This window comes from Arvicola amphibius, chromosome 9, assembly GCF_903992535.2.
Source record: "Arvicola amphibius chromosome 9, mArvAmp1.2, whole genome shotgun sequence".
NCBI lineage: Eukaryota > Metazoa > Chordata > Mammalia > Rodentia > Cricetidae > Arvicola > Arvicola amphibius.
Window position 1 is genome coordinate 55942676 of NC_052055.2, and position 62461 is coordinate 56005136.

Consider the following 62461-nt stretch of genomic DNA (forward strand, 5'->3'; position numbering starts at 1 on the left):
ATAATAATAATAATAATAATAATATAGTAAAAATAATACACTTTGAAACAGGCCAGGAAAGATGGTTCAGCAATTAATAGCCCTACTGCTCTGGCAGAGGCCCCAAATTCAGTTCCCAATCACCCACATTGAAGAGCTCACAACTGCCTGTAACTCCAGTTACAGGACCCTGACCCCTCTTCTGGGCTCCATGGGCACTGCACTTACCCAGACATGGACACACAGAAACATACACAATTATGAAAAATAAATATACCTTTTTAAAAATGTTGCCTTTTGACCACACTCGCACACGTGCACACACATACATCATGGGACATGTGCACCTACAGCTCAAACACACACACATTATACACACGTAATAATAATAATAAAATGTTTAAAAGAGGATTGACCATGATGTAATCCAAAAAAATCAGATCAATGACCACAAAACTATAACATCTTTTTGTTCTCTCCTAGCTGTTTGTCATGGCAAATGACTACTTGACCATAATTCACAGCCTGCCTACTTATAGCTTGGGTCTGGTGAAAAGCGTATTCAATCACTTCAGTGGGAATAATAAATATCAAACTTATATTTTATTATTTAAATGGGCCTCATAAAGTAAACATCATAGCAATTTGCTGCTGTTGGGAGTTGAAAGACAAGGGAAGCAAACTGGAAACAGGAGCTCCAAGGTGACCATAGTTAGGAGCCCTGAAGCCACAAAAGACATTGAGCCACTGTCCAACCCTGTAGTGAGGAGCAGCGGGCTGTGTTCCTGCCACCCAGCTCCCGGCCTCCTGGCTAGCTTGTGCCCCTAAAATAACAGCACACAAACTGTATTCATTTAAACACTGCCTGGCCCATTAATTTCAACCTCTTATTAGCTAATTCTCACATCTTGCTTTAACCCATATTTAGTAATGTGTGTAGCACCACAAGGTGGTGGCTCACCGGGAAAGATTCAGCATGTCTGACCTGTAGGCTGGCTCCGTGGCATCTGTCTCAGAGAGGAAAGGCATGGCATCTGTCTAACTTCCCTTCTTCCCAGCATTCTGTTCTGTCTACTCCACCTATCTAAATCCTGCCCTATCAAAAAGCCAAGGCAGTTTCTTTATTAACCAATGAGAGTCCTCCATCACAACCCCACCACCACCACCACCACCACCACCACCACCACCATGAGAAGAGCCTTTTCCACCTGCTACTTCCTGCCTTTTGTGATAGTTCTTTGCAAAGCCCACTCTGATTTATTTTAAATCGGGGGGGGGGGTAACACACCAACATACGGGGGGTACTTCCTCTAAACACTTTCCAAGTCCCTGGAAAGGTGCCAGTGACCCTTGGATCCCATGGTGGGTGGAGGACATCAGTGGGTAAGGGACAGATAGATATGCCATGCAGAGAAAGCTTGGGATGGAGAGTTTATTTAGTGAGTATTGGGAAGGTATAGCAGGAGGAAAGAGTATGGGGGAAGAGAGAGAAATAGAGAGGCAGAGAGGGGGGGTAAGAGAAGCAGAAGGAGGAAGGCAGAGAGCTGCCTCCTCAGAAGAAAGTGGGGAAGAGTGGGAGACTGGTTTGCCTCAGGGAGAAAAGGGAGATTGGGAGTGGGGGGGGGGGAACTCACCTCTTAAAGAGACAGGATACCCAGGTGACAGGGCAGGCCAGCAAAATCATAACAGAAAGACCTAATACACATCTACTAAAGAGGTTTCCTTTGGGGTGAGCAGCTGGCATGTCAACCTAGCCATGGCTGGACACCAGCTATAAGCTGTGGGCTGTGCGCCTGTCTGGATATGCCACCAAGAATCCAGCTTCTCTGTCTGACCTGCCTATAGTCCAAGGGCAGGGTGAATCCCACAGCCCTCCCTATGTGCTGGCACTCAGTCACACCACCACAGTGTCTGGCACAGAGGCGGCCTTCCTGAGATGCCTCGTGTGTGAATGAGTGAACAAGCCGTTTCAGCCATAATCCCCACAGTCCCTCACTCACCATGCCCTCTTTCCAGGTAACACATGGAAAAACTGTCTTAATTTTTGCTATATACATGCGATGATTTATCCTGTTTGTCAACACAACAGCACCTAGAATCAGCTAAACCCCAGGCTACTGAGTATGTGGGACCAGCCATGATAAGCTAAGTATGGACAGGTCACCCAAAGGAAGTACTTTACTTCCAACCACTATCACCTCCCAGAGTAGAACTTGGCCATCCATAAATTTAAATGGAGGCCAGAGTCTCAGTAGTTTACCCTGAGGCAATGCCTGGCTGCAGAAGGAACCACAGCTGAGATTACCAGACCCCCCCCCCCAAGAACAGACCATGCAAAGGAAATACCTAAAGTTCTAACCACTGTAGATAGGACACCACTGTAGATAGGAACACCTGCCAGCGCACATTCACCAGGACACCCTAGACAAATGTCAGCCAATCAGGGGTCTTAAACCTCAGAAATCCCTCACCCCCATCTTTACTACTATAAAACCCTATTCTAATTGAGCTCCGGGCTCTCCGGTTGTTCCAATACGTTGGACATGTGGAGAGACCGACTTTGCAAACTTGATTGAAATAAAGGCTCTTTGCTTTTACATACGGGACTCGGTCTCCTTGTTGGCTTTTGGGGGGACTTTGCAGATTTGGGCATAACATTTGGGGGCTTGTCTCAGATCCCCCAAGGCCCACTAGGACTACCATCCGTATAACGGATGAGTAAGCTTTCTGTGTTTTGTTTCATGTCTCATGTCTGTCTGTGAGTGGGCCCAGGAAACATAGTGCCTGAAGACTATCTGTGGATGCACAAAAAGATCACAGGCGGGGCACCCGGGAAAATGTTCTCAGGGCTCTTCTACAGAGGGTGGTTCCCTCTGGTGTGGTGACATGCGGGGAGTGTGGGAGACATGCGGGTCTCTCAGTTCTGTGGTGTGGCATGCGGGTAGCGTGGGGAGATACACGGGTAGCATTTCTCAGTTCTGTGGTAAGACACGCAGGTAGCATGGTCAGTTCTCTGGTGAGACACGCGGGTAGTGGGTCTCAAGTCTGTATAGAGACATGCAGATAGCGGGGTCTCCTTGCAATAGAGGGGCTGGTCACACCCGCAAAACAGCTTGAGCTGTGTCTTTGGTTTGGTTCGGTACCATTGTCCTGTTAGTTGTCCTGTATGTCTGTGTATTGTGTCTTGTGCTTTTGTCCTGACTTAAACTGACTCTGACAGACTCAAATCATGACTTCTTTGACTTTGATATTGTGGTCACTGACAGGACTTTAGAGACAGGGCCATAAGCATAGGGGTATATTTTCCTTGCCGCCTTAAACATTTCATGAAAAGGAGTCAGCCTTGGCCCCAAGCACGAGGCTGCCGGGCTTGTGTGGCTGGGTGGTTGGGCTATGCAGCCTTGCTGTTACAATGTAGCAAGGCTGCCAGGCACAGTTGTAGGGGGCGGATGTATCCCAATAGGATTTCAAACCCTGAACAGAGAATCTGGGGTTAATCGCTATGGCTTGAAGAGGTTAACAATATTTTCCCCTCCATGCTGCATACCATCCTGCCCTCTCTCGTGCTGGTGGATGAGTTCCCTCCACCAGCCCTGGGGGCTGCAAGCCGCAACTTCTGGTCAAACCTGACTTAGGTTTGTCTCTGCGGGTCAAGGACTCTTTCAGATCCAATGGGTTATAAAAATCTGTCATCATTTATAGGGGCTGGTTACAAGTTATTATTGGTTAATGTAAAAAAAAGAAAAAGAAACCTACTGATGGTCTCAAATGTTTCACACTGGTACAGGATTTTATGTGCTGTTCTTGTTTAAAATATTGTAGCCATACGTCATGCACCAGTCACTGAGGAAAACCTCAAAAAAGACCAGTAAGAGTTTTTATATTGTCTAAAAAAATAAGAAGACTGTAATATGTCGTCTGGAAAGGGAGAAAAAAGGGGATGTATACTATGTTTGCTGTGGTTTCTCATACATGCAAATACTAAATGTGCTTGTTTTGTTGTAAAGTTTGTCTATGTAAGTTTTTTGTTTGTTTTTGGTTTTTTTTTTTTTTTTGGAAGCATGGAGCTGAGACAGAAATGGTCTATTTGTGCTGTTACGGACCTGACTTCAGAAATTTATCACTGAGCTCTGATTACTAAATTTGGGTTAGCAAAAATTCAAATAAATTTTTGATATAGATAATATTAAAATTGTTATATGCTGTTGTTTTTTTAAGCTGGTTCTAAAATTAGATTATGGCTCTTCCTTTGCTAGACCCATGTTTTATTTACTTAAAATCTATACATGGATAATTTTTTTTTTTTTTTTGGTTTTTTGAGACAGGGTTTCCCTGTAGTTTCTAGAGCCTGTCCTGGATCTAGCTCTTGTAGACCAGGCTGGCCAGAGATCCGCCTGCCTCTGCCTCCCGAGTGCTGGGATTAAAGGCGTGCGCCACCACCGCCCGGTGATAATTTTTTTAAAAAATCATAAGGAGGCATAATTCCATTTTAAATTTCAGATTGCCATTTTACTAGAGTTTTAAAAAATGGATGCCACATGATTTCACCGCCATCTTAATTAAAGGTGACCATATGGAATAGGCCAAACAAATCTCCAAGAGAATTTGGATTAAAATAGATTAAAGCTACCTTGTTCTGCCAGCTAGACTTTGTTAATTTAAGAATCACCCAGGTAATAATGGTTAAAAAGACATTTAAGAGATTTTAAGTTTTTAAATACATTTATAAGGTTGTGAGACATCTGTGCTATAAAATATTTTATATTATGTTTTATATTGTTAGGGTTTGAGCTATTTGGATGAACTGAGTCATAATTTTTTTTGCATTAATACTAAGAGGTTTAGATCTCCTCTTCTGAAAAAAAAATGTTGTTTCTATGTCAATCACTCTGGGGTAATTAGAGATTCAACGGCTTTGCTAACAATAAAAAACAAAATGTTCACACTTAAGCTGGATGAAAACGTGTTTAAGTGGTCTCCTTGGTTAACAACCTTGCTTCCAGCTTTAACGATCTTGCTTCTTATCAACAGAATTGATGGCTTTTGTTCGAGAACGGGTCAATACTGCTCAACTGATGGTATTAAGGTTCCAGTATCACCTCCTTCAGTCCCTGGACAGACGGGACCCATGATTGAGTCCTGTCATCAGTACTTGTGAAGGGGGGAGGGGAATGTAAGGCCTAGGAGAGTTTTCCCAGGTCACCTTAGTACACACCTGCCAAGATGGGTTCTATAGATCAGCAGGAAGGAAGACCTGAGTCTCAGTTTGCCCTAAGACTCCCTCCTGTTCCCATTTCACCTTGGGACCTGTTCCCTGCCCTTGCAGGAGACAGCATTAACAGCTAGATACAAACTTGTTCTGTGTTTACCCTCGGAATGACTAATTCAGTTTCTTTATTAGCTTTAATTCAAAATCATTACAGAGTGTGGAGTTCTAGTCTTGTAAAAGCTGCTAACTTATTATAGACTGTTAAAAAAATACAAGTTAGTCAGTCATCTTTAAAGTGCTGATATAATTAATTACAGGAATAATAAGACTTATTTAGTTCCCTGTCTATGTTTTCAAAGTCAAACTTAAAGCAAGTAATAAAAAACAAAGTTTGTCTAATCAGACATACCTAGGCAGCCCTCATACTTCAGAGATCTGCAGAATATGGCATTTAAAATAATTTAAAAGCTTATTATATTAGACAGAGACTCTGAGATCCTGGCAGTAACCTAAGCTCTCCAGAGAAGATTATGGAACACCATGATGTCTCCACCTGGATTACGATGACGCTGACCACTGGGCGAGATGATCCCCAGTGCAACACCAGCTGCCAGGACCCGGTCCAGACCATGGACAAACAGCGGGAGCTTGGAGAATCGATTGCACCTTTTGCCTAGACAAAATAAGGCCAGTCTTTCCCATGTCCTGCTTTCACAGAAAAAGGAAAAAGCTCACCTTATGAGCATGGCTGAGGCAGTAAGACTGCTATTCTGGGTACTTCTGCCTCCAATGCTATGGAGACCTGGGTATGACTAACTGTATATGGACTCTGGTCCCTGTCATTTAAAAAAATATTTATTTATTTATTTATTTATTATGTATACAATATTCTGTCTCTGTGTATGGCTGCAGGCCAGAAGAGGGCACCAGACCCCATTACAGATGGTTGTGAGCCACCATGTGGTTGCTGGGAATTGAACTCAGGATCTTTGGAAGAGCAGGCAGTGCTCTTAACCTCTGAGCCATCTCTCCAGCCCATCCCTGTCATTTTTAATAGATTTAAAAACTATTTGGTCTGTACTCAGATATACTTTATTTCTCCTTCTGAGATCTCTGATAGTATTAACGGCTAGGGCAGTTATAATGTCAGTTCAGCAGCAAAAGGCATCCAGATCCTCCCACAGAGCTACAGCCAGCTTGTTAGCTCATTAAAAAATGTTTTACAGTCTGAGGATATAAAAGTTCATAAGCTTGAGAGTCTAAAAAATAACTTAAAATGTAAATAAATGTTTCTAATTTCTCCCCCACCCCATGGTAGTTCTAATAAGCTAATAGAGCAATGATTACTTACTGTGTGGGTCACAAGCCCAAGATTTTAAATCTATTCTGGTTGCCATTTAAATATGAACTTAAACGTGTTTCTCATTGGGCCAAAGACGTCTCTGTCCAAACCATACATGGTTCTCTGAACAGCAAAAAAAATATACATACGTCTAACAAATCTGTAGTTTTTGCTAGGACTCAAAAGTATGAGTCTATTCCTTCTGTTTACAGATACCTGTTATCTGCTCTTTTTCTACAATATGGGTTTTTCTTTAAGTAAATACATTTTAACTCTGTTCCTAGTTTAAACTTATCTCAATAGGCTTCCACTTGGCTGGCAGACGCATCTAAGCATCAGTTGCTGACTACAACCTGCTCTGAATTGTGGTGAGCCCTGGACTTCCTGAAAGCTGATGTGGACCAGTCCAGCTGCTATGAACATGAATTGTCCCTGTCCCTTCAACGGAGTCTGATGAATGCCCCATTGCCTAAATTTCTTCCCCCACCTTTGGCTAGTCTTTCAACCTGCTTGGGCCCTGGTAGCAATGCCCCAATGTCAGCTTGAAGTAGTTGCAGAAAGGAACACATCATCCCATGCTCCCTGCCCAGAATAGATTGAAAGGCCGAGACAAGGGGAACTCCCTGGCATGGGGGACAAGACAACTATCTATAGTGCCTGTTAATATACTAAGTCCAGAGTTGTCAATTAATAGATTTATTAATTTAAGTAGTTCCATGCCTCCTTAAAACCAGGGGCAAGCAGGATCCAAGATTGGGTCCTGTCATCGGTGCTTGTGAAGGGGGAAATGTGGGGACCAGCCATGATAAGCTAAATATGAACAGATCACCCAAAGGAAGCTCTTTACTTCCAACCGTTATCACCTGCCAGAGTAGAACTCAGCCATCAATAAATTTAAATGGAGGCCAGAGTCTCAGTAGTTTACCCTGAGGCAATGCCTGGCTGCAGGAGGAACCACAAGCTGATATTACCCGACCCCCACCCAAGAACAGACCATGCAAAGGAAATGCCTGGTATTCCAAGCGCTGTAGATAGAAACACCTGTAGATAGGAACACCTGCCAGCACACATTCACCAGGACACCCTAGACAAATGTCAGACAATCAGGGGTCTTAAAACCTCAGAAACCCCCTCACCCCCACCTTTATTACTATAAAGCCTTATTCTAATTGAGCTTGGGGCTCTCTGGTTATTCCAATATGTTGGACATGCGGAGAGACTGAGTTTGCAAACTTGATTAAAATAAAGGCTCTTTGCTTTTACATATGGGACTCCGTTTCCTTGTTGGCTTTTGTGGGGGACTTCGCAGATTTGGGCATAACATTAGTCCTCCTGTGAGGAAGTTTCTTCATTAGGTTATTTGAAGCAGGAAGGCCCACATTAACTCTGGGTCACATTTCTGGTGGAAGCCCGCATGAAGGACACAGGAGAAGGAAACTTTGCTGTATGCTTGCTTAGCCTCACTCTCCCTGACAAGCTCATCATATCCTGCTGATAGTAAATCCAGCTTCTTTAGGTTTTCAACACAGACTGAAGACCAGCAACTCTCTAGACCCTCCAGGGCTTCAGCACCAGATCGGAACTGCAGAGACATCCGGCCTCCTGGACTGAACGACTACTGGGTTATCAGTCTTTCCATCAAGAGAGCCAATCCTGGACTACTGGAACCACAGCCCATAAATCAGCTTAGTAAATCCCTTTTTTATATCCATACACATACACACACACACACACACACACACATTCATTTTATATGTTATCTTCCTTAAGAGAACCCAGACTAATGCAACACACTAAAATAAGACCTACAAATACAGCAGCCAGTATTTACTGAGAAATTTAAATTCTCTTTCATTGTCGCTATCAAATGTTGACATAATGTGCTATTTTCTGAAAGGCCAGCAGGCGGCAGGAACGTCAGCAGAATGCCAACTGCCAGCCCCAGGGCTCCAGCTGCTGCGTCTTTGCTTTCTCATGAAGGTCGTTTGTCACCCAGAGAAACAGAAGAAAGAACACAAATATCTAAACCCTAGTAGCCTCTGCTCAACACTCAGGACAACCAGCTCCTTGCACCCTTTTCTGAGATTATTACATGCAAAGTACAGTGTCTAACACACTACTTAGGGGCTGTATAATGGCACCACTAAGCCCATTTGAAGTGCTGTGACCCACAAAAGAGAGTTCCACTGAGAAGCAGAAATGTGAATCTGATTCCTTCTTACTCAGCGTTCAGAACACATTTGAGAGGAGCAGCTCTCTAAACACGGTCTTGTAAAAGAGAATTGAACTAATATCCATTAATGATGAGATAGGTCTTTTAATGTTCAGACAAGGGCTTTGAGTGAGTTCAAAGGCTCTCCATCTGGAGACCTCATTCTCATTCTGCAGCATTTGAATTCATTTGTTGTTTGCTTATTTTGCAAGTAGCTAACTTCAGATCACAGCTAAGCATTGCCCCATGGGAACCACGGTTTTATATGACTATAACCACACAGAGAGCAGACCCATCCTAGTTATCAGGATGCTGTGATCCCCCATGCCTGGGGAAGGTGCCCCTGGTTACAGATGCTGTGGATCCTGTGTCTGGGGAAGGTCCCCCTGGTTACAGATGCTGTGGACCCTGTACCTGGGGAAGGTCCCCCTGGTTACAAACAACCGTCTCACTGCATCCCCACAGTGTAGAGGAGAGAGTGAGCACAAGAATGAGAGGAGAGAAGAAGATGTCTCCTGCCCTCCCATAAGAACGCGAACGTCGCCCTTTCTCTGCGGAATCACCATGGCGGCTGGGACCCTGTACACATATCCTGAAAACTGGAGAGAATTCAAGGCCCTCATTGCTGCTCAGTACAGTGGGGCTCAGGTCCGCGTGCTCTCCGCACCCCCCCCCCCCACTTCCACTTTGGCCAAACCAACCGCACCCCTGAATTTCTCAGAAAATTTCCTGCTGGCAAGGTTCCAGCATTTGAGGGGGATGATGGATTCTGTGTGTTTGAGAGCAATGGCATCGCCTATTATGTAAGCAACGAGGACCTGCGGGGAAGTACTCCAGAGGCAGCAGCTCAGGTGGTGCAGTGGGTGAGCTTTGTTGACAGTGATAGCGTTCCTCCAGCCAGCACCTGGGTGTTCCCCACCTTGGGCATCATGCACCATAACAAACAGGCCACTGAAAATGCAAAAGAAGAGGTGAGGCGAATCCTAGGGCTGCTGGACACTCATTTGAAGACAAGGACTTTTTGGTGGGTGAGCGAGTGGGAGGGCAGGAGACATCTTCTTCTCTCCTCTCATTCTTATGCTCACTCTCTCCTCTACACTGTGGGGATGCAGTGAGACGGTTGTTTGTAACCAGGGGGACCTTCCCCAGGTACAGGGTCCACAGCGAGTGACTCTGGCTGATATCACAGTTGTCTGTACCCTTCTGTGGCTCTACAAGCAGGTCTTAGAGACTTCTTTTCGCCAGGCCTTCCCCAATACCAACCGATGGTTCCTCACCTGCATTAACCAGCCCCAGTTCAGGCAGTCTTGGGGGAGGTGAAGCTGTGTGAGAAGATGGCCCAGTTTGATGCCAAAAAGTTTGCAGAGAGCCAGCCTAAAAAAGATACTCCAAGGAAAAAGAAGGGTTCACGGGAAGAGAAACAGAAGCCCCAGGCTGAACGGAAAGAGGAGAAAAAGGCAGCTGCCCCAGCTCCTGAGGAGGAGATGGATGAGTGTGAGCAGGCACTGAACTACACTGGGAAGTTTGTCCCAGGGACTCAGGCCACAGTGGAAGAGTTTGGATTGCAGACACATGCTCTGTGCTGGAGAGTGAAACAGACGAACAATAGACAAATGAACAAATAAAACAAACTCAAGTTCTTGTTAACTGCTTGCTAGTGAGACACTTGCAACAGTTGTCATTTGCACAGGAAACAGATCTGGAAAGGATAAACTGTTGCTCCAAGTCGGGGAACTTTAGTTTCTGTTTCCATGCTTTGCAAACCTTCCAGGCGGCTCAAAGACTAAGTACATTGACTATTGTAATTGTGTTCTACATGATCAGAGTAGCAATGAAGACATCTACATCTGGCTACAATTCTGGTGACGATTGGGGTTGTTTTGTTTTGTTTTACAGTCTTTTAAGAGTCAATTAATTTAAAATTCAAAGCATGGAGGGCCGAGGTAAGCATTTCTTACTGGTCAGCAAGCATGGAGAGCCCCCTATGGCTCTGCCTGGACAGCTGGGTCTCCAGGCTGAGGCAGAGGCAAGGTTCCATACCAAAAGGCAGCCAGGCCAGGGCTTAGAGACACATTTAATATATTTCAGTAGCAGCTGAGAATTTTTATTATTGATGATATTTCTGCGTGTTCTTCCATAGCAAAGCTCAACCTCTATTAATCTCATTTTCCCTCTGATTTTATCTTCTTCTCCAACCCAAGGATTGGCACAAATTTCATGAAATAGCATTTTTCCCAGAGCGTCGGGGTGATCACTCATTAATACTAATGCATGCCTAGAGTGATTTAAAATGCCAATTAGCCGAGCATACCAGAAGCAGCAGATTAAAACAGGCCCAGAGTTTAGGCACACCTCCACCCCACTCCCAGAGAGACCATAAACCCAACAATGGACTCTCACAGGTCGAAATACCGACCTTTATCTGTCTTAACTGCACAAATGTCTTCCGCCTTCATCCCCACTCCAACCCCTCAATTTGCTATTCCTAAAACAGGAAACTAAAATGCTGAAGAACCCTCTTGTAAAATACAAGATCCTCCACAGGGCCTGGTGAGATGGCTCTGGTTAAAACACTGCCATGGTCACCTGAGGTCCACCCCTCGAATCCACATAAAGGTGGAAGGAGAGAGTAAAATCCATAAAGTTATCCTCTGACCTCCACACCCACACTGTGGCATGTTCACCAACCCCCTACACACACACACACACACACACACACACACACACACACACACACACACAAAGCAATAATAATTTTTGTTAATCTTCCAGGAGATAAACCAAATGACCAGTCTAGCACCGTTATCTCCTGAGTGAAGAGCCCAGAGCCCGGCATGTGCTGTTGGCAAACTGCTGCTAGGGCCATGTCCACCCCACCATTCTGCCACCCATGTGACCTCACCGCAGTTAGGACTGATCCCTTCCGCTGTCCACCCAGATCCTAGCTGTCCTTCCGGCTCACACCCGACCACCTCTTCTGTGTGTTCCCAGAAGCTGTCTCCACACCCGTTTGTCAACAGTCCTCTTCCGTGAGCCTCTGCCACACAGCCCAGCGTCTTTGCTGGGATCTACGAGAGTTAGTCACGGGGAAGCACAAGATTACTGACTCGGGCTTCCATGGGGAACCAACAGGCTCCTGCCAGCATTTATCTGACCAACCAAGACCAAAGAAGTCAAACTAGCAAGTGAGCATTTCTTCTTACATGCGTTCCTTAGACAAGTCCCAGGGTCCCCGGATGTGGACGCGCCCAACTGCTGATGGTAATCTCCTGCAAAGCTGCTTTCATTAGACAGGGGAGCCTCATACAAACCTTGGCTCCCTTGTTGTTCGCTGTGTTGGCTATTATACGATATAGGTTTTCTAGAATTATCTTTATCTGAGCAGGCTGCTCTTGTTGTGCCTGAGTCCTAGGACCCCAAAGAAAACCATCACCACGGAGCCACAGTTCCGAATGCAAAATCAAGGTTTTGTTTATTAAGTACGGGCTAGCACAAGTTCTCTGCTTTACAGTCTGACAGAGCAGATGGAGAAGGATTCTCTTACTATTGTAAGGGGTTTGTAAAGACAAAAACCACAAAACAGTCAAAAGGTTACAGTCTCAAAATACAAAATTACGTATCCTATATCATAACTGGCTAAAGATTAGGTAAAGCCCAGATGTCAGTTCCTAATAGGCTATTGTTATCTAAGGGGGATAGCAACAGCTCCCCTGGTTACGTCTTCCAGACATCTGCTGACCCTTTGCTGACCACAGGGGCTGTTTGAAATATTCCCCAGCTGACAGGGGAAGTTGGAGGGTGGTCAACATTCTCTGTATGACTACCGGTGGAGGAATGGGCTGCAGTCAGTGTAATATTCTGGCTCTTTAAGAGACAAGCCACGCCCACTCCCTTCCTGCCTGTTAGTTTAAATAGAGTTTTGATGTTAAAAATATAAACAAGGAAGTGTCACACAGCTAGAACTCATCCGTTTCTATTGAGGAGCTGTATAGACTGTGGCTTAGGTTAATGATTAAGAAAAACAATTGAGCCCCAGAAGCCAGGCTGGCCCTAATTCTCTTAATGCTGAAAGATGCAGTCACGGGGTTTCCATGTGCATCATTAGCCAAAACAAAGCTTTAAAGTGACTTCAGGCTGGATCAGATGTTTAATAATAACTTTGAGATGAAAAAACTCCAGAAAACAATCTAAAGTTCACAAGGACACATAACTGAGGTCAAAAACACTAAGCAACTCAACTGTTACTAGCTGATATACTTTCTTGCTAGGGTTGGTTGGTGATCAAAGGTCATGATTAGTTCCTTGAACCCATTCCTGCCCTCAATCTTCTGATTTAAGAAACTATTGTTGAGTGGGTATATACCCTAAAGATTTAAGTGCAGCTGACTGATGGGTCTTTTTGGTTTTGGTTTTGGTTGTTTGGTTGTTTGGTTGTTTGGTTGATTTTTCCAGACAGGGTTTCTCTGTGTAACTTTGATACCTGTCCTGGAACTTGCTCTGTAGACCAGGCTGGCCTCAAACTCACAGAGATCCGCCTGCCTCTGCCTCCGGAGTGCTGAGATTAAAGGCATGGGCCACCGCCACCTGGCAACTGATTGGTTTTTTTTTTTTGTATAAAAACTTAGGTTTGTGATTCCTTTAAGATTCCTTATAAGATTCTCTTTCAAGATAACAAAATGATTGATTCTTTTTTTTTGTAATGGCAAGATGCAGCCTGCCAACAAAAGAGCAGGCTGAGAAGAAATACTCTGTTTGCTCATGTTCTGTTAATCTGTAACAAGTTACTTAGATGCAAATGTATGTGGGTGATTGGGATGACTTTGTTTTTTTAATCATGTAAGGGAGATGAAAAACATGTTTTTGCCTGTACTCATTAAAAATCATTCACTTGAAAAACAGAATGTAACTACATTGTAATTTTTATATTGCCTGAAAAAATTTTGCTGGGGTATATACGCTGTAAGGGAAAGAATAAAGACAGAGCTAAAATGGGTTGGAAGGAAACCATCAAGAATGAGAGAGATAGGAGGCAAACATCAAGAATGAGAGAGATAGGTGGCGAACATCAAGAGAATTAGGAAGAGAAGGAAAGCATTAAGAGAGACAGGGACATTTCTGGATAGAGATAAGAAAAGAGAACACAGGACACAAAATGAAGGATTCAGAAGAATAAAGAAGGAAGGCATCAAGACAAAGTGTGGGTGTCTTTTCTCTTTACCCCTCAGACAAAAACGTCTTAGTCTGCAAGGACTCCGTGCCTTCCCTTTGAGCCCTGCCACTGCTGGGGGTTGGCATCCAGGCAGTAATGATTAGACAAAATAAGAACAGGATTTGGGGGGAGGCTCATTTTTTAACTATTCTCACTAAATTTTAAATTAATCTTTAGTTGGAATATACAGAAATGGGTTTTCACACAGAAATATCATTTATCATTACACTGTTCCCATCGGCCCCTACTGCCTGTCATCACGATCTCCCCTCCACTTTCTGCTGGTCCCTTTCTGCCCTCCTGATAGTTCTCCCTCTGCTTTCAGGACATAAATATCCCATCGCCCTTTCTTGTTCGCTCCTTCTCCCTCCCTTTCTGACTTCATGTGTGTGAATTTAAGTCTAGATTCAGTATACAGTATTTGTCTTTCTGAGTCTGGCTTATCTCATGCACAATAGTGGACTAACAGCCCTGTACAATCTCCATGCATTTCACAACTTCATCTTTACAGATGGATGAAATCCCCCATTGCGTGTGTGTACCGTATTTCCCGCATCTGTTCACCTACTGATGGACACCTAAGCTGGTTCCATGTCATGGCTCTGGTGAATAGAGCCACAATGGACGCGAAGCTCCCTCTCTGGGGTGAGAGAGTCCTTGAGTGATTCTGAGGAGAGAAATAGCTGAATCACAACTGCCAGCTTCTGGGGGAATCACCTTGCTGATCTCCATGGTAAATGTACCCGTTTACACACTTCCAGCAGTGAACAGGGGTGTCTTTCTCCACAGCCTTAGCTGTGTTTGCTGCCACATGTTCTCTGGATGCCAGACGTTTGGTTGGGGATGACGTGGAATCACAGAGTAGTTCGAATTTGAATTTCTATGAAGGCTAAGCATGTTGAATGCTTTTTCAAATAACAAGTGTGCGTGTTGTTTTGAGAAGTGTCTAGTTAATTTGTTAGCCTTTTATTCGCTGGATGAGTTTTTTGGTTGGGTTTTGGTTACAGATCTGACTATAGATTCTAGTATTGATCCCTTGTTGGAGGTACAGTTGGTAGAGATTCTCACATTCTGTAGGCTGTCCCTCAGAGATGGTTTCACGCAGTCCCTCCTCTCAGATGACTCTAACTTATGTCAAGCTGACATAAAGCTAGCCAGTATAACTGACCGCCGTCAGCTTGCTACACAAACGTCACTGTTGAGCCGCCTTTCCTTTATTAGTCATCCCCAAAATTATGGATTAACATCAACATCACAATATAAAACATTTTAAAATTTTACAAAGTCCCACAGTCTTTACAAATTTGAATGTGTAAAGACTTTAAAATTCAGTCTTTTTAAAATTCAAGGTCTCTTTTAAAACCTAAAATCTCTTAAAATTCAGTCTCTCAACTGTGGCTTCCTATAAAATCAAAAATAAAATTAAATGCATCCTTACTTGAAGAGGGAAGAACCAGGGCACAGTCACAATCTGAACAAAGCAAAACCAAATGCCAACTGTATAAATAATTCAACACCCAATATCTGAGATTCACTCACTATCACCTAGACTCCTCCAAAGGGCTTGGGTCACTTTTCTCAGTTGAGATTCCCTCCTCTCTGATGTCTCTAGTTTGTTTGTTTGTTTATTATGTATACAATATTCTGTCTGTGTGTATGCCTGCAGGCCAGAAGAGGGTACCAGACCTCATTACAGATGGTTGTGAGCCACCATGTGGTTGCTGGGAATTGAACTCAGAACCTTTGGAAGAGCAGGCAATGCTCTTAACCCCTGAGGCATCTCTCCAGCACAACTCTAGTTTGTGTCAAGTTGACATAAAACCGGCCAGTGTGCCCTACAACCTGAGGGTGAACTTAACACCAAAATGTATGAGGACTTCTCCATGTTCACTGACCTGGACCAGCCATGTTGGGTCCCCAGGGGGCAGGCAGGGATAAAAAGAGATCATAAAAGGTAAGAGTCAAAATCTGGGGCCAAGAGACTGAAGGACTGATGACCCAGGTCAGCGAGTTTGTTAACAATACAGTTCTTTCTATACTCCTCAAATGCGGAAGCAACATGCATGTCAGTAAAGAGTATCGGAGAGTAGAATTACAGGGAGCTTAGAATATTCCAAGGTCCCCCTTAGCAAGGTGCATTATGGGAAGGCAACCAAAGCATTTCACACTCAGTGTCTGGAATATTTAATCACATATATATGAGGAAAATGTCAAGTGCCATTTCCCAGACTGCTGTCCCACCCCCTAGCATTAGTCCCTAGCCATCCCTGCATGGCATGATTCCGGCAAGGCCAGGGGCAAGATGCCCACATTGCATCACCAGGGCTTCTGGACAGTCGCCAATCCAGTCTGGCCCCCAACAGTGTACCAGTCCTAATACTTCCCTAATAAAACACTCTAACAGAGGCAGCATAAAAAAGAAGGAAAACTCCTTTCAGGAGGAGCTTGAGATAGCTGGTCACATTACATCCAAAATCAAGAATCAGAAAGATAATGTTCCGTGAGTTCTCTTTCTCCATGTCCACAGTCCAGGAGCCCAGCCAGGTCATGGTACAACCAACAGTGGATGGAGCTTCCTGCCTCGAATAATAGAACTAAGATAATCCTCCTTGAGTGTGCTCAGAGACTGGCCCATCTCCCAGATAATGCTGAGTTTCAAGTTGAAAACTGAGAAAACTCATCGCAACCAGCCTCATGCAGCCTTCAAAGATGATGGGCAAGTACCAGGTGATTCACTATGAGGATCTGACCAGGAAGACCAAGAAGAGCTATGATTTCCTAGTTTTTAATTTTTTGTGTGTGTGTGTGTGTGTGTGTGTGTGTGTGTGTGTGTGTGTGGTGCACATGTAGAGGTCAAAGGTTGTCCCGTGAGAGACAGTTCTCTTCCTTCTACCATGTGGGTTCTTGATGTAGGTGTGTCTTCTATCTATCTGATGATTTCATTGGTTAATTAATAAAGAAACTGCTTGGCCTGATAGGTCAGAACATAGGTGGGTGGAGTAGACAGAACAGAATGCTGGGAAGAAGGGAAGTGAGTCAGATGCAATGAAGCTCTGACCCAAGATGGACGTAGGCTAGAATCTTCCCGGTAAGCCACCCTCGTGGTGCTACACACATTACTAAATATGGGTTAATCAAAATGTGAGTTAGCCAGTAAGAGGCTGAAGCTAATGGGCCAAGCAGTGTTTAAATGAATACTATTTGTGTTGTTATTTTGGGGCATAAGCTAGCCAGCCGTGTGGGATCCGGGCGGGATGTAAAGCAGGCCTGCTCGCCTCCACACTACAGGTTCTGGAGAACAAACTCAGGTCATCAGGCTTGGCAAGCACCTTTACCCACAGAGCCATCTCACCAGCCCTTGTATCCTAGGTATTGCTGGAACCATGTGACCCACTGGATCCAGAATGCCAAGTATGAGGTCTTCCCACCAACCAATAGTGGCTAGAAGCTCTTTTTGCTCTATCTGGAGAGACACTGTAGGTAGCTGAGAAATTCTTCAAATACTCGTTTCTAGCATTCATTGAGTCCATTGATGTTGACAGCAGTGAGGGACAGCAGTGGGCAAGCAGATATAGTAACAAGCAGTGCCCTCTAATTTAACAACCCTCATGAAAGCCTCCAGCATCAGGACCATTGGTACTACAAGTCCCTATGTAGGATTCAGGTGTTGGAACTCTTGAGTGCTGGTAACCAGTGAAAGAGCCCTCAGCCGTGAGTATTTGTGACTCTTTGGAATTCTTCTGGCAAGAAGGGCTGTAGACTCTCTTCTCTGGTTCTCACAGTCTACTCTCTCTTCTTATCTTCCATCTTCTGCTTGCTCTCTTCTCCCTCCTGCTGTGGGACAATGAACTTTTATCCTGTCACTTGTATTATTTTTAATAAAATGCTGATTGGCCAGTAGCCAGACAGGAAGTATAGGTGGGGTGACAAGGCAGGAAGTAGAGGTGGGGCAAGGAGAATTCTGGGAAGAGGATGCATTCTGCAGTCGTGACCCAGCCTTAGAGGAAGGGAGATGTGACTGCCTCGCCAAAAAAGGTACCAAGCCACATGGCTAACTCAGAGAAGAATTATGGGTTAATGGAAGATATAAGAATTAGTTAATAAGAAGCCTGAGCTAATGAGACAATCAGTTTATAACTAATGTATACCTCTGTGTGATTCTTTGTGAATTAATGGCTGCAGGACCAGACAGGACAGAAAACCTCCGTCAGCAAATGGTGCCCAACATGTGGACAACAACTGAGAAAGCCTGGGAAGTTATTCTAGATAGAAAAGAATACAGTTAAGCATGGCTTCTTGATAGCAGCACTTTCTCAGGTGGATTCTGCTTGCTAGAGGCAAGTGCTCTCATTTAAGAGAGGCTTTCTGACTCAGCTTTAGCTGCAAAATCTTGCAGTTCTTTTAAGAGGTCCTGCCACAAAACACTTAAATGGTGTTGATGAAAAGCTGACTGCATGCTTTTTGGTGGCGGCAGGGACCTTGAAACGTCATAGAGTTGTGGCAATAAATATGGCTCCAGCCAGTACTTCTGCCATGAGGCTAGCCTCTCAGAAAAAAAAGCTAAGGAATGGGTTGGATCCAGACGTCAAAGCCACGGCTTTCATCCTAACCATATCGTTTAGCAAATTAAAGACTTGTGTGGTCAGAAAAAGAGAGATATATAGTAAAGATAGATTCAAAGACAAAGAAAACCTCTAAATGGTTTATAATGTGTTTAAAAATATATGTAGGCTTGGGAGGAAAATAAAAAAGGATTAAAAAGTCCATAAAATAAAAAGAAAGGAAGAGAGTAATTGGGTGTGGTGGCACATACCTTTAATCCCAACACTTGGGAGGCAGGAGGCAGGCAGATAGATCTCTGTGAGTTCAAGGACAACCTGGTTTACAGAGTGAGTTACAGAAGCCAAAAATACACAGAGAAACCCTGTCTCAAAAAGTCAAAAATTAAAAATAAAATAACAGAAACGGAGTTTAAAATAAAAAAGCCATGTAAAGATGGAAAATACACAGAGAGTCTGGATACTGTATATTATTGTTTTGTCTTTGAATTGCATGACTGCTGAAGAAGGAGCAACAGCTGCTAAAAGACATTTGATTATAAATGCTGCTGGATTAATCAAAGATAGATATTTTGAAAATACCTTGATTTCAAAATTGAAGTCAAAAGGTATGTTACTTTGGAGAAGAGGATTTGCTTTTGTTTCCACAGGAAATGAGAGTCTGTAGATTCATTCTGAGTTAAGAAAAATCTGGTTTGATCAAGGAAGACCACCTGAGAATTCTCCGATAGGAGCAGATGGCCTAGATGTCTGAGTTCTACATCCAGAACAGCCTCAAGACTGCTGACTGAGATGAATCAGGCCTCACAGGATATTCTATTAATGACTTGATCATAAATCTAAATTTTCTTTAGGTCCCCATAAGATTATCTGTGCCCCCAACCAGCAGGAAGTAGCCTGAAAAACTATGCCCACATTCCCAAAAAAATGGACTCTGTGTATTATCCTTTGTTTAGAATGTTGGTTACAAGTTATTATGGATAATGGTCAGGAGAAAAGCTAAACAAAGAATATTAGATTCAGAGTTCTTGTTTTTAAAAAAAAGGGGGGGTTAAGGAGGGGAGTGTTGTGGGACAATGGTCTGTACCCTGTCACTTATATTTTAAATAAATGCTGATTGGCCAGTAGCCAGGCAGGAAGTAGAGGCAGGGCAACAAGAATTCTGAGAAGTGTATGATTTCTTTGGGACTTAACGACTGCAGGAACCGGGCTGGACAGAAACCTCAGCCAAAACCCCCCCCTAGCTTTTCTTAGTCTTCAAGTGCTATTCAGTTGTTGATGGCCACTGCCAAGATTTATGAGTACTTGCCTCTGTGGAGACATAAGAGAGGCAGGGTAGAGCTGGGGTTCCTGCCTCTGCTCAGGATCTGAGGCATCTAGAGGGCCAGTCACGAACTGGATACTGGGTGTGGCTAGAATCAGTCAGGCATCCTCTGCTGCAGTGAGCAGCACACCAGTGCACAGGTGGATTGACACCAGGGCTATTTCTAGTACTGAGGCTTCTTCTGCTGTCACACGGCACCTGGACACAGGTCTCCAAGGACTGTGTCCCCACCACATCTTCAGCAGTTAAACAATGGTTGTCAGTCCTTTGGCTAGAGAGACAGACCTGAGGCTCACAAGCTGGGCAGCACTGGTAGCTATGGGTGGCTCTGCACAATTTACAGCTGTCAGGCTGTGAGGCTATGCATGTGTGTGCTGAGATTCACAGTGGCACCTGCAGGACCCTCGGCTGTCCAGTCATGGCCCAGTGCAGAAGCTTGTCCAACCGGCAAGCTGCTACCTGAAACCAGGGCCAAGGCTGGTGCTCATCCTACTGTCAAGCGGTGCCTGCTGCCACCGTGTCCAGGGCAGCAATCCTCTGCTTCTATTTTGTTACCAGCTCAGCCTGAACACCAAAAGCAGGCAAAGAAAGGGCCACTGGAGAGGAGTCTTCACTAGATCTATGTTGCAACACCAAGGGAGATGGTGCAAGAGAGTCCCCAGACAATTCTGAGCGATCCTAAGCCACCTACTTACATAGGCTGAGAAGGGGTGCTTAGAATAGTCACAGCCTTGACACCTGTCGTAGTAGCCCCTCCCCCGGGGGGTGGGCCCCTCTCTTGGACTAGGTGAAAGTGGTTATCTAGGCCAGCGATTGCAGAAAGTCTGGAGCATGCTGTTTCTAACAGCCTTGGCAGAGGTTGTGCCTTCCGGAGCCAGGGTAATCAGCACACTGCAATCTTTTGTGTATTGTGTCAAGGGATCCAAAAAAAAAGGATCCAAAGGATTCCAGATGGCCAGTGCTGGCAAAAGGGGAGTCAGGTGACTTATAGTCCTTTTGTTCAAGGCAGTTCAGGCTGCCTAGGCATGCTAGAACTATTCATTAGGCAGTCAAATGGCCCCATTTTCAATGCTGGTGCTTGTTTACAGGAAAACAAACATAAACAGTATACAAACATAAATGAAAGAACTTAATATCAGTAGTGATTTTTTTTTAGATTTCAATAATTTTTTGTTGTTTGTTTTTTTGTTTTCAAGACAGAGTTTCTCTGTAGTTTTGGAGTCTGTCCTGAAACTCATTCTGTAGACCAGGCTGGCCTCGAACTCACAGATCCACCTGTCTCTGCCTCCTGATTAAAGGCGTGTGCCACTACTACTTAGCATTCAACGGTGATTTAACAGTGCTTTAGACCTACTGAGTGTCCAAGGACAGGTGGATCCCCGTCTCTCAGCCCAACGATGGACAAGCATGTAAGACACTCTGTGCATTTCAGCAACCACAGTTGACTGGGAGGTGGGGCTTCTGCATCTCATATGGCATACGACCTCAGTCCCAAAAGCCTGTCAGCAGGTACAGGCTCTGCTCAGTTACAGCATGGCTGCCTCTGGGACTTGAGTGAGACTGCTCCCCAGCAGGCTCTGATGGTTGAATACTTGGTCCCAGGTAGGTGGTACTGTTTGGGTAGGTCTAGGAGGTGTGGCATTACTGAAGGAGATGTGTCACTAGGGACAGGCTTTGGGATTCCAAAGACACACATCATTTGGCTTATTGTCTCTCCTTCCTGTTTGTGGAACGTGAGCTCTCAGCTTGTTGTTCTTACATTTCCCTGCTGTGGCACTTTAACCCTCTGGAATTGCACATCCAAATAAGCTCCTCCTTCTGTCAGTTGCCTTGGTCAGGTGTTTTATCATAGCCTCGGGGAACTGTCTCCCTGAGGAATTCTGTCACCAGCTTGTGGAGGAGTCCAGAGTGGTGGGAGTGATGGGCAGGTGAAATGTTTTGATAACATAAGCCATTTCTAACTTTGCTTTCCTCCCCCTCCCTCTCCAGAGCACTGTCTTCCCTGCTCCCTGGCCACCCCACTCCCTTCTGCCCATGTTTGTCTCTGAAATTTGCACTAATTTGTCTCAGTGGGGAATCACGGAGACAGAGGATCCATGAAGTGGCATATGGCTCCACCTCATTTAGAAACACGTGTTGAGCCTACATGGACAATGCTGCTTAGACACGCACTCACACATTCACACATGTGCTGTGCATGAGAAGGGGCAGTCCCCACATGCCTCTCCAGCTTTTTGAGGGTGAGTGGTCAGGGCATTGTAGTTTTGTATTGTCTTCCTTCCCCGTGGTGAGAGAATTAAAAACAAGGCTAGCTCTCTAGTTTAGGAAAGGGGTCTCTCCCATCCCTGCCTCTATCCCAGACCCCTACTCCTCCCTTGCAGCAGAGAGATTGCCTCTCTTCTCTAGCCTTCCTGCCAGTGAGCAGATTTTTGCTGAGGTGAATTCGGACCTTGTTTATTTTCCCATCTGTGATGCAGCTGCATATCCACTAAATCTCTCGCTGTGCCTAGTCCGCAATGTCTGATAAGTCCTGGGAGTCTGATTGATTTGGGATCCGCCTGTCAAATTTTTTGTTTTGTTTGGTGCCAAAAGAAAGGCTAAATGAACACTAAAATGTTTTGCTTTCTGTAAATAAAAATGTGTAATAAAAGGTCAGTTAAAACTACAGAAAATGGCAAAACCAATATGCAGTGAGCCCGAGTTAAAAGTCAGTGAGGGTAAGTGCAGACATTATAAACAAATGAGATAAAGGGACAGGGCAGGGAAAGGGGGAAAGAGGAGGATCAAAGCTAAAGAAACAAATCAGAGAAGCAGAATCTTATGAAAGAGAAGACACAAAGTCAAGGATTTAGGAAAACTTATATTAGAAAACAAAACCACAATGAGAAAGCCAGTAATCATAAATGAAGGGGAATAAAAAGTCAAAACATAAAGCCCTTTCAAAAACAACAAAAACCCAACAAGATAGTCAAACTAGTTCTAAAAGTGTACCAAAAATAAATAAATAAGTAGATAGATAGATAGATAGATAGATAGATAGATAGATAAAGGAGAAACAGAAGGAAGGGGTATGGGGGTGACAGACAATGGCTGCTCAATAATTTAAGTGTACATTGGTCAAATGCATGAAGGAGAGTGACAGATAAAAGTATTTTTAATTCAATAAGTAAAAGCACTACCAAAAATAGTTTTGCATGTTTTCAAGAAACTTAAATACTAGCTGAAGGAACTGGAGCCTGCTCTGTGCAGGGAGGATCAGCTGACCTGTCTTCCCCATGACTGCTGCCGGTGCTGAGTCTGGACTAGTGCCTCATGTCTACCCAGGCTGTCTTCACTTTGGGGGAGCCTCTTGTTGTGTATCAGGGGCCCCTATTGGCTACACTCAGCTCTGTGATGTGTAGGCTGAGCAGGCTCTCCTACCCTCCCTCAGGCTCACCAGTTCCTGTCACCTCCCAAGTGTTAGGAGTGTTGGAAGCAAGCACACACTAAGATCAGTCAACACTTGAACCCCAGAACCTTACACACAGGAAAGGTTTTGCAAACAGCCAAGGGTTACAGAATGTAAGGGCTTGCTCCAGGACTCACCACCAATACTCAACTATGTGCAACAGAATCGGATTCCACAGCAGCAGCTGGACTGTAACTGCCAAGTCTAGTAAGCTGTGGGCATCCCACACAGGACCCTCGAGAAGCCCAGGACTTGTGGTCACTCCGCTGTGGTGTAGAGGAAGGAGGGAGACCACGCTGGAGTCTCTCCAATACCCTCTCCAAAGAAATCACTTTATTCATGTGGTAATGAAGTAACTTTGTGTGTGGTTACAAAAATCTGTGAAACTATAAAAATGTTACAATTATGAGACACTGAAGAATGTAACTAAATATAACATTTAAAATTACTTATAAAATACTGACCCTTACAAGTATATCTCATTATTTACATTTTTTTATTTTCATAAAAACTTAAGTGTTTTTGAACCATTTCTCATTAGTACACTTTACATGAATTAATACCATCGAGATGAGAGTCCTCTCAGGTATGATTTCATTCATTTTTAAAAGTCAAACAAAACACTTGATTTCAGTGAGAAAAATAATGTATACGTAAAAGACGAAGACAACCTCAGCAGTCATGATCAGCCACCATATCTTTTCTTGAGTTCTTCAAGAGAATCCTTCAATTCTGATTTTTCTAAGTGATTGAATAATGCATCTGTGACTGAAAAAGAAAATAGATTGTATATTACTCTCGCTTTAAAAAACTATGCGAAACATAAATTCAAGAGATTATTTAACCTGTCAAATCAAGAGATTTTAACTTTAATCAAGAGATAAAAGCAATAACATTTTTCATAAATTCTAGTTTATAGATTTAAAAAGCTAATATGAAAAGAATACAGCAATCCAGTATTTCTTTCCAAAGTATTTTGCTACCAGTATAAATTTCCCTTACATCCTCGAAGACATCAGTCTAAGCAGTCCACACTCAACACTTGGCAAACAATGACAGTCCATGCTTCTCAACACTAAACTGGGACAAACTGTCACTTGACAGTGGTTAGAGCAGAGTGCTTCCACGTCTCACTCAGCACACAGCAGAGACCAACCAAGACCCTGCTGGTAGGGTGACCTGAAGAACCAGCTCACGCTCAGAGCACACCCTGAACTTAGGCTGCTGGAGGGAAAGACACTCATTTGCTATGTCCCAGCACTAAGGCCTAGGGAAGGAGGCACAATTTCTGTTCTCATGGAGCTTTCATTCTGCCTGAGAAAGGGAAATAAATGCACAAGCAGGGAAAGGAGACAGAGAAGGGGATGAGCAGTGGAAGGCGGGAAGTTATTCTGATCAGGGCTGATGGCAATAAAGTGACAACAGAATGAAGTGGTGAAGATATGGGAGTAGGAACTCAAGACTCAAGAAACACAGGCCTCCAGCGCAAAAGCTTGGCAAGATGGCTCAGCAGATGGAGTACTTGCCATGCAAGCCTGATAACCTGAGTTCGACCCCCAGGACCCACATCAAGATGGAAGGAAAGAACCTATTCCAAAAGCTGTCTTCTGAGCTATACAGGCACGCAGGCGTGTACACACACACTGGTAATAACAAAAGCTGTCTTCTGAGCTATACAGGCACGCAGGCGTGTACACACACACTGGTAATAACAAAAGCTGTCTTCTGAGCTATACAGGCACGCAGGCGTGTACACACACACTGGTAATAACAAAAGCTGTCTTCTGAGCTATACAGGCACGCAGGCATGTACACACACTGATGATAACATGATGATGGAGATAATTTTTAAAATGCAAAGCTCTGTTGTAATTTTTAAAAATGACAAAATAAAGTCTTCTAGAATAGTAATAATATCAATACTGACTAGGAATTTGAGAGGAATGTTTTTGATGAGCTAAAACAGAGGGCTGGGGATGTGTTTCAGCTGGCAGAGTGCCTCACAGTCATGTAGCCCTGGGTTCAACATGAGCCAATGGTTGTGGTGGCACAAACCTAAAATCCGAGATAGTGACAGGAGGTCACAAGTTCAAGGTTATCCATAGCTACAAGTGAATAAGGCTAACCTGAGATACGTGAAAACCTGTCTCAAAAACAAAGGAAAATAACAATCTTTGACTCCATTACTCATTCTCTTTAGTGAATTTACATCACTATTTACTAGGTTCCATGAAGCTGTAAGGCCAGTTTGGTTCTAACATACTTTCTCTTCACATAAACCCAGAATGACTGTTTATACTTAGTTGAGTTCTGAATATCCCAAAGGCTTTTCTGTTTCCTATCTAAATATTAGAAAGAAAGAAAGAAAGAAAGAAAGAAAGAAAGAAAGAAAGAAAGAAAGAAAGAAAGAAAGAAAGAAAGAAAGAAAAAGAAAGACAGGAAAGAAGGAAAAAAATAGTCTAAGGCTATGGCTCAATGGATAAAGCACTTGCCAGATAGCTCTAAGAATATCCCAGATCCCCAGTGCCCGCATGAAGCTGGACACTACGGTGAACAGGAGACAGCAGAGACAGGAGAATCCCGTCAGTCCGAGGGCTGGCTAGCCTAGTATATGCAGCAGCATACAAGGGACCCTGCCTCAAACAAGACAGAAGACAAGAACTGGTACCAAAGGCTGTCCTCAGACAACCCACATTCGTACATGTATCAACACACACACTAAGCACACTCTTACACTAACATAAAAATATTTTTAATTATTTAAAATTCTTTTTAAAAGATAAAACAGAAACTTTTAAGTTAAATTTCTTTTTTTTAAAAGATTCATTTTATGTGTGTGAGTGTTTTGCCTGTATACACATATGTGTGCCATGTATGTGCCCGGTACCCAGAGTCAGAAGAGGGCATCACAGCCTATTAACTGGGGTTACAGTTGTCAGCCACCATGTGGGTGCTGGGAACTGCTCAAGTCCTCAAGAGCAAGCAGTGCCCTTAACCACTGAACCATCTCTCCAGTCCTAACTACTTTTTACTTCCTGCTTGTTCACTTCCCAATGTAAGGGTGCCTTTCTCTCACAGCTGTTTGGTGTTTTGTTTTAATAAAACAAAACAAAACAAAAGATCTTTCCCTACTGTAGTCTAAGCTGGCCTCCAGAAGGCTGAGGTCACAGTACACGCAGCTGCACATTCAGCTGAGAATGTCAACACCAGAGTACAGACTGAGAACCCTGTGTGTCACAACTAGAAACAAGGACCTAAAAGGAGCTCACAGATGCTTAGTGCAGGGAGCACTGAAGATATTGCTGATTTTCTCAAAACAGGGTTTTTGTGTGTAGTCCTGCCTGTCCTGGAACTTGCTGTGTAGACCAGGTTTGTGTCTGACTGAGATCCACCTGCCACTGGCTCCCACATGCTGGGATTAAAGGCGTGCACCACCACTACTAGCTTCTGCACTCAGGAGGCAGAGGCAGGCGGATCTCTGGGTTCGAGGCCAGCCTGGTCTACAGAGCGAGTTCCAGGACAATCAGAGCTACAAAGAACACCTTGTCTTAAAAAACAAGCAAAAAGGGCATTCTTTTAATTGAGTGATTTATCTTTTGCCTAAAATCAGAAACAGACCCCCAAATGCTGAGAACTAAAGCTTTTATAGAGTTTAACTGTTATGCTACCCAGCAGTACAAATAAGGACTAGAATTCAGGGTCATCATGCCACTCTTGACCCCACCTAGAATCCAGCTGCACTGCATGCTCTGAATGCTACTGGTGTGACTGCCCAGGCCTCCAGCACATGCTGACCCCACACCTTTGGCTAACTAACTTCTGCACTTAGAATTCAGCTGAAATTAAATACTCAGGGAGGGAGCCCCCCAGAAGGGATAAGACACACGCTGTACCCAGTTCTGTGGCAGGAGCCACTGCATGCCCCACAATAGCAGAATTCAATCTCTATACAACTGGGTACAGCCTGGGCTCAAAGCTCCAGTATGGTTCCTTAACTCTGTAACCTTCATAACACCTTTAACCACCCCCCCAAGCCTTGGCTTCCTCCTGTTAGAGAATAATAATAGTATCTACATTTGAAAATACTGCCAAGAACTACAGTTTTAACTCTATGTAATCCAGCTGTATCAATTAACTTAATTACAAGCATTTCTAGCTGACTGCATGTATCCTGTACATGGTAAACGGCTAGCAGTAAAACAGCAGCAGAGGAGGGCGAGGAGCTGCGGGAAAGCCTGCTCTCTCAGAACTCACTCTTCCTCTCGGGTGCTGACATGAACATCACTGCCATGTCAAACCTCTTCAGCTGAGAAAGCCTCTGTAGGATTTCAAAGATGAGAGATGGCTTTTCCTTCCTGAAACAGTCCAAACATGAACACAAATCATTAGTTATAGGCAGTCATGTTTTCCTAGTAACAACATTCTTCACTTTCCCTTGAGGTTAAGTCAGTCTCTGTCTGTCTGTCTCTGTCTGTCTGTCTGTCTGTCTGTCTGTCTCTCTCTCTCTCTCTATATATATATATATATAGATAGATAGATAGATAGATAGATAGATAGATATAGATATAGATATATAGATATATAATTGTTTGTTTTTCAAGATGGGGTTTCTCTATGAAACAGTTCTAGCTGTACTAATAACTCTCTCTGTAGACCAGGCTAGCCTGGAACTCACAGAGATCCACCTGCCTCTGCCTCCTGAGTATTGGGATTAAAGGTGTGCATCACCACCGCCAGGCTGTACATCTGTATCTTAAAGGGAGCACAGCATGTGCAACTGCCGTCTCTCACACCGGGTACTTTGTATTCTACTTCTCTCTGTCCCCATAGACTTTCCCTTCTTCCTGGTTTGTTCTTGTCATCTCTTCATTTCTGTAAGAATAAATCTTACTAGGAACCGAATATTGTTATGGACAAGATATTAGGATCAAAGTGAATGAATTTTCCAAATCCCTGGACATAACATTACAAAATGAGAAGACAACTAAAAGATTCAACTTACTCAACGTAAAAGTCATGTAAAATTTTAATGATTTGATTGAATACATCTGGATCTAGGTTTTTCTGAAACAACTTCGGATACAAAGATGGTTCGATTTTCTTGGAAAAAGAAGAGTTAGAAAGTTGAATTGTGACAATATTCATATTACATGTATTATATAATATTTCCTCAGGTAAAATATTATGAATAATTACTAAACACTAATATTTAATGAGAAGTAGTGAGGTTTTACTTAAACACAGCTCTGAAAGAAGGATGGACATGATAGGGACATAAGATAATCATGGCTCTTAGCTAGAGAGATGCTCATGGTTAAGAGTACTTCCTGCTCACGCGAAGGACATGGGTTCAATTCTCTGTACCATCCCACAACTGCCTATGACTCCAGTTCCAGGGGTTCTGAAACACACTCTTATATGTATACACATAACATATGCACATGTAAATAATTAAAAATTATAAATAGTCAGAACAATCCATGAACACAAGAGATGGACCCGATGAGAAAGTCCCAAACTACAACTACAAGCAGAGATGAGGGCAGCCTGGCCTGAGATAGTGCCTGAATGACCATTCACTGTAAAAGTGTAAGGCAGCGTCACTACACCTGAAGACTGTACTAATCTATGATTTGCTAAATTCATGCAATTTAACTTATTTTGAGACAAATAAAAGCTTGCTTTCAGGAAAATAAATGCCCAGATACCACAAGCACTGCCTGACACACAAAAGACACTCAAGGATTATAATTTTCTTTCCCCCCTCTTGGAAGATGAAATATTAAAGCTTAGACTTTCATATTAAAGTCTAATATGAAATTAGACTTTAAGTCTAATTTTAGGCCCTGGAATTTCACACACAGTTCACTTCCCTGATTACAACATGTCCAGCAGTCAGTCCAGGACAATGCACACCAGGCAAGGGAGACGCATTTTATGCAGTTTCATCACACAAAAGGCAAACACAGCATTGCTACAGCAACCAGAAGAAAGTCTCTGACCTGCGCCCAGGGGCGCTGTTGGCTCCCTCCACTTACCTTTAAATACTGATACAACATATTTGGGGAACTTCTCAGCTGTCTGAAGTCAGACTCGAGCTGGAAGGAGTTGGCAGGAACTGGAGGCAGAACAGCAGTGGCAAACTGATCCGGTGTCTGCTCTACCTTCACAGAGGTCTTCTCACTGAAAGACTGGCCCAGGTCCCGCTTCAAATCAGCCTGTGGTCTGGGGTATTAAAGAGCGTTAGGCAACCAGTTAAAGAAGCAGCAGCCAAAATCCAAAAAAGGAAAAAGCAACACAAAACTTCTAACTTCTGATTTTGCTAATATTGCGTTTCCTATCTGCATTCTGACAATGTTCAATTCTTTCAACGTGTGTGTGCATACACAACATATATCTTTACAATGTGTGTGTGTGTCCCCATCCTTACAAATCTTCACATTCTGGCTGAATCAACTGCTAGGTCATGAGTTAGGCCATTCTTTGAGAATATCATTTTTATCTAGTACAACTCAGCCTTTCAGAAATCTGAATTTCAGCTTCAAGATATTTGAGGAAAAAATACTTCACTTTAAAGCCACCTTTGAACAGCATTCTTGAACAATCATACACTATTTTAAATAAACTACTAAAGTTCAATGTTGAAAATAGACAAACTTCGTGTGTTTACTGAATGGCAATATAAGACTAACCAGTAGCCCAAGCCAAGCCAGTGGATTTGTGTCTTCTCTACGGTCATCAGTAGGAAAATAATGTGAAATTAATTTTAAGCTGAATACAAATGGGATTGCTTCATTAAGGGATTTTTGTACACACATCATTACACTGTGTTTTAATTCACCCCACTCCCACAACCACCCTGTCTCTGCCTCTATTGCTGAGGTCCCTCCCTGAAATAGCCTCCCTTATTTGGTTTTGACTCTCAATTCTAAACTATATCTTTAAAGAGTGCTCAATAGTCTTCAGTATTGATGGATATAAGAATGGTAACATTTTAACTATTTTTTCTTTCTTTATTTATTTTGGTTTTTTTTTGTTTTTTTTTTTTTTGTTTTGTTTTGGTTTTTTTTTTTTGAGATAGAGTCTTTCTGTGTAGCCCTGGCTATCCTGGAACTCATTCTGTAGAACAGGATGGCCTCAAACTCAAAGATCAACTCTTCATTTTTTTATGATGCTTACTTCTATCAAATACTCATTCTCATATTCTCTCTCTCTCTCTCTCTCTCTCTCTCTCTCTCTCTCTCTCTCTCTCTCTCTCTCTCACACACACACACACACACACCAGTAGAACAGAAGTAGAACAGCTATTACTGAAGTTCTAGAGAAGAAAATAAGCAATGTCAATTTGATCAAGAATCAAGTCAGGCAGTAGTGCAAATGCCTTTATTCTCAGCACTCAGGAGGCAGAGGCAGGCAGGTCTCTGTGAGTTGGAGGACAGCTAGTCTACAGAGTGAGTTCCAGGACAGCCAGGACTACACAAAGAAACCCTGTCTCGATAAACCACACACACACACAAAGAATGAAGACACTTGAACACCTCTAAACCACTTGTATTCGCTTTGGTAAAGGAATGATGGTTCCCTAAGAAGACCTCATACTATAGCCTGCAGTCAGCTGGCTGCTCAACATCACTGGTGAGAACAAATGAGAACTCTTCCCTGCAACACCGACTGCTTGTGGAATTATCATTATAGAGACTATCGTAACAGTAGCTACTCACTGTAGGACCAAAGTGTCATTGATTTCTTCTATTTTCAACACTTTGGCTCTTGGAGTATCACCTGCAGGCAAGGCGTCCCCCTGGTTTGAATTCTTGCTTTCGGTGCCCACTGTTGCTGTTGCATTTGCTCGATTACTCTGGGGAGCAGTGACAGTACTATCTGGCGAATCAACAGTCTCTATCAACTTGCCAGTTTCTTCAATAAAAATCTTCTTGAGTGCTTTCTAAAACAATTAAAATTGATTCTTTAAATCAATATATTAAAAACTTTCCCATCCTAAGGTCACAAGTCTAAAAAGACTACTATGTTCTTATGGCTAATATCCCAGTTAAAAGTAAATCCAATTTGTTGGCTAGACAGATTTAGGAATATAATAATACATCTGAGAATACAAACAATAAAAAGCTATTTGCCTACCCCAGGCACCAAAATGGTAGGCAAGGGATATTCATAACAGCAGTTACAAAGGTGAAAGCTCAGACTGCAAAGAGCAAGAATGGCAAAGTAGAAAGAAGGCTGCAAGGTAGCCCATGGAGAGGGAGGAGAAGAGGTACAGACTACCTGGGAGGGTGTGAAGACAGCCAGTACGGGAACCTGTGTGCAAACCAGAGTTTGGGCTCTACCTTCAGGACAATGGGGAAAACCCAGAACCATCCTGACGGCATCTTCAGGGCTGAGGAAGCAGCACAGGAGCACACAGGAGCCAGCACTGCATATGAAAAGTCTAGCTTGAAACCCTACGCACACTCTTAAGTGTGTGACAGCTGCATAAGCCCAGTCCAGGATACACATCTGCAAACCACATTTACAAGGTTGGTGGGGGGGGGGTGCCCAAAATGGTTTTCCAGTTTAATAACATTCACTACTGATCAAGGAAAAGCCAAACAGGCAGAGTTGCTCTTGCTTCTGCTGCTATGATGTCTTCTCCAGACCAGCTGCCCAGAAGCTTCCAGCCAATTTGTCAGAGTGCTGGAACCACAGCCACACATCCCCAAATCCAGCTTTTCACATGGATTCCAGGGACTGAACCTGAGTCAAAGAGCCTGCTTTCCCCTGCCTAGCCATCTACCTGGCCCAACTGTCCATTTTTGTTTTGTACAATTTTAATCTTACATCTTTCTAATGGGAGGGGTCATGTGGAAGTCAGAAGACAACTTACAAGTCAGTTCTCCCTCCCTCCCACATGTGAACCCCAGAGATGGAACTGAGCAAGTCAGGCTTGGTGACAAGTGCTCCACCCACTGGGCCATCTCATTGGTGTTTTGTTTTGTTTTGTTTTTTGTTAGATTTGTTTTGTTTTTTAGTTTTTGCCTTATTTTAGCATTTACAATTTTGTACTGTCAGTTGTATGGTAACTTGTGTCTCACTGGAAAAAGCATTTATGTCTGTATTTTCTCTCTCTAAACCTAATACACAGTATTTTCTCTGCTTTCCATATCTCCAACACTCTCCTCATTCTTTACCTCCTCTTTTCTGCTTTCCCAATTCCCCCTCAATCACTACTTAAACGCTGATACCCTCAGCTCTGAAACAAAAATACCATAAACTACATTTTTTCCAACCAATACCTCAGTGGTCTCTCTGACTCTAAGCACAGTAAAACACCAAGTATGTTAGCCTTCTCCTGAACATAACTTCAAGCAAAGACAATCCATCAGGATGAACAAAGTCAATTGAGGAAAACTAAAATCCAAAGACCACATACATCCCAAATGATACACAAACACAAAGAAAGAAATATCAAAAAGCCATGAGAGCATTCCACTATGACACACTCCCACCAAGCTGACACCTTCTGGGTAAGAAAAACAGAGATGATGAGACACCTGAAATGCCAGAAAAAAACTTGAGTTCTACGCCAAACAGGACCGATGATCATATAAGGGACAAAAAGAAACAGATAAGGAAATCAATTCAGGACATAGACAAGAAGTTACCAAAGTAAGTGAAATAATTCATAACTTAAAGGAAAAATTCAACAAGTAAGCTGATGGTAAAAAGGAACCAAACGGGAATTTAAGAAATGGAAGAATCAGTTGATTAAAACACATCAGAAAGTATCATCAATGGACAATACTAAACAAAATTTCAGAGATGGAGGATAAAGTTGAGCCAATAACACAATATAAAATTTTCTTTATATAAGAAAAATATGTAAAAATATATAAATGAAATGTAAGTTCCTCTAGAATGAATTCTCCCTAATTTTGTCAATAATTCTATGAGACATTTATTAGAGGTACACCAAGAGTTTTCAACATTTTACATTTACTAGTACAAAGTTTGTTTCCAGTTCTAATCCTGTAACAATGATATTTGTTGTAAGGAGGCTGTTTGTTGGTTCCCAGCTGCTCAGCCCTGAAATAATCACACAGAAACTATATTATTTAAAATACTGCTTGGCCCATTAGCTCTAGCTTCTTATTGGCTAACTCTTACATATTTACTTAACCCATTTCTATTAATCTGTGTATCACCACGTTGCTGTGGCTTAGTCTCTGGCAGGGCTACATGGCTTCTTCCTAACTCCGCCTCCTTTCTCCCAGCATTCAGTTTAGTTTTCCCCACCTATCTACTCTATCAGGCCAAACCAGTTTCTTTATTAACCAGTGGTATTGACAGCAGGCAGAGGGGAATCCCACATCAGATACCCAAGGGCAGGGAGAAATGAAAGCGTGGTACTCACAGGTAACCCTCGGTGAGGTGGATTATCCACAGCGTTTATCACATTGTGTCTTTGTGTAGAGTCAAGAAAGACTTCATCCCAATGTCCTCTCTCAATTAATTCCTTGAAAATAAATTTATAATAGCTATCAAATATTCTTAAGTTAATTATGTAACTAATAAATTTATGTACCAGATGACATGATGATATTTTGGTAAAGAAATATATTACCTTTTTAATTTTGGAAAGTTCGGTGATGGCCTGAGTATTTCCAGGTTCCAGAAGTAATACAGTTTCAAAGTCTAATGGGTATTTTAAAAAGCAACAAAATAGTGAAATTACTTTATGACACTCAAAACACGACATCTTTTGTTAATAATCCCCTTTATTTTATTTATTCATTTTGGCTTTTTGCAACAGGCTCTTGCATAGTCCAGGCTGTTCTCGAACCATCTACACAGTCAAAGATAACCTGAACCCCTAATCATCCTGCCTCTATCACCTGAGTGCTGGGACTATGAGCATGTCACCACAGTCGACAGAAATCTCACTGTTCCCAGGAGCTCTACTTCAGACACTAAGGAACAGGCAGGCAACAGTAAGAACAAGCGTCTGCTCAGCTGCTCTAGTGGTTTCACAGGGATTCCAGGGAACTCTTACCACAACCCTGGTTTACAGATGATACAAAGAGAGCACTGAATTTAACTACAGCTCACACCTATGATGATGGAGTAACTTCCCCACAAGACTACCATACCCTAGAATATTACTCAGTGTTTAAAAGGTAATAAAGCAAGGTGTGGCTACACATACATGTAACCCCAGTACTTGGGAAGCAGAGGCAAAAGGACTGCTATGAGTTCACACCTATCCAGTACTACATATCAAATGCTAGGCCAGCCAGGGCTAACACAGCAAAGACTGTCTCTCAAACACTGAAGAAAAAGTTCAGTAAGAATGATTAGCAGGTAAAGGCACTTGCCACAGCCTGGTTGATCTGAGTTCTATTCCCAGGCCCCACATGGTGGAAAGAAAGAAGTAACTCTATGCAAGTTGGCCTCTGACCCCCGCATGTGTGTCTGTGGCATGCATGCATGTACATACACATGTTCAATAAAATAAAATATAAAAAAAAATTTAGAAAACTTTAAAAAAAGGAATGAACTTCTGATACTTCAGCATGTGTAAAGCTTAAAAACATTCTCAGTTAAAAGGACCAGACATAAAAACACGGGCCTGAGTCCACCCACGCGGCATATCTAACATACTCAAATTTAGCCCAGTGTGGCGGCATGCCTGTAATCCCAGCACTCAAGAAACTAAAGAACTCAAATCCAGTCCGGCTTTACAGTAAGACCCTGTCCCAAAAATGCAGTAGTAACAGTAAAATAGTCAGGTTAACAGACACAGAAAAACAGTGATTACCAGGGGCTGGCAAAGGGAAGAGTAAAATGAATAATTAGCATCTGATATACAAAGTTTAGAATGAATACAGAAAGTTTGCACAACACTGACAATACACTTTTACTGAAAATATACACCCCAAATGGAAAAAAGTCCAAATTTAAAATCCAGGACCACAAGGCCAGCAGGGGTAGTATTGCCCACGGTAAGCTGGGCCTTCACTCATCAATTAACAATCAAGAAAATGTACCACAGGCATGCCTACTTGCCAGTGTGGTAGGAGCATTTTCTCAATTGGAGTTTCCTCTCCCCAAATGACTCTGGCTTGTGTCAAGCTGAGATAAAACTAACCAGCACAGACTTCAAAGGAAATAAAAAGTGAGAAAGAACAAGTGAAATCCAAAGATGAAGAACAAAGTGCAAAATGAAACAAAAGAAAACACAAGTAGCAGAACCAAGTTAGTGTTCTGAAGAGAGAGAAAACGAATCCCACAGGACAAGATCACAAAGAAGGAGAAAAAGATGCTTATAAGACTGAGAAAGGACAGCAGGGTATGGAAGCACATGTCTGTGATCCCAGCACTCGGGAGACAGAAGTAGGAGGGTATCTGTGGGTTCTAGGACAGCCAGGGCTACTAAAAGACCCCGTCTCAAACAAAACAAAAAGACTAAGAAAGGAATCATTACAGTCCTCATGTTACTCATGTTATTATCAATGCCAGCTGCTGATGCCTCCTCTTCTCATTCTTGACTGCTCCTCACTTTTCCTATTCGTCTACAATTCACATTTTCCTTCCTTCAGTTAGTGATTGACAGAGATGTTATAGATAATCAAGCATACTACAGAAGGTGCTATTTTCAGACTCACCTTGATCTCTGGAGTGCTTCATGAAATTTCACTATCCTTGAACTGTGGGAAGTTACAGAAATCTTTGCTTCTGCCCCTAGGAGCCTTATTAGAGTGAGTATGTGAGTTATTATAGCCTTACCTTGCTTGGCCTCAGCGATCTTGCCCAAAAATGTTCTTGCAGTTCCTCTTCTGGCAAAAGCCTTTGCATACGAGCCGTCTAGTGAGATAGCTTGTGTGCAGTCTCTTTCAGCTTCTTCATATCTATTGAACAAGATAAAATTACTAACTGGAAAATATGTAACTTATGAAAATGTAACACTGGGACTGGTGAGATGACTCAGTGGATAAAGGTGCTTGCTGCCAGGCCTGAAGACCTGAATCCACTATCCACATGGTAGAAGGAAAGAATCAACTCTCACAAGTTGTTCTCTGACCTCCATGCCACATGCCACGGTGCATGCACACACAAACCATGCACATACGCACAAACACACACATGCATGAAAGCATACAATAGGGAGGGAGGGAGGGAGGGAGAGAAAGAGAGAGAGAGGAGAGAGGAGAGAGGAGAGGAGAGGAAAGAGAGAGAGAGAGAGAGAGAGAGAGAGAGAGAGAGAGAGAGAGAGAGAGAGAGAGAGAGAGAGAGAGAGAGACTGGTCTTATTATGTAGACCAGGCTGACTTAGAATTGGCTATACTTTCTCCTCAGCCTAGCATATATATTTTCAATGAACAATTCCCAAAACTCTGTGTTTGGGGGGAAAGACTATTTTCAAAATTTCTTACTCCCACTAAATCTCTGAACCATCTGGAAAGGAAGAAAAGAGTCGCAGACTGTGGGACTGTGGAGAGTCAGGGAAGGATGGAGCCTATGACCGCAGAGTAGTCTAAAGAACAGCACTGCCACCACACAGCTCTCCAGTCTCAGTGCGCCATGGGCTACATGACAATCACAACTGGCACCACTGGCTTCATGGTAAAGCTCACCAAACCCCGGAGCAGCTAACATAAAGGAAAAACCCACAGAAAATTAAAGGATTGCTATGTATGTGAGCCATTGCACATGGTCTGATATCTGGATGAATATTAATCAGTAATGCAACCAGCAATCAGTTCAGACTGATTGGTGCTAGTCTAAGAGTAACAAAAGAACATACTACTGAGTTATTTTTGTATGTCTTACTTCAATATGCACCTCAAGAATAGGACCCAGATTTGTCCTGGATCCACTTTATTCACGTACTAAAATCCTGCCTCCCATGTCTGAACACATCCTCGACAGCTCTTCTGAAGCTGACCATCCACAGTCTGCCTGCCTGTAGACCTCCATCACTATAGCTCAAGGCTGCCCCACTCATCTACTAGAAACCAACTACCAATACCGACTACCACCTCAACAAACAGTATTTCTTGTATAAATTAGCTAGTCTAACAACTTAAATATCTTTCTTTCTTTTCCTTTTTCTTTCTGTGTGTGGAATATGTGCTCCTATCTGTGCATGTGGAAGCCAGAAGTCAGTGTGAACTGTCTTTGATGATCCTCCACCTTTGTGACCCTGGAGCTCACCAACTGATAAGATTATGCTTTGGCAAGTCTGCGATTCCAGGGCTGGGACTGCAGCTGTGTGCTGCCATGCTTTTCATGTGGGTTCTAGGGATGCAAACTCAGACTATCATGTTGGGAACTGAACCAGTTCTCCCTTTCTAGCCCACTTTCCCACTCCTAGATCTCCCTTCCCTACCCTGCCCATCTAATCAGCTCTAACCTGACAGCTGTGCAAGTCAAGCCACAGCTTGTTACTTAAACAAAAGGTTGTGGAAGCTTAGAATACTGTACTTTATGTTCTACATTCGCCTCTAATATATAAACACCTTCCAAGTACAGGAAAAGGCTTGTGATGCTAAGCTGTACTGTGCTGACCTAATACATTACTAAGATGATTATCAACAAAAGCAATAAATCAATACAATGATACACTCACAAATACAAATAAAATCTCACCGATATGAAGGTATTATGTTTGACATTAATCAAACCATTTGGGTCTTTGTCTAAAACAATGCATGATAGTTCAACGGCAAGATTCACAAGCTCCCAAAAGCTGGAACAACCACTACTGGCTAACCAAGAAAAGACAAAGCTCAAGTTGTGTCTATCGGCTTAAGTGAGGTTAAAAACACAACCAACAGTTCCCTCCTTAATAGTTTTCCTAACCTGGAGTCCTTTGAGGGTCTGAAAACTTCCAAGGAGAAAAATTATGTAGTCTCAGAAATCCTGAAGTGAAATTTAGTTTTCTTTCAATTACAAACAGATAATTAAGTCACTAGTAAAGCAGTACTGTAACACTTAACCAATAAGACACATATTATTATGTATAATACAATGTTACATTAGACCTCAAAATGTCCTTAATGCTCATTATTATTTCTGAATCACAGCAGTAATTCAACCTACTGCTTGCCTGCATGTGACACTACCTCAAAAAACAATAACAACAAAAGTTTGTAGGGCTTGGAAGATGGCTCAGCAGGTAAAGGCCCTTGCCCCCAAGCATGATGACATAAGTCTGATCCCCAAAACTGATATGGAAGGAGAGGCCAATTCTGCAACCTGTTCTCTGACCTACACATATAATACACACACACACAATAATAAATGTAATAAAAATAATTTTTAAACAATACACAACAGTATAATTATAAGTTGTACATCTATTAAAAATGTAAAGATAATAAAACTCACATGATACATACTACGTCACATGTACACACATTCCTTATCTCTAAATTTTATTCTCATTAACTTTAATGCAATGCTGGGGGTTGATTTATTCTTAAGCATTGCATTAAAGTTAATGAGCACATCTCTAGTGTATGGGAGGTCCTGGATTCTAACCCTAACATCAAGAAGAAAGAAAAAACTAGAAAGAAAGAAGAAAAAAAAGACTCAAAGACAGATGACAAAATTACTAAATCGACTAAACTTTATTAATTGGTTAATTTAAAATGCACTCAATGGTAAATTTTCACCCTGAAAGCAAAACATAGTACTTACTTCTCAAGCTTAAGGTAGGCCATGGCTCTGTTAGCTGGAAGGAGGGCATTGGTACCATCAGCAGCTATCCCTCTAGTGTAGCATTCAATTGCTCTCTCATATTTTCCCTCTTTGAAAAATCCATTCCCCTATTATTTGGGAGAGAGAGATGAAAATCAAATCATGCTGAAAAATTCAAAATCTTAAAAAAATCATACCAAATACCAATATGAAATCTACCAAATACCAATATGAAATCAGTAATTATATTATATCCCCACTGCTGACAATCTACAGATGGAGACAGGAGAGCGAGTGACATGCTTGCTGAGTAGGCTGGAGGACTGACCTGAGCCACAGAAAAGCCAGGAGTGACCGCACCAGCTTGCAGCCCCTACTGTGGGAGGTGGACAAGGAGCTCAGGGGCTTGTCTACCCAGGCAGTCTAGCCAACTTAAGCTCCAAGTTCAGAAAAAAACATGTCTCAATAATAATAATAAGATAAAGAGTAACAGAGAAAGATGATCTTTGGCCTTCACACAATCTACCCCCTACATAGATATTACAAGCATCTACTTCATGAGACATTTAGTATCTATTAGAACATGGATTTCTTAAATGGCACTATTCTCTTTTCAGCACAAAAATACTACTATATTACTCTATAACATCATTAATGAACTAATTAAACAGTTAAGGCCCAAACATTACACTGAGTCTTTACTTACATTACAAACTGATCAAAACAGCCTACAGAATGGGAAAAGATCTTCACTAACCCCACATCAGACAGAGGTCTGATTTCTAAAATATACAAAGAACTCAATAGAAGAACTCGTCAAAAGAACAAATAATCCAATAAAAAAAATGGAGTACAGACCTAAACAGAAAACTCTCAACAGAGGAATCTAAAATGGCTGAAAGACACTTAGAAACGCAAATCAAAACATCTCTGAGATTCCATCTTCCACCTGTTAAGAATGACCAAGATCAAAAACACTGATGACAACTTATGCTGGGGAGGTTGTGGGGAAAAGGGAACACTTCTGCATTGCTGGTGGGAGTCAGCCCCTTTGGATATCAGTGTGGCAATTTCTCAGAAAACTAGGAAACAACCTTCCTCAAGACCCAGTAATACCACTTTTGGGTATATACCCAAAGGATGCTCAATTGTGTCACAAGGACATGTGCTCAACTATGTTCATAGCAGCATTGGTTAACATAGCCAGAACCTGGAAACAACCTAAATGCCCCTCGACTGAAGAATGGATAAGGAAAATGTGGTACATTTACACAATGGAGTACTACACAGCAAAAAAAAAAAAAAAAAAAAGACATCTTGAATTTTGCAGGAAAATGGATGGAGCTAGAAAACATCATTTTGAGTGAGGTAACCCAAAAACAATTATCACATGTACTCACTCATAGGTGGTTTTTAAACATAAAGGAAAGAAAGCCAGCTTACAAACCACAATCCCAGAGAACTTAGACAACAATGAGGACACTAAGAGAGACTTACATAGATCTAATCTACATGGGTAGTAGAAAAAAACAAGATCTCCTGAGTAAATTGGGAGCATTGGGACTTTGGGGGAGGGTTGAAGGCGGGGGAGGGGAGAGGCAGGGAGGGGAGCAGAGAAAAATGTAGAGCTCAATAAAAATCAATGAAAAAAAAGATGAACTGTAGTTATCTACATATAAATACATGTAGTTTGTTCCCTAACCCTAAATGTGCTTATAATTATTTTGCACGATTATTCTTATATATAAGTCACCAATTACTCAAATTTTGAATTAGTAGCCACCAGAGGTTTTAGTGCACTTAATTTCAACTTCCTATTCAAAAGACTTGTTTTTAATGTGACAGACAGAAATGTAGCCAACAAGCAGCACACCAGAAGCAAACATTTCACGGAACATCAGAAGCCCGCTGAATTACCAGATCTTTCTCTGAAATGGCCTTCTGCTTGTTCTGCTGTTCTTCAAGGTGTTTTTTCTCCCCTTCAGCTGGCTTAGTCACTGAAGCAGCTTCTTTGGGACATGAGTTTTCTTTGGATGTTAAAGCCTAGGAGACACAGCACTCAACTAAAATAAAACAAGTAACGCAAGATGCATCTGCATTAGACCCAATTAAATAGAGTAAAATGTCTGTTCCACTCAAACACTGGACTACTTTCCATTCTCATTCAGTCTTTCTTAACTTATTAGAGTAAAAGCAGTATTGTGTAAATATGTAAAATAAATTTAATACGCTGCTTATTTCGATAAAATGAGCTGTACCCAGCAAATATAGTTGATCATTTAAACTCCAAATATTTGTCAAATTTCTACATAGTCCGGGGCACTATTCTAGGTGCTGTTTTTTCAAGCATAAAATAACTGAGTCACATTGCTAAATTTCCCTGATTTATTATTCAACTATTATTTGACCTAATATATAAAAAAATACCCTTTGCAACAATAATGAAGTTGGTATACTTATCATCAATTTTATGTGCAATAAGTAATATTTAAAACCAGATTTCCTCAATAACTGTCACACTTTTCACAATGTGCCAAGATTGCAAAACAGCTGCCGCTTTAATTCAAAGGCCAAGTGAGAGGAATACGCAACTGCTCTCTGCCATCAGAGCACCTATTTCCCATTTAATAACATCTACGGTCCTTTTTCTTTTGGCTGCAGACTCATTATGTAGCACAAGCTGGCCTCAAATCTGGGCGCTCACATCTCTCTTGTCCCACATGTCAGTCACTGGAGTGAGCCACCATGTCTGATAATTCTATTATTATAACAGCAGAGGATCACATAATATGCAAACATTTATCACAGAAATAATCATTGAAATAATTTTAAAACTGGGCTGGTTAAAAGCGATTGTAGGTTTTGCAGAGGACCAGGTTCAATTGTTAGCACCTACATCAGTGGCTTACAACTTCCTATAACTCCAGTTCCAAGGGATCTAGTGCCCTCTACTGGACACACATGTGCACATAATTCTTTAATTATTAAACAATTTAATAAATTATTAAATAAATCTTTAAAATTTTTAAAATTTTCAATTAAAAAATATCTTTAAAAAATAAAAAAATTTAAAAACTGTAATTTGGTAAAAAAGAGGCAACAGTTTTAGAAATCTCAGCCAACATTTTTCTTTAAACCATACTGTGTGTGTGTGTATATAAAAGTATATATATATATATATGTGTGTGTGTGTGTGTGTGTGTGTGTGTGTGTGTATACTATATAGCAATACAAATTACATATAATGAAATGATTTGATGGTGCTTCAAACAGAATTCAAAGAAATAAAATTATTAAGAATCATTATTTCTAAGTAAGTCAATGTTAGCCAATTTATAAAAGTTTATGAGTAGGGGCCATATCTGTAGAGTACCCCCGCCTTACCAGTTAGGGTTGTATCTCTACAGTACCCCTGCCTTACCAGTTTGGTTAAACTATATAGTACATGAAATAAAATTATAATATTTCTGTGTAATTCCAGCACTTGGGAGGCTGAAGCTGGCCTCAAGTTGTCTGAGCTATGTACTGTAATCCTGACACAGAAATCTACTGTGACTGGGAGGACGATGACACAGCTCAGCAGTTAAGAGCACTGTGTGATCTTCCAAGTTCAAGACCAGCTGATGAAATGGCAGCTCACAAACATCTGTAACTCTGACTCTAGGAGACCCGACGTTCTTCTGACCACCAGAGGCACCAGGCAAGCATGTGCATATAGACAAAATGCTCAGACACATAAAAATAAATGTGTTTTTAAAAAAAAAATCTATAGTATGTATACAATCTAAGCAAAAAGTTTCACCTTCATGATATAAAAGTCAAACCTGATGCACTTAAATGCTTATCATTTACCTGATCAATTTTCCTGAGTTCATTTGTTGCTTCAAAGTTATCTGGTTCCAGTTCTAATACTTTTTCATAATCTAAGTAAAACAGAAGATAGAGAATTTTTTAAAAGGAGGATAATTTTACAACTTGTACAAAACCATAGCAATTATTCTACAATAAAATGAACTATCAACAGCTATTAATCCATTAAACATTTTTCATTTTCTCTCAGGCAGACAGAACCCTTTAGCAAACCATCTTCCACCAATTCCCAGGTGGTTACGTCATCATAAAGTGTACACCAGCAAACCACACAGAACAACATCCATGCAACATCAGTTTTATTCATACTTTGTAATTACACAGGGCTTGTTATGGAATAACAAGACAGCGTTTACTAATAAATAAAAACACTTTGTTCTGTGTCCCGCCTCACAACAGCCAACAAGATGACTTCACCTTTATTTTGCAGATGAGAACTAAGGATCAGAAGACATGAGCCACAGGTACCGTTCCAGAGTTCAATTACGTAAGAGTCTGAAACAAAGTCTGACCGCAGCAAACAATGCATTCTTCCCAAAATAAGAAGGCATCGTTTAGATTACCGAAAGGACTGGCAAGATGGCTCAGCAGGTAAAGGCACCCACCATCAAGCCTGACAATTGAGTTTCATCCCTGGGACCCCTGCACACCTTGGAAATAGAGAACCGACTCCCTCAAGCTCTTCTCCAGCATCCGCTCACACGCTGGGGCACACACACATATTTTTTTTTAATTGTAAAATAAAAAAATTTTAATTGCCAAAAAGACAAGCTTTGTTCAAAGCACTAAGTATAAAGGGCACTATACTTATTAGTATTCTCTGTATTCTATGTGTCACCGAATGGAGAAATACTTAAATGATGACCTAAAAAGATGAGTACCTTTTCTGGCCTCCTCTAACTTCTGCAGAGCAAACCGAGCAGCACCTCGTCTGGCATAAGCTTTGGTGTAAGTCCTACTTAAGGCAATTGCCAAATTACAGTCAGACTCAGCAACAGCAAATCTGCAATTCAAAAAAATTAAAATAAATGAAGTCATAAAAATAATTTAATAGACAAAAACTTCAAAATTAATTTCTGAAATTGCACAGTGAGTTCCAGGCTACAAAATGAGATCTTGTCTCAAAAAAGAAAAAAGAAAGAAAGAAAGAAAGAAAGAAAGAAAGAAAGAAAGAAAGAAAGAAAGAAAGAAAGAAAGGAAGGAAGAAAGAAAAGAAAAATTAAAAAAAAAATACAAACAAATATTTAGAAACCCAATCTCTACACATGCACAACCACTCACACGCATGTAGAAAGCCCTCACTTTTTCAATCTAAAGTAAGCTGATGCTCTGTTTGTTGGCAACACAGGATTATACGGGTCAGCATCCATGCCTTTCGTGTAGCATTCAATAGCTTCATCATATTTTCCTTGTTTGAAGTATTTATTGCCCTGAAAGAAAAGAGAATCAAGCAAAATGGGTTGAGTCCGCGAGCTCTGCCATAGTCCGGTTTCTCTCCGGACAGCACCAGCTCACAGAAACTAGCCTGAAGGAGAAAGGGAGACTTTCAACACCACTGAGGATACAGGGAAAAAAAAAAAAAAAAAAAAAACCTCCACTACTTGGGCCTCTGCTCCCAGGATGCTTCTGTTCTAGGGAATCGGGGGGCAACAGGACACCTCTAAGTATCCTAAAGCTCCTTAAGTCACCTGTCCTCTTGGTCAGAGAGGCCACAGATTTCAGAGCTGGACTGTAAGCAGTTCTCTCTACAAAGAGGGTCATCACCAAGAAAAGTGCCCTAAATGCTTCTAAGACAAGTCATGTTGCTTACAAGACCTTGACCTATGCCCATAGTGATAAAAGAGAACTGAAAAGCCAAGAGACCTTAAGTTAAAGAAAAAAGGTTGATTTTTGGCAACCTGTATGGTCTTAAGCACCCAGCAAGAAGTATAGCTAAAAAGTAAAATGACTGGTAATAATTCAGAACAACTTGACTAGACTTTTCAAAGGGACAGACATCAGTAATTCAGGACGTCCCAATTAGCCATAAGTGTGAGATGCTAACATGGCAGGTAGGACACTCATAGCAAGCCTAGCAGTAATACAATATGCTCCATTTCTAATTTATCGGTGGTTACAGTGTTACTTTATGGTTTGGTTGTTATATTGTTTCTCTTCCTGGGTACTGTTAATATGCATCAATGATTATAATCTCAAGCTATTTTCCTTTTAATTTATTCCACTTCTTAAAACTACCCTTATGTTTTCTATAGTATCGATATGTCACTATCAGTATGTTCTTTTTACAGTCTATGGGCTCTCACACTTAGAAGATGATAAAACTTGTACTACAAAACTTGTGGAGTATTCACCTAACAACCGGAACAATATGTGCTGGTCCTCTTAAGATCTGCATACCCTAATTAAATCGCTTCCTGATTCTGCCTTTATACTTTAATGATTTATTAACATCACAATTCTCAGGACAACAGGCCCTGATATTTTTAGTTCTAACCTTAGGAACAATTCCCTATATGTTTTATTACTTTTATATAGTTTGATGCCTCAAGCAATGACATCCTCTCCTCCAGATTACCTTCAAATGACAACTCACCAAGCTACAACCCAAGCTCTCACATGTCCCACTTAGGGAACATGGGTTGAAACTTCTGATGCCTGGACGGGGAGGCTTCATGCCCCTGTTCAGTATCAGAAGCCCTGAAGATTAAGAAATCAAAGTCTCACAGGGGCAAATTGAGGCAGGACAGAAAGACAGGGAAAATTATTGAGATATAAGAAGGAAAAGAAACCTTTCACCCCAGAGTCTCTCAGTAAAGTCTCACGCTAGCTGAGAAGCAAAAATTCTAGGACAATTAGCATTTGCTATGAAGGTTGCTAACATAAAAAATAGTATTCTCTTAAAATAGCGTGGTCCACACTTAGAGCTTAAATGCATAAGACCTTGGGTAGGGCCTGATTCCTTCCCTAGACACTGTTGAGAATCTACTCATAGTTAGTAAACTATTACAGAGTTAGCAACAAGTACTCTGTCTACAATGGAGATGTCCGACCTTCCTGCATCCCTGTGGTCCAGGTTCTACATCACCAACAGTACTTCTGCCAGGTGCCCCTGGCATCTCATCTATGTTTCTTAGCAATCCTTAAAGACACCTTCAAAACCCACCCAACCTCACATCTGACTGCTAGCCCATACCCACACTCTGGACTGTCTTTCCTTTTGAGCACTCTTATTAACTCTTCTACTTAAGCCTGTGTTTAAATATTTCTATTAACCCTCCTCTCCTCTCCAAGAGAAATGAGAGACACTAAATGTCACAAAAGTAACCAAAGATGGCCTGTGATATGGAGAAATGGAAGGTAATATTTATACCAACAATCATACACTCATTTCATGATGCTGCTGTCTACCACTGAAAGCATGAATAATACCAGATGTGGTCCAAGCATTTGGAATCAATTCACTGAACACATCAACCATGGAGGTTCAGCAACACTTCTGTTCCCATTGTAGAGCTAAGAAAGTGGGCTATAAGAAGTTTAAAGAACTTGTCACAAATTTAGAACCAGGCAATTAATGTGGCTCTAAAGAATATGTTCCTGGCTATTATACACACTGCCACCCAACAAGGATATAGCCAATAACAATTTCAAATGTGAAGATCCCCAGAACCATGCTAAGAATTTTAGAATTTGCATAGTCTTATATACAGCCTTCCTCTAAGGAATCTAAAACTAGCCTAGGGTACCTTTTCTTTTAAAATGAGAGCCTTCTGGGAATCCACACGAACACCGTCATCTTCTGACTCTGACTCTTGAGACACAGAATCGTGGGTGCTATCTTCTTTGTCGAGTTCATCGAGGATACTGTCCTGAAATCAGAAGCAGAGCAGTGCTCATACTTGTGTGAAAATTAAGAAAATCAATTACCTTCAAAAGAACTTAAATTCTTAGTATCTAGGGACTTACAGAAACATAAATGAAAGCCAAATAATCTCCTACAATTAAGATTACAGAGGGGCTGGAGAGATGCTCAGCAGCTAAGAGCAGTAGCTGCCCTCGCAGAGGACCCCGGCTCAGTTTCCAGCACCCACACCAGACAGCTGACAACCACATGTAACTCCATTTCCAGGGGATCTGACACCTCTGGTCTCAGGGCACCCATATTCATGTGCACACACACACACGTGCAGACACACATAACTACATATAGTAAAGTAAAAATAAATTTTCACAAAACGAACAGGGAGGTGGATCTGAGTTTGAAGCCAGCCCGGCCCACAGATGTCCAGGACTTACAGAGTTCAGGGATATAAAGGGAAAAAGAGGAATCAATTCTGGGGGACAGTGAGATGGCTCAGTGGGTAAGGGTGCCTGCCACCAAGCCTGATGACCTGAGTTCAATCCCCAGGGCCTACGTGGTGGAAAGAAAAGCTCACCAGCTGTCCTCTGACTCCACATGTATGCATGGCATGTGCATGCCCACATACACACACACACACAAATAAATAAACAGAATCTGACTTAGACTAAGTATAGTATAGTAAGTAGCTTACACATCTAACCCCAGCACTCAGGAGTATTACTGTGAGTTAAAGACTGGCCTGGGTTACAGTGTAAGAGTTCCTCATCTCCAATACATTGTCCCTTTCAAAATACATAATATCTATTTTATATATATATATATATATATATATATGACTTTAAACTCATAAAGTAAAACATAATCTGCATATCAGTAAACATAATCTGCATATCACAAATAGCAATGAGGTATTATGAATGTCTTGACAGTTTGCAAAATTTATACACTATTGTTACTAAGCACCCAGTAACAAAGAAAGGGTTTTTTCTTATTTACATTCATGTAATGAATTCCAGATCAGTCATAGCTACATAGCAAAACCCTCCCCCTTCCCACTCTCTCCCTCTTCCCATCCCCTCTGCAAGTGCGCATGCACACACACACACACACACACACACACACACACACACACATTCTTGAGTCAATTAGCTTTGGTTTAATTAACAAAAATAACACAATTTATTGGGAAAACTGTTCAATGAAGAATGAACTATGACCAGCAAGTTCCCTCTTAGGTGCTTATATCCTTAAACCTGTGTGAGACTACTCATAGCATGCTTATCCATATGACTTCAAACTGAAAACCCATGTGGACATCAACAAGAGAATGGACACATATTGTGTGAGTCCACACAACAGAATGAAAACAACAAAAAGTACCGCTACACTGTAATGACACAGACCAACAGCAAACAAAGCTAACAAAGGAAATCAAACACAGGAGTGCACACTGCATAAGGCATCTATATAAACTCTAGAACACAGAACTATAATAATCTAGAATATGAGAGGTCAGAAGAGCTGCGGCTTTGAGGGGTCATCTAACAGGGCACAGGAAGGCTTCTGGGATACTGAAATGCTTTACAATTGGAAAGAATACAGTTTTTCTATGTGTATATAGGAGGAAAATTTAGAACGCTATTCACTTAACATTGGGAATTTATGTGCATTATACTTTAGTATATATGTTAAACAGAAAAATACAAAGACAATAAATATAACATTAACAGCAGCTACTGTCTCTACACCTGTGAAAAGAAAGAAATGTACAATAGAGCTTCACAACACTGGGAAGTCTCCTGTAGACTGTAAGCACATGTATTAATTTCATTATTGTACTCTAGGACATGTATATATCTCCAGACATTTTTTAAATGAATAAATATTATATAACACCGGCTATTGACCCCAAGCTAGAGTCAAACTTCTGGCAATCTATCTGCTTCAGCCTCCCAAGTGTTGGTTGCACCATGACACCTAGCTATTAAATAATGATTTTTTTTAAAGATTTATTTAAGTGGTGTGTGTGTGTGTGTGTGTGTGTGTGTGTGCATACCACATGTATACAAATGCCTGTGGAGACAAGATGAGAGAAATAACTCCTGGAACTGGAATTACAGGCAGTTGGGAGTTGCCAGGTAGGTGCTAGGAACTGAACCCAAGTCTTCCTCAAGAGCAGCAAGAGCTCTTAATGGCTGCGCCATCTCCAGCCCCACGAACTACTTTTTAAAAGACCATATTGTGATATTACTTATTCAAAGACCCCAAGCCAAGCAACCAACATTCGGGAGAGCTCAGATGTTCCCCCAACACACAGATTACCCCGGCTGGGTTAGGTGATGGCTTACACCACACCATCTCCATGGACTAGGGCAAAAGAGTCTCACCTGAGTATCAGCTGCTCCCTACCACCTGGCAAGTCTGCCTGTGGCCTGGGGAAGGGATAAGAGCACACAGAGGTGAGGAAAGGCTAGAGGGGACTCCATCTATGTGGCTATGGGGAACACCCACACCCTTGTTGGATAGGGCTTTCCAGGTGCAGCTTGTTTGGGGAGGAGCATCTACAGCCCTGGAAGTAGTTCTTCATCTAGGCTCTGTAAGAAAATTCAACACATCCGTGGATTCCCCAGAGCAATCTTTGGCAGAATTGTGCCTCAGACTGTCATTTGGACCTTAGGAGGAAAAGTAGACACTATTTTATATCTCTCCCAGAGAAGAAATCGTAACAACAGACTAATAAATCTTTTTGAAAATAAACAAAAAGACCAAGCATGGTAGTATACATCTTTAAACCCAGTACTTAGGAGAAAACAGCAGGCAGATCTCTGTGAGTTCAAGGCCAGCCTGGTCTAAAAAAAAATGGAAGAGAAAAAAATAAAAATAAAAGGCAAGCAAGATAATAAATAAATGAGGCTACAGAGATGGCTAAAGACTACATCACGAAGAGGAAGAGACCTGGTCAGTCGTCCTCATCAACTCAGACCATAAAATCCAGTATGGACAAGTTCAATAGAAAAACCTAGGTTAAAGTCTCAGAGTCTGACAGTGCCCCAGGACCTCCATGTCCTAAGAGCAGGACAGACAATGCTTCTCTCTTAAAGCCAAAAGGGGGAGGGGAGCTGATAGAAATGGACAGGAAAGGCACTTCCTCACACCAAAAAGAGTCACAAAGGGACCTGAGAACACTAAACACAGTCTGGGGAACCAGCTTGCTCATGCATGAGCTCAGTCACTTCAGGTAGGATGTCACTGGACCGACAGAAATGCATCGGAAGGAACACAAGAATGTGTAGTAAATGGATGCAAGATTATAAACTCAGGTGGAGGGAAAACCACGCAGCAGGTGTAGCTTTAGTGCTGTCCAGTTTGGCCCAAAAATGCATGCTAGGGTACAGACCTGTAAATGACCGAATTATATCAGCCAGATTCCAGACAACGACACGTCCAGTAACTATCACACAGGTATATGCACCAACAGTGTAAGCAGAAGAGGATGTCATCAACAGTTTCTACACAGATCTATAGAACAAGGTCAGCAGGGCACATAAGAATGACATACTAATAATTATGGGTGACTTCAATGCAAGACTGCAATCAGGAGAAAGAATGGACTATAGTGTCATGGGAACATATAGATTCGGAAAAAGGAACGACAGCAGGGAACGACTGCTTGACCTCTGCTATGCAAATGATTTGTACAGATCCAGCACAAAATTCAAGCAGGCCAAACCATCAAGATGCCGGATGTGGGAATCCCCTGACAAATGCACACACAGCCAAGTTGACTACATTCTGTCAGCAGGAAACTCTTATCTAGCATCCAAAACAGCCAATCATCTCCTAGTGCTGACTTAGGGTCAGATCACCAACTTGTTACGGCCAACATTCAACTGAAGCGTAGGAGAAGCACACCAGGCAAGACAAACTGGAAGGTCGATTGTAAACAACTGATGAACCCAGCTGTACAGAGAGAGTGCAAGAGAACCACTTAAAAAAAAGATGAGGGAAATCATGAAACAACCCTTACTAAAATAGAAAGCAAATGGGAGAAAATCAAAAGAGCTATACAAGAGGCTCCCAAAGAGACACCTGGTTATGCAAAAAGGGCAACACCAGTAGAACGGCTTACCGCAGAGACAATCAACCTGGCAGAAAAAAGAAGGAAGCTAAAGAGCAAACAAGGCAATCAGCAGGCAGCAAAACACAACTATCTGTGCAGGGAGGTCTAAAGAAGAGCGAAGAAGGATGGAGAGCTGCATATACAATGTATATGCAAAGAGGTGGAAAAGGCTAGACTCCATAATAAAACACATCTTGTTTACGAAGCTATCAGATGGACAACTGCCAGATATGCTCCTCAGATTCGGGTGATTAAAGATGGGCAAGGTCATTTATTAGCAGGACCAGGGGAAGTAGAGCAAAGATGGAGACAATTCTTTGACACCCTATACAATGACCCTAATGCTATCAACGTAGACTACAACAAGAAACACTCTGGCAGTCACTCCAACACCAGAGACGATGAGGAACTATTAAATATTGACGGGAATGAGATAGAGGAAGCTATCAAGAGAGTGAAACACAGGAGGGTTCTGGGAGAGGATGACATCACGGTGGAGGAGCCTACAATAGGCTCAGCGGCCTAGGCACTTCTTAGACTCTTCAGAGAGATATGGTAACACAAAGTGATTCCCCACAGAATGGAAGCACTCAGTCATTATTCCCACACACAAGAAGGAGGACAAGCTGGACTGCTCAAAACACGGGGGCATAAGTTTGTTGTACCATAGCAGCAAGACCTTCTCCATTATCCTGCAAAAAATCAAGGGCAAAACAGAGGAAGTCCTAGCAGTGGCCCAGTGTGGATTCAGAGCTAATAGGAGCAAAACTGAGCAGATCTTCACTTTGAGGCAACTGACAGAAAACACAAAGAATTATCTGTTACATCAACTTCAGGAAGGCATTCGATAGCATTTGGAGGAAAGGACTTTAGGAAACAATGAGGTTCTACAGGTACACAGAGCAAATCATAAGAATACTAGAAAATGCCTATACAACACCTTTGCGAAGTCGTGGAGAACTAAGTGATGAGTTTAAGACAATCACAGGGGAGCTGCAGGGATGCGTCCTCTCACCGCTCTTTAATATAATCCTGGAATTAGCAATAGCAACAGCCCTGGAGGATGAGGAGATTGGCGTACAGAGAGGTGGTGTGAAAATCAATAACTTGTGTTTTACTGACGATGTACTACTTGCTGAAAGTCCGAATGAGCTGCAGGCCGTGGTAAATAGAGTGGTGGAAGTCAGTGAAAGCTTTGGTGTGAGAGGAAACATCGCGAAGACTGAGATGCTACACTTGGGAAGGGAGCATAAGGATTTTACCACTGTAATAAAGAATCAGAACCTCAAGCTAACAATCAACTTTGTCTATCTGGGAGGGAACTATTTCAGACGTCAAGAGGCAGACAGGGATAGCTAGGGCTGCATTTCAGGCACTAGGAGAGGTTTGGTCAGCAATAGACATAACGACAACAACAAAATCACAAGTATATGAGACACTTGTCCTGAGCTGCCTTCTTTACAACTCTCTGCAACCTGGACAATGAAACGCTCCTGATGTGTTTGAGATGGCGTGTCTCAGGAGGATTTCAGGTATCACAAGAAGAGAAGACATTAAGAAACATCTCCATCTACAGAAGGAAGTAAGCTACAGGATGCGGCAACAGCACTTGAGCTACTTCAGCCATGTTATGAGAATGAATAATGGCGATACCCAAAGACAGCACTGCTGAGAGGAATGCACAGGATGAGGCGAAGAGCAAGGCCCAGAATACAATGGACAGACAGCATAAAGGAGGACTGTGGAACCTTGGGTATGACAATAACAGAGCACCTAGCACTGCCCAGGATAGGAACTGGAGAGCCACCATAAACAGGCTGCCCATGCATGAAGACGCATTGCCAGGGCATTGATGATGACAGAAATGGTTCAGCCATTAAGAGTACTTGCTGCTCCTGCAGAGAACCCAGGCTTATTTCTCAGCACCCACAGCTCACAACTCCCTATTTCTGGTTCCAGAAAATTTGACTCTGTCTTCAGGTCTCTGTACACGAGTGGTACATTTACATATATGCAAGCAAAACACACACACACACAAAACTAAATAAATCTTCTTACAAACAAAAAAAAATATATTCTAAATAGGGTTGTCACTTCTCTCCCCAAATATAGATACTTCTAACCACATCACTTTAATAAGTGTGAGTCCAGAATAAGGTAGGCTAACTGGCTAATAAGTTCGCTATCGCAAACTAACGTGACAGTAGATGTCTGGAGCCTTGGGATAGGTTCTGAGGCAGAGCATGTCTTATCATTGTGTGAGTCATATATGGGAAATAAGATACACACAGTACTCAGTAGCTATCTCAGACCTAGGAAAGTAAAGCCCTCCACCAGACTGGCCTGCAGGCAAGTCTGTGGGGTAATCTTTTTATTAATGTCAATATGGTCAGAACCAATCCTGCGCAGGTGATCCAGGTTTGCATAAGAAAACAGACTGAGCATCAGATCTCATTACAGATGGTTGTAAACCATCCTGTGGCTGTTGGGGACTGAACTCAGGACCTCTGTAAGAGCAATCAGTGCTCTTAACCTCTGAGCCAGGTGGATCTCTGCAAGTTCAAGGCCAGCCTGGTCTACAGAGCGAATTCCAGGACAGGCTCCAAAGCTATAAAGAGAAACCCTGTCTGAAGAAATTTTTTTTAAAAAAGGAAGGCCGGGCGGTGGTGGCACACGCCTTTAATCCCAGCACTCGGGAGGCAGAGGCAGGCGGATCTCTGAGTTCGAGGCCAGTCTGGTCTACAAGAGCTAGTTCCAGAACAGGCTCTAGAAACCACAGGGAAACCCTGTCTCAAAAAAAACCAAAAAGGAAGAAAGCAGGCTGAGCAAGTTATTGAGAGTGAGTCAGTAAGCAGTGTTCCTCTATGCTTCCGCTCCTCCCTGGCATCCTCTGATGATGCACTCTAACCTATAGGATGTAACCAGCCTTTTTCTCCTTGAACAGCTTTTGGTCAGTACTTCATCACAGTAGTGGAGAAGCAAACCAGGACACGTGCTTGCATTGCAGCTGACATGGTGGTACATTACCTGTCTACGACATGTCTGGCATTCCTGAAGCTGAGGCAAGAGAATCACAAGTTCAAAACTAGCCTGAACCACATTAGAACAAACACCTTCCCCACCACAAAAATAGAGAGAAACACAAGCCGCACAGACACTATTATTTTTTGTATAATCTGTGACTAGTATCTATGCCAAAAAATGTTTATCTAACTACTAAGAAGTATATAACTGGATAAACTTACCACATCAAGTTTTGCCCAGGCATCATAATCATAAGATTTTATTCTGTTTTTTGTGTTTTCCTCTTTGGTTTTTTTGGAAGAATCCTTAGCTTTGACTTTCTTCTTTTTCCTAAAATTCCCATTTCGAATAGGAGGTAAATTCTAAACAAGAGAAAGAAAAACAAAAGCTTTGAGCACTTTGACACTTTGTTGCTTTTGTATACTAACAATGTATGAAGTTATCACTAAATGATACTTTCTTTTTTTGTTTTGTTTTGTTTTATTTTGTTTTTTTGAAACAGGGTTTCTCTGTATATGCCTGGTTATCCTGTAACTCACTCTGTAGACCAAGCTGGCCTCCAACTCAGAGATCGACCTTTCTCTGCCTCCTAAGTGCTAGGATTAAAGGTCTGTGCCACCATGCCTGGCACTAAAAATATTTTCAAATAAGAATTTTTTTTCTCAACTTAATTTGCAAGTGCTTCATTTTATCGTATTGATTACGGGGACTGGAGAAATAGCTCAGTGAGTAAGAGCACTTGCTATGCAAGCAAAAGGACCCGAGTCTGAATCCCCAGCCTCCTGGTAAAAGAGACATGGCCACGCATGCCTGTGACTGCAGCGGGAAACAGAGACAAGCAGAACTCAGGAGCTCTCAGGCCGGTCAGCTTAACTGCTAGAACACAGGATATGACAGGTCACTGAAAGACCTGTGTCCAAATACAAGGAGTTGAGACATGTACCACATGGGCACATTCATGAACATGCACACCTAGGCATACAAAACATACACACAAAAAAAGCAGTGATTGTAAGTTCAACTCATTATTTGATGAATGCTGCAGATTGTTCAATCACAAAAGTATTAACCTGAAGTATGAATTATGCCTTTAAATTTACAACTCTAAATTCAAACTTCAAAGCCTGATTTTCAGTTAGTAGGATAAATAAGCACAAGTTCAAAGACACCTGGTATGCTTACAACTGCTACATACAGCATGAAAACCTAGCCAGATTTAAACACACTAGCTTAATACAAATAGCTCAACCTAACTAGGTATGGTGGCACATGCTTTTAATCCTAGCACTCAGGAAGCTGAGGCAGGCAGATCTCTGTGAGTTCAAGGCCAGCCTGGTTTACAGAACTAGTTCCAGGACAGACAGGGCAACATGAAATCCCTGTCTCGGGGGAAAAAAAAAAAAAAAAAAAAAAAAAAAAAAAAAAAAAAAAGCACTATCACATGACTATCCTTTCAATAAACACCAAGATTTAGAATATCTTATGACAGTTAACACATTATTCAAACTCGGTAAGCAGGGTCTCTGAAAATGTTAATGGTGACATAAACCACTCCAATCTCAGCATTTTTATGTTTTGTTAACAGGATCTCATGTAGCCCAGGCTAGACTCAAACTCTCTACATAGCCAAGGAGGACCTTGAACTCTTGAGCCTTCTGCCTCTACCTACTGAGTACTAGGATTACAGGCAATTTCAGGCTTTTCAGAACACATTTTACAAGGTCACACTTTTTTAAAAAATACATTTCTGGATCAGTAATGTGCTTGGCAGGTGAAAGTGCTTGTTGTGAGCTTGATGACTCAAGTTCAATTCCTGGAACCCACAGAGAACCAACTCCAGGGAGCTGCCCTTTAACTTCTAATCATGCCTGTGGCATGCTGGCACACATGCACACACACATACATTGTACACACACTAATAACAAATTATATTAACGGAAACCTTCATTTACCTCTTCAGGAACACCACTTTGCCTTCTTAGTTCCAGATCTTTTTGTTTAATGTCATTTTCCCAGTGCTCTAAATCCCTCATGAAATCTTGCAATTCCTCTGCATTTTGTTTTACTTGTAACTGTAATTCAATGGCTTTGCTTGTTGAAGTCATTCTGACCTGTAAAGTTTTGAGTATACACCCTATGGTTAGAATTGGGATGACAGATGCTTAAATTCACAATGGAGATGCATCTCCATAAACCCATCATAATTTAATGGTACTGTGAAACAGAAAACCGCATTTAAACCTGTTGTAGTGGTACATGCCTGTGAGGCCAACCCTCAGAAGACTGAGGCAGTAGGGTCAAAGGTCCAAGGTCACCCTGAGGTGCTCAACAAGGCCCCTTTCTAAATGCAGGGACACGGGACACTGCCAAGTGTGATGGTCACTACTATGCTGGCGTGGCATAAATAAACATAAATCAGAGGGTAAAATAGTAGAATTAACTAAGTGTTCAAACCTCAGCTGGGCTTTAAAAAGTGGGCCAGTTGAAGGAGTAACAGGAAGGAAAAGGCAGCAGAGAGAATGCTGAGGGAATGAAGAGCTTAGAAGTCGACACGGGACAGATCCTGAAATGCCAGGCCATGGGGTGTTATGTTCTAAAGGCCACGTAAAGGGACTAATGGGTAAAATAAAAATAACTGCTTAGGTGAGAAACTGGGAAATAAAGATTTAAATGATGTTCTAGATTTCTGCTTGGTAGGAACTGGTAATGTCATTTTAAGTCAAGAAATGAAATTTTGAGCAAGGTTGGAGTTGCCACTCAAGCCTGACAACTTAAGTCCAATCCTGGTGCCCACATAAAGGTACAAAGGGAAAACCAGCTCCACAAAAGTTGTTCTCTGACATGTATACCATAGCACATGCATGTACCATCTCACATCAAATATACATACAGCAAAAAACAATTAAAATTTTTGAAAAAGAAAAGCAATTTTAAAAGGGAGGGAACAACAGCAGAATGAGTTCAGTCTGGACTGTTGAATGTGGGTGCTTCGGGGTCGTCAGAAGGTAACTAGTAGGTAAAGGACTAGAGATAAATGTGGGTGACGCCAGCACTATTTTTGTTGTTGTTGTTTTGTTTTCGAAACCAGGTTTCTCTGTATAATAGTCCTAGCTGTCCTGGAACTCCCTTTGTGGACCAGGCTGGCCTCAAAGTCATAGAGATCCGCCTGCCTCTGCCTCTCTAGAGTTGGGATTAAAGGCACACACCGCCACCACCTGGCAACACCAGCATTAATAATAAAAGTAGAAACTCATCATGCATTTGAACATGCTTAGCCGCTGTAACTGATAGAATACTTAAAACAAGAAACTGGACAAAGCCTGAAGAACAGTAATACTTAGGGAACAGGAAGAGATGGCTACATCAGAAAAACTAGATCAGTATCTAGGGAGCTGAGAGGATATGAGAGCACTGTCACCAAAGACCTGAGAAAATTAGTTTAAGTGGGAAAGGTTAGCAGTGCCAAACGCCACATGAGCGCACATACCTGAAAAGGCCCTATAAAGAATGAGAATATACATAGGATTTAAGGGTAGAAATGAGTTAAATAAATTATATTATATGGGACTAGGGTAACTTTGCATTTAATAATGTTAAGACTTAATCCCAGCACTCGGGAGGCAGATCTCTGAGAGTTCGAGGCCAACCTGGTCTACAAGAGCTAGTTCCAGGACAGGCTCCAAAGCTACAGAGAAACCCTGTCTCGAAAAAAACTAAATAAATAAATAAAATAAAATAATGTTAAGACTCAATCCACTGAAGGCACATGAAGACTATAGCTGGGCACAGCTGGCCACTGTTTTCTATTCCAGTTCTTCAGGAGGTAGAGGGTGCATTACAAATTACAGTCAACAGGACAACTTAACAGACCTTGCCTAAGAATAATTTTTAAAGGGTTAGCATTTTCCAACAATTGAAAAAGGTGTTAAGTTCAAACCTGAAGACTGCAGGCAGATAGATAGATGAAAAGGGATAAAGTGATAAGACCGGGTACTTTAAGGTAGAGAAACTATGGGGGTGAGAGTAGGGACTTAACAGCCTTTTCTCCCCACTAAAAAGAGACTGTTTGGGGTGCAATGGATCTTCTGACTCCGTCTCGACAACACAGTTTAAGCTTCAACCAGTGTACACATTGGTTATGCGCATGCATTTCATTCATAAACAAAACTAGTATAATGCTTTCGCTAGAGACAAACCAGCACAAATAGACACAAGACCCTGAAGTGAGTTAAATAAATAACTAGCCGTGAGGTGATGCTGCATGCCTTTAATCCCAGCACTCAGGGGGCAGAGGCAGCCGGTTCGAGGCCAGCTTGTTCTACTACAAAGTTTATAGCAGGACAGCCAGAGAAACGGAGGGGGGCGGCACCATGAAATGCAGCAGAGCCAAAAGCTCTTCTTCCGCCACCCACCCGCCCTCGGGACCTACGACAGCCCGGGATACAGGCGGGATTCGTTACGCGGGCAACCAGAAACGTCCAGCGCCTGGCGAAACACCCTCACACCCTGGCCAACAGGAGGCGACCACCACCGTAGAGCGGGGACGGAGAGCCGGCTCCCGGCCAGGCCGAACGCGCAGGCCTCGGCGGCGCGCGGAGCCCACTCAGGAACCGGCCGCGCAGCCCCGCTGCCCGGCCACCGCCCCCGCCTACTCCCGACCAGGCGCAGGCCGGCCCCGCGCTCCCGCCCGGCACCCCGAGCGCCCCTGCAGCCGGCGGTAACGGGAAAGCGTGCTCACCCGCCCCGGCCGTCACCACACACCCACCGCAGCCAGGGAGACGCGCGGCGTCACACGCCGCCGCCGGAGCCTTCCCACAAGGACCCGCGCGCCGCTCGCGCGTGCGCAGAGGGTTCGGCTCCCGCGCCCGGCAGGTCTGGGTCGGGTAGCTCGCGGACAGACTGAGTATTTAAGTAAACTGAGTGTGAGAACCCGAAATGTGCGCCCATCCTGATGTATTCTGAACCCCCCAAACAATAGGAATTTAACTTCCCTCGATTGTGTCTCTGAGAGCAGCCTTGTTTTCAGCTAACGAGATGTTTGTAGCCTCTGCATGAGGATCATAGAAAGTTAGTTACTTCTAAGAACCGTCTACAGTAGTAACCCCGTTGTTTTCCCTCTAAGGCTTGCATTTGACTGCTTGTCTTCCTTGTGCTTTTTGCTAGTAAGTAACCTTTTCTAAGAGTATCTGTGGATCTCAGGTTTGTGTCCGTCTTACCCTGGCTTATCTAAAACAGAGACTTTGAAACCTGCACCACTTGACTAAATTCAAAAAGAGAAACACTAATTGTAACTGAATGATCTCATGGTCATTGTTCCCTAATTTTGAGGCACCATCGTCCCACTCATGGCTGCCCTGTGAGCTCAGACATGACCAGCTTCTCTTTAGATGGCATGGCTCTCCACTTCTGTTGACAATTGTCTTTAAAAAAAAGCTTCTATAATACTGGCAAACTGTCTTATTTGATTTTTTCTATGAATAAACTATAGTTTTCTCAATTGAATTTATTTTTAATCCCTAAATAGTTATATTCAAAGAAACAATCTCTTTGTTTGCATTATATGTTGAAATTGTGATGGCCACTGGAAATAAACACACAAATACTGCTGCAGAAGTGACATGCTGCAGTGACTGTTGCAAGTGCTGTTGATTTCATGGCCCAATAACTGAACTCTTTCAGTCAGTTAAGTGTGGAAGGATTCTGACAACCATCATGAGTAGCCAGACAGTGGTGATGCATGCCTTTAATCCCAGTGTTCAGGAGGCAGAGGCAGGCAGATCACTGTAATTCTAGGCCAGCCTGGTCTATAAGAGCTAGTACCAGGAAAGGCTCCAAAGCTACAGAGAAACCCTGTCTTAAAAAAACAACAAAACAAAAGAAGCCGGGCGGTGGTGGCGCACGCCTTTAATCCCAGCACTCGGGAGGCAGAGGCAGGCGGATCTCTGTGAGTTCGAGGCCAGCCTGGTCTACAAGAGCTAGTTCCAGGACAGGCTCTAAAAAAGCTGCAGAGAAACCCTGTCTCGAAAAACCAAAAAAAAAAAAAAAAGAAAAAAAAACAAAAGAAGAAAGAAGGAAAGAAAGAAAGAAAGAAAGAAAGAAAGAAAGAAAGAAAGAGAAAGAGAAAAAAAAAGAAAAGTTAAAAAAGAAAAAAAAAAAAAAAGAAAAAAGTAAAAAAAGAAAGTTAAACTGGGTGTGGTGGCACACACCCTTAATCTCAGCTCTCTGGAGGCAGAGGCAAGCTGATCTCTGTGAATTTGAGGCCAGCTTGGTCTACAGAGTGAGTTCCATGACACCCAGGGCTGTTACACAAAGAAACTCTATCTCAAAAGAACAAACAAAGGGTTATTAACTAACTTCTTTGTTGGTTGGTTGTTTTGTTTTGTTTTGTTTTTGATTTTTGGTTTTGGTTTGTTTGTTTTTCAGAATACTATGTAGCCCAGGCTTTCCTGAAAATTAATCTGTGGCCACAGATCTTAAACTCAGGTTCTCCCTACCTCTTTGATGCACACGGGTGGCATTCACTCAGACAGGCTCTGGCCTCCAAGTACTAGGGCTATAGTGAGGAACTACCCACATTTACAAAGACAACATTTGAGCTTTGGGACTCTCTATACCATTCAGTTGTGTGAAAGAAAACCTGGAGTCAAAGTAACTTAAACACGACAGGAGATATTTCTCTATTACTTTTTTAAAGATATACTTATTTTTCAGTGTCTGTGAGAGTGTCTACATGTGTACCATATGAGTGCCTGGTGAGGCCAGAAGAGGGTATCGGATCCCCCTGAAACTAGAGTTACAGGTAGTTATGAGTCATCTCATATGGGTGCTGGGAACTGAACCCAGGTCCTCTGCATGAGCAGCAAATATTCTTGACTGATGAGCCAGCTCTCCAGCTTTGCTATTTCTCTCTTATATAAGACCAAGTATAAACAATCCAGCACTGGCATTACAATCAGTGTCAGAGAGAAGGTCCTACTAGATCCCTGCTTCCTTGTGAGCACAGAGCTTTCACTCACAGTACAATCTCAAGCTCCAGCGATATTATCTAAAATCAAGCAAGCAGGAAGGGACAAAAGTAAGAATAATACAACTTTCTACTTTTTAAGAATGCTTCCATAGGGGAGAGACAGATGGCTTTAGCGGTTAAGAATGCTCACTGCTTGGGTGGTTTGAATGAAAATGACCCCCAAAGGGAGTGGCACTACTAGGAGTACTAGGAGTACTTGTTGGAGTAGGTGTGGCCTGTTGGAGGAAGTATGTCACTGTGGAGGTAGGCTGTAAGGTCTCCTATGTTCAAGCTACACCCAGTGTCACAGTTCACTTCCTGTTGCCTACAAATCAGGATGTAGACTCTCAGCTACTTCTCTAGCACCACATCTGCCTGTGTGCCACTGTGTCCCACCATAATGATACTGTACTAAACCTCTAAAACTAAACCAGCCCAATTGAATGCTTTCCTTTCAATGCATGGCTTTGCCAGGGTCATAGTGTCCCTTCACAGCAATAGAAACCCTAAGACACTGCTCTTTGAGAGAACCAGAGTTCTGTTCCCAGCACCCACACCCACACTGAGCAACACACAACTATCTGTAATTCCAACTCACTTGTACATGAGTGCCATTCATTCACACAGATACAAACACATACACATAAACAAAAATAATGCCCATCTTTTTTTTAAGTTTCTTCCAAATGAGACATTGTTTATAAAAACACTGTTTATCACAGCCTGAGACACACTAAGATCTTAACAAATGCTACTTCTCCTGCAAAGCTAAGGTATGGACGCTGGGTTACATTAGCTTCTTTGTGTCTCTCTGTCTCCCAGTTATTTAAAGGAGACTTTGAGAGAGAAGAATAAGAGTTACAAGTATTAGGGATCAGTGGGTGGAAGTTAAAGTTAATCTAGGACAGTGAATTGTCTCTCCCAGTGCAAAGCAAAATGTGCATAAGTCAGACAAGTAGGAATAATAAGAAATATCAGACAAATAGGAAATAATAAAGAAAAAGTCAGACAGATAGGAATAATAAACATGGGCTGGAGAGATGACTCAGCAGTGAAGAGTTCTTGCTGCTTTTGAAGATGACCTGGGTTTAATCCCCAGGACCTGCATGAGGGTAGAGCTCACAACCACCTGTAACTCCTATTCCAAGGAATCAGACATCCCCCGCTGGCCTCCAGGGACCAAGCAGGCATACATGCAGGAAAAATATTCACATATAAAATATTTTCAAAAGTGTGGTGGCATACACCTTTAATTCCAGCACTAGGGAGGCAGAGGCGGCAGATCTCTGTGCAGATCTTCAAGGTCAGCCTGGTCTACATAGTCAGTTCCAGGATAGCCAGGGCTACAAATACCCTGTCTAAATAAAAAAAAAAAAAAGGAAAAGAAGGAATGAAAGAAGGAAGGAAGGAAGGAAGGAAGGAAGGGAGGGAAAAGAATGCTAAGAAGAATGACATGTTATAAAAATAACATGTCGGGTTGGAGAGATGGCTCAGAGGTTAAGAGCATTGCCTGCTCTTCCAAAGGTCCTGAGTTCAATCCCAGCAATCACATGGTGACTCACAACCATCTGTAATGAGGTCTGGTGCCCTCTTCTGGCCTGC

The 62461-nt window shown here is 42.2% G+C and overlaps 1 protein-coding gene and 1 pseudogene across 3 annotated transcripts; one reads left to right on the forward strand and one right to left on the reverse strand.

Moving 5' to 3' along the window:
• Positions 1–9306: 9306 nt before the first annotated feature.
• LOC119822727 lies at positions 9307–10367 on the forward strand (annotated as a pseudogene).
• A 13392-nt stretch (positions 10368–23759) lies between these two features.
• Positions 23760–58662, reverse strand: Rpap3 (RNA polymerase II associated protein 3). Of its 3 annotated transcripts, none has more exons than XM_038343770.2 (17): positions 58592–58662; positions 55806–55964; positions 54075–54215; positions 46594–46716; positions 44150–44277; positions 43729–43850; positions 42830–42900; positions 40895–41020; positions 38978–39105; positions 36063–36184; positions 33901–33971; positions 33691–33792; positions 31004–31227; positions 29321–29507; positions 28285–28382; positions 27537–27637; positions 23760–24050 (listed from the first exon to the last, which is right to left on the reverse strand). In XM_038343770.2, exons 2-17 carry the CDS (start codon positions 55956–55958, stop codon positions 23968–23970), a joined length of 1980 nt encoding a protein of 659 aa, XP_038199698.1. In that variant the 5' UTR covers positions 55959–55964; positions 58592–58662; the 3' UTR covers positions 23760–23967. The 3 variants fall into 3 exon arrangements, with proteins under 3 accessions (XP_038199698.1, XP_038199699.1, XP_038199700.1); XM_038343771.2 differs by having other exon boundaries at positions 58619–58655; XM_038343772.2 differs by lacking the exon at positions 27537–27637.
• Positions 58663–62461: the final 3799 nt, after the last annotated feature.

Excerpts from the sequence above, each read along its gene's own strand:
- Rpap3 (XM_038343770.2), bottom strand. The coding sequence starts at position 55,958 with ATGACTTCAACAAGCAAAGCCATTGAATTACAGTTACAAGTAAAACAA. Across the intron at positions 42,901-43,728 it reads GTTAGAGGAGGCCAGAAAAG|ATTATGAAAAAGTATTAGAA; the intron begins GTACTCATCTTT and ends TGTTTTACTTAG. Across the intron at positions 27,638-28,284 it reads TTACATGACTTTTACGTTGA|GAAGGAAAAGCCATCTCTCA; the intron begins GTAAGTTGAATC and ends GGACTGTTTCAG.